This window comes from Hydra vulgaris, chromosome 12 (assembly GCF_038396675.1).
Source record: "Hydra vulgaris chromosome 12, alternate assembly HydraT2T_AEP".
In the NCBI taxonomy this organism is placed as follows: domain Eukaryota; kingdom Metazoa; phylum Cnidaria; class Hydrozoa; order Anthoathecata; family Hydridae; genus Hydra; species Hydra vulgaris.
This window is the reverse complement of record NC_088931.1, coordinates 4,504,967-4,577,055: the sequence shown is the minus strand read 5'-3', so window position 1 is coordinate 4,577,055 and position 72,089 is coordinate 4,504,967. Positions and strand designations below refer to the sequence as shown.

The 72,089-nt window shown below is 28.2% G+C and overlaps 3 protein-coding genes across 3 annotated transcripts; all 3 read left to right on the top strand.

Annotated features, from left to right (window-relative positions):
* Positions 1-36,798: 36,798 nt before the first annotated feature.
* Positions 36,799-51,925, top strand: LOC100211434 (carboxypeptidase D). Its single transcript, XM_065811284.1, has 2 exons — positions 36,799-37,892; positions 51,039-51,925. Exons 1-2 carry the CDS (start codon positions 36,903-36,905, stop codon positions 51,660-51,662), a joined length of 1,614 nt encoding a protein of 537 aa, XP_065667356.1. The 5' UTR covers positions 36,799-36,902; the 3' UTR covers positions 51,663-51,925.
* An 8,779-nt stretch (positions 51,926-60,704) lies between these two features.
* Positions 60,705-61,472, top strand: LOC136087894 (uncharacterized). The gene has a single exon (XM_065811515.1). It carries the CDS (start codon positions 60,705-60,707, stop codon positions 61,470-61,472), a length of 768 nt encoding a protein of 255 aa, XP_065667587.1.
* An 8,168-nt stretch (positions 61,473-69,640) lies between these two features.
* LOC136087893 (uncharacterized) lies at positions 69,641-70,811 on the top strand. Its single transcript, XM_065811514.1, has 2 exons — positions 69,641-69,790; positions 70,005-70,811. The coding sequence occupies exons 1-2, from the start codon at positions 69,641-69,643 to the stop codon at positions 70,809-70,811; spliced, it is 957 nt and encodes a 318-aa protein (XP_065667586.1).
* Positions 70,812-72,089: the final 1,278 nt, after the last annotated feature.

Below are 72,089 nucleotides of genomic sequence, written 5' to 3'. Positions count from 1 at the left end.
TATATAATATTATAAATAAAAATAGATTATAACATCACATTGAATTAAATTTATTTAATTATTGACGGTAAATCAATTATAGAAAAAAGTAATAATGATTTTTATGATAACAAGAAGTTTTTAACCATAAATAAAATTCTAACATTTCCAGAAGGAACCTCTAAGTTGTGTCACACAGAGCTTAGTTAATAGTCAAAACAGTTTTATAAAATGTTTCATTGCATGTTTTGACTCTGTTTACCTTGCAGTTATGTTATAATACGTCCAAGCATTACTGCAGAGGGTAATTAATGACTAACAGGTGCATAAAATGTTAATAGATTATAGATTGAACTCCAACTAAATCTAAGATTTGAGTTAAATGTTAAATTTTAAAATCAAAAAAACATGAAATAAGTATGATTTTGAAATGTTTAACAAAAAAAATGCATATTTTACTTAATTATTAAATTTTAAATCAAAATAACATCAAATTTTTCAGATATCTGTGTATCGATTTTTTATTAATTACATTAAATAAAACAATCTTAAGCTTCGTATTTGTTTTGTTTTGATAAATAGCGTAAAGATTTTGCCCCCCATAATGGCCGATTTTTGCTTCACTTTTTCTTATGCCGAATTACGGCAGTTAGACATCTAGTTATTTTTAATATATCATTGGTTTTTTCATCAAATTTGGTTTTAATCATACCGTGTCTCTCTGGGGCCGGTCCATCCTAAAAGTTAGCAAAACACGAACCTTTAAATGGTTATGTGCATCAAAGGAATTTTAGGGCTGTGGTAGTTTTATTTTCTGAATCAACATTGGGTTTGATTATTTTAATCAAAAAGGGGTCCTAGCTTTTTTCGAAAAATACCTCGGATGAGATTTTATAGGTATAAGTAAGGGATCACTCTAATGCAAAAATTAATCTCTCAACTGCATTTGCAGGAATTGAATCGTACTTGAATTTTCCGCATAAACACGCCAAAGCCTTTATTTTCAAAATGTGTTTCCACTTCCCAAAGTCACAGATGTAAATTATGTGAATCTACAAAATACATTTTTTCAACTGATTGGGATGGCAAATGGCTGCGACTGAAAGCCTTGATATTGTTAGTTTTAGGGTAGAATTATATTTTGATTCAATATATCAAGTTATTTGAGCTTTGATTTGGCTACCCAACAAATTACAAATGCTGGCAAGCATTATAATAATAATCTTGTAAATAGCTCGATGATGATTAAGTTGAAATTATTGTACAAGTGTCCATTAATGCCACTAGTATCGTTATAGTTAGCTTCTACGTATATTGCAAATGTCAGTTGGAAATTTCTCATCATTAAAATCAAACTACACTTGTAAATAAATTTTTGCAATCATTTTGAGTTTTTTCTGATTTAGCTATTTTTTTAACATTTACAATCGATTAAGCTTTCTACAGAAAGTTTAATTTATTTGTTAACATCATTTGAGTTTACTATTAATAAAATAAATCTAGTTAATCTATTAAAACAAGTCAAATGAACTAAAGTAAAGTTAAGAACTATCTAAAAGAAGTAACCAATCGATTTATAAAAATTACCTTAAAACAATTATTAGTAATTTTATTACAATATAAAGAAATTTTTTTGCCTTCAAATTTTTGTGCCCGTATATTTCAACTTTTATGCCGTTAAATTTCATTTTTATTTAAAAAGGAAAAAATTATGTTCCTAAGGGATGTTGGTTATAAATGTTTGCAACATTTAAATCTTAGTAAAGATTTTTTAGCAATTTTTAGCAGTAGAAACATATTTTGAAAATGAGGTTTTTTGGTGCAATTTTCTCTTACGGACGCGACTAAAAGATTCTAATTTTTGCTTCAAAGGAATCTCCAATACCTATAGAATCACCCCTTCAAGGAAATTTTTGATTCAATTCTGAAGAGGTTCGGAGCCCTTTCTGGACAATTATGCAACACCCTACTTTCTATTTTCTGTATTTTGGAGGTCACTATAACCATGATCTTAATTTGTTTCATATATTTGGAAAAGGTTTTAGTATTCATACTGAATAGCTTCTACACGAGGAAAGCAAAATAACCCAATTAGCGTCTTTAAAACTATAGTTATTAAAACACAAAGCAGAAGCGTACGTACTTTATGGACGATCCTTTATTTCGTAAACTCACTAATTACAATAATAATTTTAAAACGGGCACAAGAATCTTTACGTAAGAAAAAAAGGTTAAACCCTTCATAAGTTGATAGATATGTATTTATTTTTTCATTTATTACTATTATAGATAATTATTTATTTATTATTATAGATAAGTATTTATTTATTTATTATTATTCAGAGATCAAAAAAAGCAAATACAATAAATATGTTTATAGTTTGATGAAGAGGTGCTACACCAGGCCCCTCTACGCTGACGAAAAAAAATACACAGAAGCTACATACAATGCAGCAAGTGTGTCTCCAAAAGTTATTTTGTTGTGCTGTCTTTGAAAGCATTGATGACGAAGCGTTCATAGCTGCTTGGGAAAGCGCATTCCACGGGACAATAACTTTATTTGAAAATAAGTTATGTTGTTCTTCACAATTTCGTACAAGCTGGAGTTCTAGTTTTTCTTTATGTCCTTTCAAAATTTACTTGGCTTTACTGTTTAAAAGTTTTTGCGGGACGAAAAAACTGACAAGTTCCAGTTGTGATTTTGAATTGCTTGATTAGGTCTGTTCTTTTACGACGTTCTTTAAGTGTTATTTGACCGAGCTGTTGGAGTTAATTTTCATAGGACAGGTGTTTAATAGATGATATTGCTTTTGCTGCTCGATTTGGATTTGCTCGAGGATAGCAATTTTAGACTTAAAATGCGGCTTGTACAGCAAACTCAAGGCTGGGGGTGAATGTAAATAAAATACAATGTGCGCGATAAATAAAAACTGCAACTTCGAAATGTTTTTTTAACTCGCCCAAGCATTCTATTCGCAATTGATGCGGCTGACTCTACTTGTGGTCTGACGTTAAGGTCTTTGGAGACCATCACACCAAGGTCTCGTTCGACAAAAGTCTTATCGAGTGGATAACGCGTGCCGTCAACGTTGGCCTTTGAGTAATTGCGCATCAACTTGTTACATGCGCGGCCAACATGCATTACTTTGCATTTCTCAATGTTGAAATGCATGAACCAAATATGTGACCATTCCACTACTCTGTCAATGTCAGCTTAAAGAGTGATGCTGTCTAACTTGTTTTTAATTATGCCGATAATTTTAGTGTCGTCGGCATCCATCATATGACGACTGATGCTGTCCGGCAGATCATTAATGAAGATTACAAAGAGCAATAGGCCCAAGACCAAGCCTTGAGGCACAGTATTAAAAGCAAGAAATATCAAATAATTTGTACTTTTTATAAAACAAGATTCTTCTTTTAACTAGTCTTAAAGCAACTTTGTTTAAAAGCTTGTTATTAATTATGATTTTAAAACTGATTTAAAAAACGATTAATTCTTTCGCTTAGTCCATATTTTCAAAAATTGAGTTTTTTCAACATTTGAATTTTTTATTGAAAAATTTACAAATCTAACTTTGTCAGTATAAATAAAAAATTGTTCATCATCTTGATTTACGACTAAATTGGTATTGATATTCAAAAATTCTTTGCCGGATAATAAGTTTTCTTTTTTTTTTGTTTTTCTTAAAACAATAAAAATCTGACTCAGCAACTTTTAAGAAAACGCTCTTCAATTTGGTTTATTCAAGTTTGTGTGTGTGTGTTTGTGGTAATTGAGAAGATCCATAATCTCAGAAGAGCACCGTGGAAGAGAATTTAACTAGAAAGTTCACGCCTCCTTTCTTACCTATTTCGCCTATTGGGCTAGAGGCGACGTCAAACCTCGGACCTCTTGGTTCTGAGCCAGAACTCTAACTTGTGCGCCACGGCTATTCCAACTGATTGCTTCTGATTTGATTGGCGGCTGCTCAAACTGATTGCTTCTGATTTTAAAGGTAAGGAAAAAAAAAATTAGCCGTAAAAAATTAACGATAAAAAAATATTCAAACATTTACAATAAAAAAATGTGACGCATTATCTAATTCTAAAACATGGAAGAATGAAAGTTTATTAACTTTTATAATCTAAAGAATTTACCAGTAGGTTTAAGTTTACTAGTAGGCATACGTTAATTCAGTATTTACGGAACGTTAACACTGTAGTGATGCTTCAAAGATATATAACAACCTAGTAATTAATCAAAATAAAAATTTCATTTCACATACCTATTACTCGTTAGGTATTTGTTAAGAAAGCAATAGAAGTATAAATAAAAAATAACATCCTTTAAAATCAAAAAATAACATCCTTTAAAATCAAAAAATAACATACTTTAAAATCAAAAAATAACATACTTTAAAATCAAAAAATAACATACTTTAAAATCAAAAAATAACATACTTTAAAATCAAAAATGCTGCTCTCTTGGGAGTTAAGCAAGGTTTTGCACATTCTTTTTGTACTTGTATTTAAAACCTTAGTGGTTACCGGAGCTTAAAAAAATGCTAAAAATGCGATTATAATAAGTCAAAAAAATGCATATTCTACAAAATATAATTCTTTTCTCAAAAAAAAAAAACAACTATCGTTTAGCTATCAAAGCAGCACTTAACAAAAAAATCCTTAAAAGACAAAAATAGCGAATACCTACGCGATAATAATGATGATGTAGTAGTAAAAAATAACAAATCCTCGAGTTTTTAAGGACAACTTTAGTAAAATCAAAAACAAATACATACATTCGCTTTTTTACAACTAATCAACTCAAAACAAAAACGAAATCGTTGAAAAATTCATGATTATCTAACACTACATAATACGCTTAAGTTATAATAAAACAAACTTTATCCTTTTCAAACTCAACATCCAAGTAAAGAACCTAATTCAAAAGTTAACTTAACAGTTGATATTGATAAATGGGTTTTAAAATTTAGGGGCTGTTTATATGTACAAGGACTAGCCTGTTAGTGGAGCAGGTCCAGCAAACGAAAACAACAACAACAATAATAACAGCAATAACAACAACAACAACAACAACAACAACAAAATATTTATTTTCGTCAAAATTTACGATTATATAATTACAACAATATAATAATAATAATAATAACAATAATAATAAGAATAAGAAGAATAGTAATAAGAATATTTATAATATTATAAATAATAAAATCATAATATCATTATTAAGAATAAATATAAATAATTGATTGACAAGGAAGGAGTCACTCATGCAGCAACCTGGTCAAAGGAGTGAAACCAAATAATTATATTAATAATATTAATTTAAAAATAATAATAATAATAATAATAACTTTATTCATTAGTACCGAGCCGTTAATCAAGGAAATAAATGCTCTAAATGTATACAAACTAAATATATGCCATAACTTGTTATTTATGTTTAAACTTCAAAATAAAATGATTCCAAAATATTTTTTTAAAAGTTTCACTCGAATTAATCATAAATATGAAACAAGACATTCATTGAGTAATTACTACAGCCCACTAACATCACTCAAAAAATCTGACTTATATGCCGGGGACTATATGACGGGAATGTCTTGTTTTATATCATAAATATGAAACAAGACATTCAATGAGTAAGTACTGCATCCCACTAACATCACTCAAGAAATCGACTATATGCCGGGGATCACGCTTGTGGAATTCGGTTCTTGACGAAAATATGAATAAAATAAAATCTATTGCTACATTTAAAAGAACTATAAAAAAACACTTACTAAACTTAAACATTACGTACATTCTCTCATTTTTTTTAAAAAAATTGAAATAATTTTGTATTTTTAATTTTTTATGTACTTTATTTAATTTTAATATTGTATTGAATATGTATATGCATATGAAGCGATTTAAATTTTTTTTTTTTGTTTATTGTCTTTAATATGTATACAGATTTGTAATTTTTTATTTGCTTTTTTATATTTTAATTTTATCTTAAATTTCTTCTTTTTTTAACTTTAAGTTCTTTTTTAACCTTTTAAAAATTTCTAACCAATTTTTTTTTTTTTAAACTTATTAATTTCACTCTTTTATATAATATTGGAAGATGTAAAATTTTATTGTATTTTTTTGTATTTCACAAAGGGGCTTAATGATAAGTCATTTTGACTTCTACTTGCCCTAGTCAGCTTGTAATTATATATATTTGTTTAAATTTATAGATAACATTGTAAAATGTGTAAAATGACGAAAATAAATTAATAGAGCGAAAGTAACAGCAAAAATAATAGCATTTATAATAACTATAATATATATATATATATATATATATATATATATATATATATATATATATATATATATATATATATAGTTTATAATATTATATATATTTTTTACATGAGGGGGGGGGGGGTTGAAGCCTTTAACCCACGAGCCACGACACTGCTGGCGCTTCTCGACTTTCTCTTCCCTCCCGTCTTCCGTTCCCTTGTTTTTACAATTGATTATGGTTGATTACATTATGGTGATTCAGGATCATATAAAAACATAGGTCTGAAAGGTTAAGGAAAGTACTCTAACTTGATGTTAACGTTTGAAAAAATGCTCTAAAAACGTATAAGTTTATAAAACGTATAGAAACGTAAAAACTTATTAAAAACATTTTTTAACATTGTTTTCATTTGGAAATCAATGTTTTTTTTTTTTTTTTGCCATTATAATTTAAAACTAAAATCAAAAAGTCGTAAACCATAATATAAATACAAATAGCAGGGGCAAGAAGAAGACATAATTGGTTCCAATTATGTCTTCTTCTTGCCCCTGCTAAAGACTCCAGGCCCCCCCTTAGTCTTTACCGTAAATATAAGACAACAAAAATTAAAAAACGTAACACTTAATAATATAAAACGTATTTCTAAAAACTTTATAAAATAAAAATCATCGGTCCTAAAGTCCTACTTCAACTTTTTGTTATTGTATTGATTAAGAAAAATTAAAAAAAAATTAAAAAAAAGTAATTAGTACCCTATATTAGATATAATAAGACATTTACTATATTACTAAAAAGCATGCAAGCAAATACACATAATCCTGAGGCTTTCCTTTTACACCAGCATATTCCTTGAAATATGTGAATATTTCTTATAAATCATAATTATATATATATATATATATATATATTATATATATATATATATATATATATATATATATATATATATATATATATATATATATATATATTATTTTAAAACATCAAGAAATACAGTTTCTCTCAATACAAATAATATTATTATATAAGAAATTTTCGCTGGGTTATGGATACCTGCATCATCAGCTTGTAAAATATTACAATAATTTACAATAACTTAAAATTATTGTAATATTTTACAAGCTGATGATGCAGGTATCCATAACCCAGCAAAAATTTCTTATATAATAATATTATTTGTATTAAGAGAAACTGTATTTCTCGATGTTTTAAAATAATATATAATATACTCTCATACAAGATGTCATCTTTCAAATATATATATATATATATATATATATATATATATATATATATATATATATATATATATATATATATATAATATATATTTACTTGTTCTTCCTTCACTATTGACAATATTTGAAATTTAACAAAATGAATATAGGGGCAAAGATAGATACTCTTACATAATTCAAATTTAAAATAATATTTAAGTAAAAGGATTTTGTATAACATTAATTTAAATAGTCATTTAAAGTTACCCCACAAATGGGGTAACTTTGAATGTGTTTTTTTGTAAAAGCAAAACCTATTCAAAAACGCACTGTTTTATTTTAATATTTAATAAAAACAACAGTTTAGTTTCACATTAATTTATTTTTGCTAAAGTATCATAATATTATTTTATAACAAACACCCATTTAGTATTTTATCTTATTTTAATGGTTAAATTTTAAGTGGACTAGCATAAAAAAAGCCTCATTTACATCAGTTTTACTGACAGGAAATGCAAGTGGAACATCTTTACATTTTGCCAAAAAATTCTCCAAAAAAAACCTTTTAAAAAGGGCAAAAGTAATTTTTTCTCTTCCCTTTGAGTCTGCTTTTTCCTTGACATCAACATAAAACAATAGTTAAGTAAACTAATTACTGCTTGGCTTATTAAAATTACAACTACCATCTGGCAAATGATTATACTTATATCTAATGGGTAAATCCCATATTTCTTTCAAAACCACTAAGCTACTAAGTTGCTACCTTTTGATCTGAAAAAATGTAATGTTTATAAGCAAAGAAAGAACAAAGGAGATTTATTTTTTGTAATTGTCAGTGCTTTTTTTGGAACAAGAGGTTTTCGATTGATCAAGTATTTTCCTCTAATACTATTAAAGAGGTCCATACAATAAAACATCAAGAGGTTGCAATAAATGCGTAGAGTTACCAGTTATATAACAAGATACTGTTTTCTTTGCAATAAGATACTATTTTCTTTAGTAAACTCAAGTACCTCTGTAAAGATTGCTTAGATTATAACTAATAGGAACTTTAACTCCTACAATTTTACAAAAAAACAATAACAAACCAGTCAAAAGAGTGAATAGAATCAAACCGTCCTGATTTTAATTGTATTGTACATTAGGTGGTCCGCTTTTGGTCCTTGTTGTTCATAAATGGTTAGCTTTATAAACATAACCAGAGACAATTTGACTAGAAGCACATTTTTGTATATTTGTATACTATGGATTTTCCATGCGCTTTCGGATTAAGTTTTTAAACTTTATTATTCAAATTGGTAACTTGCACCCAATGAACATCTAATGCTTTCATTTTATAATGTTTATTGTTACCATAAAATTTGAAAACTGGCACTCAGTATAATTTATATACTGCCTTAAGTCAGTTTTTTTTGTATAAACATTGGACAGTACTGCTATGAAATGCTAAACAAAAACAAATTTAAATAAGAATAACAGTACTTTCAACAAACTTAATTTAACACAATATTGAATGTACATACACATATTATATGACATATTTTTTATACAAAATTCAATACTTATTAGTGTTTTGCAACAAAAGTATTTAGATACACAGACACACAGACAAATATATATATATATATATATATATATATATATATATATATATATATATATATATATATATATATATATATATATATATATATATATTTATATATGTGTGTATGTGTGTGTGTGTGAGTGTGTGTGTGTGTATGTGTGTGTCTACGATGTAGACACACACATATATGTTTATATATGTGTATGTGTTTATATTTATACACACACACGTATATAAATGTTTATATATCTGTGTGTTCACATACAGAAACAATGTGTATGTATGTGTGACTTACTGTTTATACAAATGATATTTTAACTTTTATTCATAATAATATTATATATAATACATGTACGACATTGTCGTACATGTATTATATATAATATTATTATGAATAAAAGTTAAAATATCATTTTTATAAACAGTAAGTCACACATACATACACATTGTTTCTGTATGTGAACACACAGATATATAAACATTTATATACGTGTGTGTGTATAAATATAAACACATACACATATATAAACATATATGTGTTGTCGTCGACAAAGGAATTTTTTTAAGTTGTTTCATGTTTATGACTATTTATATTATTATATTCATATTTATGTAGTAGGGTTACTTTGAACCTTATTCAAAGTTACCCCATATGCGAAAAAATGTATACAATAAAGTATGTTATGCTACAGCAATGGAACATAACTATAGTAGGCTAACAAACTTCTTTAGATTTTACATGACTAATAAATTTATAAATAAAAATTATGCAATTTAGACAACAAGCTGCTACACTAGCTGAGGCAGTGTACAAAGTATTCTGACTAATTTTTTTGAGAAAAATATCCGAAATATTTAATTCATTTTATAAGGAACAATAAAAATCAATAAGCAAAGTAAAATTTTAAATAATCAAACTATAAACTATTTTTAACACTTTGATGTTTAAGGTTTGAACAGATTCATATTAGTTTTTGCCATAATTACATCTTGAAAAAAAAAAAAATTGTATTCAAAGTTTTATACTATTTTTAACACTTTGATGTTTAAGGTTTGAACAGATTCATATTAGCTCTTGCCATAATTACATCTTGAAAAAAAAAAAGATTTGTATTCAAAGTAATCCGCTATTCAAAATAAAAGGTTTACGGTAACAATTGATAAAGTTCATTAGTTAATATTTTATTCCGTAGTTTTGGCCCTATAGTAGAAATTGATAATTCAGTCGCCGCAAAATAACTTTTGGGTTGAATATAACTGTTATTTGAAGATCTACTTAGACATCTATTCTGATTTATTTTGAATAGTGGGTAAAATATTTTAGGAGATATATTTTTATTAATTTTGAACATAAATATAAGAATTTGATAGACATTTAACTGTTAAACATTCATCATGTTTGAGTAAACAAATAATGTTTGGGAGTGTGCCCACATCGGAAATGATTTTGATTACAAGCTTTTGTTAATTGAATAGTTTGTTTTTTTAATTTAAAATTTATTTTTTAGAAATAGAGTAGTTAAATAGAGATTGGCGCAATTAACTGCATACATACATTGAAAAAAAGGGATTGGCGTAAACATGTACATGGCTTGGTTCATGGCGTAAACAAGTACATGGCTTGGTTCAGGGTTCCGGATTGGGTCTCTGACCCAATCCGGAACCCTGAACCAAGCCATGTACTTTTTAAAGCTTTGCTTTAAACAGTTTTGCTTTATAATATCAATAGAAACCAGGCTGCTTTTAACTTTACTAAAATAAAACTCAACGCAGTTAATGCATGTTCTGGAAACTGCACAAACTTTGCATTATAATAAAAAAAGATATATTTAATTGAATTGTTTTAGCGCAACTAAATTAAAACAAAGATCGTTTCTTTTACTTTTAGTCCTTTCATATTTTCAAATGAAGTTACTCGAGTTTATGTAGAAAATTTTGCTTCCTAGTTAATAATATAAAATGCAGAAATATAATAAAAATTTACAAAACAATATTAAGAAATAAAACTCGTAGAAGGCCGTAAGGTCTTGTCGTCGAGAACGCTAGAAAGATTACGTGTTAAAAATTTTTTATAGTAAAATATTCTCAAAATAAATAAAAAATTATAATGTAAAATAAGTAATAAAAGAACTCAAGTTTTCATACTTTTATACGAGAAGATAAGAAAATAATTTAGAATTAAAAACCATAAACAATATCTAAAAAAATTCCGTTATAAATATAAAGATGTAAATACAAGGTTTTATAATTACAAAAAGTGTTAAATAACAGTTAATAAATTGTTAAATTTTAAAGCAAGGTAAAAGAAAATCGATATATCATCTAATTAAATAACTTTTTAAGTTTTTGTTAAAAAACGAGAAAAACTCTTTAGAGAAGTCAAAGTTTTTCAAAAAAATTTTTTATTCCATAGAAAAGCTCCCCGAAATAAAGTACAATATTTTGCAAAATTAGTTTGATAAGCTGATTGATAAATGTCGTTATCATTTCGTAAATCTTTTTTGGCAAGGGAGAGTGGGGATAAATGGGACGCAGAAGAAGTGGGACAGCCTGAAATTTTTAATTAAGAATGGTGCCTAAATACTATTATTTAATGTAAACAATTAAATTTCTTCCCCACTATTAAGCAGAAGTTGCTTTGTTTCCCTGCGTGCGCTAGAAGCCCTAATTTTGAAATGTACCTTAAAAAATGTTTACATTGGGATGAAGTGGGACAGAAAAAAGAAATATTTATGCCCCGCTTCTTCCTGTCGCCATTTGAAAATTTTGATTGGTGAAAGCTCTTGAACCTATTTATGTCGATTAGGTGACTTTATGATTTTATCAGTTTCTATTTAATAATTTATGTTAAAATCCTGTTTTAAATTTATTTGTCCCACTTCTAATCACACTTGTCCCAATTTACCACCATCGCAAGGTTTCTCTAAAAGCAAAAATATATATACTTAGTTATAATTGGCTGGAAACCTTAGAGGATTGAATCGGTGCCTAAAAAGAAGGTTTTTTCGTAAAAACTTGTTTGGTTCAATTTATACATCAAATAAAAAAGATATTGCAATTACCCTAAAAAATATTTACGTATTCCACTTCTCCACACTTTTCCCTATACAAATCAGGAAAAGAGACAGAGGATAAGGTTATTTTCACATTGAAACATAAAGGAAATGACATTAATTATATTAAGCTCATATATATTAAAAAATTTTATTTCAATTAAAAGAGGCTTGGTATAAGTAAATCTATCTTTGAAATTAATGGCGCGTGCAACATGATACTGTTAGCGATATTTATTTTTATTAAAAAATAAATATCGCCGTTCAAATTTATTTTTATTAGTACTACCCCACGCAATATTCTCATAGTTTATGTGACAATGAATGAGTGAATAATATAGTTCAAGTAAAGTGTGTTTATTTAAAAAAGTCTTTGCTAGTTGAGGTATCATACTTTGGTATAAAATGATTTTAATGCTAAACAAAGATAAAATATTAACTAAAGAAAACAAATTTTCAAACTAATTTAGGTTATATATTTAATTTATAATCAGTCATGTCTGTAAACATATCAAAAGGCGAAAATCTGTTTTTTCAATTGAAAATAAATGTCTCTACTACTTGAATGTGATAAACTGAAATGCTATTGCGCTTTTAAACTAAAAATCTGGTCTTGAAATTACCATTGATTATTGAACAAATTGCGGTTTTGCTAAAGTAGGAAATACCTAGCAAACATCGTTTTAGTGATTTGCTGTGGAACTATATAAGCATTTTGAGAGGTTCATAAGGGTTTTGCTCACCGGTTACTTAGTGGATCATTAGTGGAAGCCGCTATAAATGGCCAGCCGATAACATTCCCGCCTGTTAACTATTAACAGGCTAGTCATCGGCTAGCCAATTTCGGCGGCTGCCACAAATAGTCCACTAAAAAACCGACAAAAATGACAAAACTACAGTGGATCACTAGAAATGTCTATATAGCTCCACTAAAATTATATAGAATATAATTTTAGTGGAGCTATAGAATGTTAACTGGGTATATATTAAGTAGTAGTTATAGTTTTAATTAAAATCATCAGCAATGTTTGATTATATGTTTGCTTTTATTTTATCTTGATTTTTTTATTTTAAACTAAAGATCGATTTTCATTTACTTGACGTCATCAAACCATAAGGTTTTAGATCAAGGTTATTAAATCATCAATACTGCATAGTCTTCTTAAAATGCTGCATAGCCTTCTAAACTGTTTAGGATGCATAGTATATATATACTATTTAATCGTTTTTATTGTTTACGGATATATAAAATACGATGAGATCAATTGTTTTAAACATTTTACAATAAATATTAGTTATTTCTTAACATATTAGTATTTTGTAGCGTGACCTTTATTGGCAATGACGGCTACACAACGTCTTGGCATCGAGTTAACCAAGTCCTAACATCGCTTTAGCGGAATTTCTCTCCATGTCTCCTTAACTACGTTCTAAAGTGACTCCTTCGTGGTAGGTTTAGCAGCAACAACCACCGCCTTTACGTCAGCCCACAAATTCTCGATTGGGTTAAGATCTGGCGACTGTGCTGGCCAGTCCATAACGTTCACTTTATGCTCCTCAAACCAATTCATCGCCTCCTTGCTAGTGTGCTTTGGGTCATTGTCCTGTTGGAACACCCAGTACAACGGCATTTCATAGTCTGCATACGGCAACATCACTTTATCCAATATATCAACATAAACGTGTTGGTCCATAATAGTAGTAATGTGATGAATGGGCCCTACTCCGCAATAAGAAAAGCATGCCCATATCATTATACTACAACCTCCATGTTTAATAGTTTTAATGGTATGTTTTGGATTTTATTCTGCATTCGCCGGTCTTCTGACATAGCTGTTTTAAAAGGTTTTTTTTTAGCCTGTCGGACTAAGCGTTTGGCCAGCAATGTTGGAATAGAACGTTTTCGACCACGTGTTTCAGGCTTTTCTTGAAATTTTATGGCATTTCTTATCATTTTATTGGAACACTCAACTAAACGACCAACTTCTCTATAAGATTTCCCTGCTGATATCAACTTTCGGATCAGTTCTCGTTTTTCTGCACTACCTTTCCGCGTCCCATTTTTATATGTAAATGTCTCCTACTAATACGCACGAACATAAAACGAATAAAACAGCACAAAAAAAAACCAACGCTTGCTATTTTCAAAATTATTATTATCGTTATCAGAGTATTTTACAACAAAAGAGTGTGTGGCGCTATTTTATTTTTCGGTCAGAATTGGCATTTTCGATTAAAATCGAGCAACACCAAGCATCTTTTTTCCCAAAATGATTTGTTTTACAAAATAAACATGTTAGCTAATATTTTAAACAGCAAAGCTATAAAAAAAATTTATTTTGCATGGTGTTTTCTTAACAAAAAGGAAAACATGTTTAGTGGTGCTATTTTATTTTTCACAACTGTATATATATATATATATATATATATATATATATATATATATATATATATATATATATATATATATATATATATATATATATATATATATATATAGTCACATTTTCATAAGGTACAAACCAACTTGACACTTTTTTATAATTCTCCTAATAATAACTATGATTATTATGCTTGTCTAACAATCCATATAACGTATGTGTTCTAAGTACGGAGATGTACTAGTCACTCCCAATGTAGTTATATTATTTACCTTCTAGCATACTATAGAGAAGGATTAACGATTGAAAGGTGCGTATAGTGAGGTATATAATAAATTTACGAAGTATTATCATACCCTGAGGTTTTAAATAATACTTTTCTAAACGTAAATTTTGTGTCAACCAAAAAAGGTAATAGCTTAAATAGCTGTTTTATAAATTTTAATATAAACAATATCTATTAACAATATAAACAATATCTATTAACAATAAAATAGGATTTATTAGCTCTAAGTTAGGGTTTTTTCCAAAGGGATCCCGGGATTCCGGAGGTAAAAAACTATCCCGTTATTCCGGGATTTCCATGAAATTTCCCGGGAATCCTGGTAATTTTTTTAAGCATTTTAAACATTTGTAAAAGTATTAAAATTATTATTATTGAAAATTTGATTGCTAATTACTTTCTTTTCCCTTTTGTAATGAACTTCTATAAAAATTAGGAAGATATATTATAGAGGGCAATTAAATCACCAATATTTTGCACTATTGGTTTGTGTCTATGATAAAGATAAAATATTATTATTGAATTTGATTTATAAATAAATTTGATTTACTTACTTAAATTTTCTATGTTGTAACTTACAGCATATAAAGCTTAAATAAGCAAATCAAATCAATTTATAAATCAAATTCAATAATAATATTTTGACTATAACAAACCAAAACTGCAAAAAATTGGTGACTAATCTAATAAATAATCACAGTTGCAAGAAATTACAATGAATAAAGGGAAGTCTCTGATTTGTTAAATATAAAATAACCACGGTTACAAATACTTGTGCGTGCAAAAAAAAAGTTGGTAGTTAGTAAAGTAATTAGTTACGTTAAGAAAGTAGTTAGTATGTAAAAAGTGAAATAAGTGAAAAACCAAGTAAGTGAAGTTTAAAATATATGTTTAGTAATTACAACTAATTTAAAATAACTTATGTAAATCTATTATTAGCCACTATTTCGGGATTTAGTAGTAGGAAATATAGTTTTATATTTATATTTTAGTATATTTTAATCTATTAAATTAATAGGATAATAAATATACCGCATCATGTTAGGCGGATCTAAGGCATGGCAAAATTTTACAAAAGAAAAGAACACAGAATCTGCCTCTTGTAATATATGTGAAACAACAATAATGTGAAAGGGTTTTCAACAAGTGGTCTTCGTCATTTAAAAAATCTTCACAAGGAAGTCTAAATTAAAGTATCGAAAAAAAGGCCAAACGAAGACACAAATTTTGAAGTTAGAAATCTCGACCTAAAATTACGTCATTTATAGAAAGGAATCTATAAAAGAAATTGTTTCAAAATTAGCAGCTGTTAAAAAATTAGATGGCTTTTCTATTAATAGTATAGCAAAATCTGAATTTATAAGAAAATCTTTATCTGATAAAGGAATGATATTGCCTAAAAACCTTTCACATGTAATGATTTCGGTAAAAAGTTAACACCATCTAGCAAAGAATAGTTAAGGAAATGGTTATGCGAATTTAAGGTGGCTCAAGATTCTCTATTTCGATGGACAAATACACATCTTTAAAAAATTGTCTCTATTTGAATTTAAATGTGCATTCATTAACGAGGCGTTGGAACTTGGGCATGATTCAAATGGTTGGGTCGCTTTCATTTGAAAAAATTATTGATATGATTGAAAATAAATTGTCCGAACTTAATTTATCTACAAAGAAGCATATAGTTTCTAGTGTAACTGACGGTGCATCTGTTATGAAAAATATGGAAGATTAAGCGGGATGGAACATCAACTTTGTTATGCACATAGCAACATTTAGCAGTTTGTGATGTTCTCTACAAAAAATTAGTGATTTCAAATTCATCGGGCAGCAAGTGTAATGCATCAGGCAGTCAGAATTCTGATGAAAATAATAGTGAAGATGAAGAGTCTGAAGAAATTGATTTTACAACTTCAGTGGGTTTACAGTCAAGCCAAAATTACGATTTATTAAATTTAAAAGACGTTGAGATCACTGATGAATTATCAGGCCAAATAAGTATTGCACAAACAGTTCAAAAGGTCCGGAGAATTGTACGAATGTTTCGTAAATCACCACTCAAAAATGAAATTTTACAAAAATACGTAAAAATTACATACAATCAAGAACTCAAGTTAATACTGGATGTAAAGACAAAGTGGAATAGGTTTCTTGCAATGTTGGAGCTATTTATTGCATTAAAAACATGCATATTAAAAGCATTGATAGATTTTAAACACAACAATATTAGCAATATATCGGAGGATGAATGTTTAGTGGTGCAGACGGTAGTAACGCGTTACAACAAATTAAATTGGGAGTTTAAAGACTTTGCCAATTCAATGCATCTCTACTTGATGTAGAGGGTGTATTAGTGCTTATATTAGATTGTACTGACCATAATGTTGTTTTCCATATGATGCACAACAACTATTATTTGATGTTTACGTGTGTTTTGATTAGTAATTAATGATTTTAGTTTGTTATTTATATTTATGTGCTGTTTTAATACTGACTTGAACTATTCTTGTGCTTTATTATAGATCTACTTACTAAAAATAAATAAATTCATGAGCCAATTATACAAGTATGCCTGGAAGTAAGAAACTTGTCAGGAGCGAATTATGATTGTAGCTAAAGTTACTGAGAGTCATAAAACTTACAGCAAAGTTGCATCAGAGATGAAGATTTCGAAGGACACAGTGACAAGAATAATGATGAAGTACAGGAAAACAGGGGAAGTAAAAGATAGATCTAGAAATGGACGGCCGAAGAAGACAACACCTCGAGAGGATTGGACCATTGTGCGCCTCAGTTTGGAGAACTGCCACTATTCTGCTGTAGAAATATAGGGTTTGATGTCTAATCATCATTATGTCAATATTACAGATAGAACTATTCGCAATAGGCTACAAAAAGTGGGTATTTGAGCTCGTGTAGTTGTAAAGAAGCCACTTCTTACAGCCTTACATTGTCACTGAATGCTTAACTTTACAACTGCTTATCGAGGCTGGACTTTAAAAGATTGGAAAAAAGTGCTGTGGAGTGACAAAAGTTCATTCCAGATCTTTTGTGGAGTAAAGAGGACAATTGTAAGAAGAAGAAGGGTGAGAGGTTTCATCCTGATTGCATAGCTCCCACTGTAAAACATGGGGGTGTATATCCTGGCATGGGGTTGGTCATTTGTACCGTTGCAGAGGCAACATGAGTTAAGACCAATACCTTCAAGTATTAAGAAATTACATGCTATTTTCACCCAGAGAGATTTATGGCAGAAGAGGTTCCTTTATCTTTCAACATGATAATGCACCTATAAAGTTAAGCGAGTTTGCGATTTCTTACACAATAAGAATGTTAAGCAAATGGAAAGGCTACCACAGAGGCCAGATGCGAGTCCCATCGAATATGTATTGCTATTCAGGGCAATTAGGGGTAAAAAAACTACGTAATCAGGATGAACTTTGGGACTTGCTGCAAGATGCTTGGAACAACATCACTCCAAAGCACCTTTAAGATTTTATTGAGTCTATGCCTCGACGAATTGAACAGCTGCGTTTAGCTAAGGGTGGACATTAGGATGTTGACTTTTTGGTATATCCAGTTTCCTGTATAAAAAACAGATAAACTTTAGTTTAAAAGTAACTGAAAAGTCTTTGTTTTTATTTAACTTTTAAAAAAGGTCACACGGCATGACCCTTAATTACACACTGGCTCCCATATCAGTGAACTTTTATTTCTTCAAAAGTATATCAACCTGGGTTATCAAAAGTGCTAGAATTTCATAGAGTTTTCAGAAATAATAATGGTTTCAAATTTAAATGAATTGTTTAAATTTTATATACAAAAAAACAACAATTTTTAACTAAAAGTTGAGAAACTAATTTTTTGTGACATTTTGTTTGCAATATTTTTTAAAAAACGTTTCAGTAGAAAAGATTATGAATCTTGAAATCATTATAAAATTCTGGTTCTTTTGAGACTCAGGTTGATATACTTTTGAAGAAAAAAAATTAACTGATATATGAGAGCCAGTGTGTAATCAAGGGTCATGGTGTGTGATCTTTTTCAAAAATTAAATAAAACCAATGACTTTTCAGTTACTTCAAACCAAAAGTATATCCGTTTTTTATACAGGAAACTGGAGATACCAAAAGTTTACCAAAAATTAAACACCCTAGTAGACATTCTAAGTATTAGTAATTTTTCCACTTTTTAGACTAACTATTTACTGTAGTTTTTGAAAAAGGTAAACACTGTACAAATATAGAATGATTGTTTGGTGTTTTTTTTTTATCAAGCTAGAAATTCTATTGAAAATTAACTGGACACATGACTTTTTTCCACCACTGTACTTGAAAGATACTGGATCTTTAGGAATGATTACTAACACTTTTGGCATTGAAGTAACCACTGCGTCTGCCGTTATGATTTTAGTTTTTAATGCAGTATAAAAGTATATTTGGACAAAACATCTATTTCCTTCAAGAAATGAAAGTGAAGTTCAGTTTCATTTATTGAAAGAAATAGATGTTTTTGTAAAGTAATCTTGTGAGATATATATTGGACGACGAATATATATAATCCTGAATATATATATATAACAACAAATATTCGTCATGGTTATATATATATATATATATATATATATATATATATATATATATATATATATATATATATATATATATATATATATATATATATATATATGTATATATATATATATATATATATATATATATATATATATATATATATATATATATATATATATATATATATATATATATATATATATATATATATATAACCCTGATTGGAAATAATTCTGTGATATATATTGTGGTAATATATTACCACAATCAAAATCAGTTTTATCAACATATATGTTGATAAAACTGATTTTGGTTTGATAATTGTTATTGAGTTTGTATTAAAATTGCTTGTGCCAAAAACGAAATAGAACAGTTTCCTAAATTAGTCATTAACTTAAAGTGTCAATACTTTATGTAAAACATTTTGTTTTTTCTCTCATTGCTTCTGCCATTTCTTTTCTATATTGAGTACGATACTCAAAAGAAGCTAAGAAGCATTTCTTCGAGAAACAGTTTTAGAGAAAGAGTTTCTTCAATTTAGAGAAACAGTTTCTTTGGTTTCATCCAAAATAGACTTTATTAACGCCAAATGTAAGTGGTTCAATAGTCTCATTTCCTTGTGCGGTGGTCTAAAACTCAAATACAATTTTACCACTTCCACTTCAACTACCGCTAACAATTGCTTTTAAAAAATTCTTTCGGATTTAAAAAAATTTTTTTTTTTGAACTCGTTTCACTCCACGTTTAATCATATTTTTAAAGTCTTTTTTATTTATGATACCGATGGCAATATAGGCCCATAGTACAATTCTTTATTTTATTAAAAACTTTTGCTTAAGCAACGCGAACTTCTTTATTTAAACGAAATTTATCGGAATTAAAGTCAAGCTTTCTATAAAAACCTCCTAGCTTTATAACCAATAGCACAATTAATAAGGTTTTCTCCCATTATACAATCTGATTTAAAGTTTTTTTTTGTTTTGTTTTTTTATTCGGTCATTATGAATGAGGTTTCTGAACAATCTAACTATAATTTCAAAAAAGAAAAACATTACGATTGTAAATTATAATAACAGCAAATTAATTTAAATTTAGTTATTTATATTGCATGAATGTTTTAAAAACGAGTATAACCTGTTTGAAGCCTAGCTCGCTCGTATCGTGTTTATATGAGCAATTATTCCGCATGTTTTCTGATACAAAAAAAACTTCAGAATTCTTTAAAACTTATAAGTGTCACTTACATTTGATGATAATTTTTGAAAATTTTTAAATCAATATTTTCTGACACATAATTTTGAACCACCATTTAAAAAAAAAATAGATTTGACATTTGATATAACTTTAAGCATTTACATTTAAAATAAATTTAGTTGTTATTTATAAAGCTACAACTTTAATTTTTTTCCTACAAAAATAATAAAATACTGTAAAAGTAGCTCTCCATTCTATATATGCCAGGATCATATTTTTTGTATATGAATTAAGGTGGAAGCCCCTCTCCCCTAAAAACGTGAAATTGTAAAAATATTTTTAAATTTTTACAAAAAAAATTTGCTCTGAAGTATGTGTACTCAAATGAGGACACTGGTACTACAGGTTAAAGTAAGGGATAAACAGGATACTACAGGATAAAGTACATCATATTTTATTAGCATTTTTAATTTTTATTTCAGGCTTTGATATGTCTTTGAAAAGGAATAGAGTTTTCATAACATTGGAAGAAGCAACAAGTTATTTGTTTTCTGAGGAATGTGAAGTAGATATCCTTGCTCTTCCACCAGACGTAGATGAACTTACGGACGACGAAAAGTTTGATGATGAATGCACAGAATCCTTAGATGTAAGTGATGTACCAAATATGTTTTAAAACTTTTTTACCAGCTTTCATTTATTGACAATATTGAAGAATTTTGTGCAAGTGGTACCATCAGAGAAAATAGAACTTGCAAGTGCCCACTCATGTCAGCAAAGATCGTTGAAAAAAATCCACGAGGTTATTATGAATTCAAATTCGGTAAAAAGAATGAAGTCACAACAATTAAATGGAACGATAATAGAATTGTAGCTCTTGGGACGAACCTTGACTTCATGCAAAAAGAAAAAGGAATTTATTTACCTCCCCCAACCATCAGCAATTGATAACTATAATAAGTTTATGGGAGGCGTAGATTTACATGATTGGCTCCTGGAAAAACATTAAATTACAATTAGAGGGAAAAAATGGTACTGGTACCTCCTTCAATTTCAATGATAGAGTGCAGAAGGCAGATTGCAGTGCCATATTTGAAGCTGGGATCACATCAAAGACATGAAAAAGGAAGGCCTGTGAAAATATTATCTTCAAGGAGTAAAGTGCTTCCAGATGTAAGGTTTAATGGAAATCAGAGTAGATGTCAACATAGATTTTGTACGGCTAAATCTCGTACATTTTTTAACAAATGCAATGTAACTTGTGTATTTCTTGTTTCGCTCCAAATCACACGAGACCTTAAACATTAACATTCTTAGGTGCACTATAATTATGTATTTACTTATTTTTTATGGTTTTATGATGCAAATAAAGATTGTTTATAATGAATGTTTCATTACTTATAATATCTTATAAATATTCTCCCCACGTCCCAGTGTCCTCAAACAAGGAGAGGCTAAAAAAATACTAATAGAACAATATATAATAAAATAAATATATTATTTTGTTAATTAACATTATTTTGTTAACTCAAAACAATAGGAAATATCTAAAATAAAATATAAATATATTGTTTAAATAAATTGGGACTTAATGGGTTAATTAAGCAAGAGATGCCAAAAAATTGCAGAAGACATTAAGTTGATGTAGTTGAATCTGCTTATAATAATCCACTACCTGGATATAGAGTTGTAAATGTAGAAGAGTTATCAGATATTTTTAACGAACTCACTTGTCCATTGTGCCACGATGGAAAATCCCTTGAATTGTCTGACAACTTTAAAAGATGTATATGGAATTAACAGATACCACAATTGATCATATATATGGCTGCATAGTTATTTTAGTGTTGCAATTAGAACTTTTGTAGGTGATTTAGCTTCTTTGAAAACAGATACCCTGGCATCCCTTTATCATTTTGTGTTAAACAAGAAGAATAATCTGCATTTTCCACAATGCCAAGTAGGAGCTAAGAGTTGGTGCAAATATAGTTCAGATAAAACCAATGGAAAAAATACTTATAAACCTAGACCAAGTTTACGAATAGATATTGCTTCTAAAATCAAACTAATCTTTGAGGAATTCAGTGCTAAACTTAAACAAACTTTATATCATTCAATCAATTAGAATTTGGAGTGTAAAATGCAGTGGCTAATTTTAATATTGGTAGAAAAGCCTCAATTTTAGTCTATGAACCTCTGATGATGATTCCAGAAGCATATACTTTTAAAGGTTATAAAAACTTGAACTATAGATGTCAAATACGTGCCAAATACAGAAATGCTGATAAAAAAATTTTGCGACAAAAAGTTATTTGTGGCAAAAAAAAACATAACAAGTACGATAAAGAAGAAACAAAAGAAAGGAAGTTGTATTAAGCAAAAGATTTTTTTTACTTTTTATAAGATTTTTTAACTATAATATTTTTTTGACCCAAACTTAACCTGTTTTAAAGTTATATACGCTAATTTTAATTTTCATTTCGCGTTTTTGCAAAGTAGTCTTTTTTTGCACGCCGGCCACTCTATCTCAATAACCGTTTTACCAATTTTGATAAAATTTTCAGAAGTTGTTTTTTCTCATTATAAGCTATGTTTTAATACAACATTTTTTTAATCTGAGTTTCAGATTTTGTTATTTTGAATATTTTTAATAAAAAATATTTTTTCCATCTTTGAATGTGCACCCAGCGCTCAGATTTTTAGTTACAGGAAAATGCCTCTATTAAAACACCCTTTAACCTTTTGTGAAGCATTTAGTAAAACGTTATGGACATATTTCGCACGGTTATTTGATTTTTATGGCCGGCGTAAATGCATTTTTTGCCCATTTTCATGTTTTTTTTGTGGTTTCTATGGCAACCAAGGACCATTTTGTATTTTTTTTCAAGCCGAGAGGAGGGAAGGTCGCGAAGGACAGTTTGTCCCGGGTGGCAGATATCCAAGGGACGCCAAATGAAAAGATGGTACCTAAAAAAATAAAAAAGTTCCTTCATATATAATATAGGGAAATTTTGATAAAATAAGGGCGCCTATCATAATAATTTTATTTTTTCAAAAAAATAAAATTTTCATTTTAGTTTCTTAAACTAGATGAAACTTTTTTCGAGAATTAAAAATATAATTAAAAGACATTACCCAACAAGCACACAACGTTGAAACAACGTTGAAATAACGTTGATCAACGTTGATCAACGTTATTTCAACGTTGATCAACGTTATTTCAACGTTGTTTCAACGTTGTGTGCTTGGTGGGTATTATGTTTAGAAAATATATCCATGTAAAGTTTATACCCCCTTTGTTTTGAGGAATTTATATAAGTGTAAATTTTTATAAATAAATTTTACAGGAATGAAAATAACTTTTGAACACCAATAACTTTAAATGCATTCATAAGCCTTTCTTGAGAAAATAATTTCTTAAAAAAGACTACCACTTTCCTCAACATTAAGGCAAGTGATGTAAGTTTTTAGGGTGTTTTTGTTCCCAGAGTCTAACCAACGCAATTCTAATAGGACATAAATATGAATATACAGGGTTAAGAGTTTAGAACTTATCTTGAAGTTACTCAAATCAAGAAACGGTTCTCGGTTCTCGGTTTTCAAAAACAATATTCACATAATAACGTTTCTATTAAGTTTCAGAGTAATTCAAAGCATATTGATTTATTTTCTTTTAAAATTATAATTGCAGCACTATGTTACAATTATAATTTTGTTTTCATTATTATTTGGTTTCACATTTTTGAAAAATAAATGTAAGCATTACGCAATTGCTATTTAGTGCAAAAACCCCTAAAAGAAATTGAACTTTTTTTTGCCAACCTTCTAACATAGATCATTTATTTAATTTTTTACCTGTACCAAATTTATGTTGTTATATTATTACGTTTTGAAACTGTATATTACTAACAATAACTTTTTACTAGATGTATTTTAAAAAAGGGTTTAAGATATATATCTTAAAACCCTTTTAGCTTGGTAAAAACTACCATTATATTTTTTCAAAGTAAAGGATATTTTGAACATTTTCTTTTGTAAAAGATTAAACATATTTATAAAGTCATTAAACAACGGTCCTTTCATAAAGTACGTATGCAAGTATGGGGGGGGGGGGGGGGAGGGAGGGTTACCTATAAACGTACGGATGCGTGCAAGGGATAGAGGGTGTTAAACACAGCGAGTAAGTACTCGATATGACTATCGCTTGTTTTTTATCTCCCCTAAAACTTAATTCTTTTCCTTTTAAAAAAAAACATAGAATTTCACGAGTTTGAAAAATAAATTTTATGTTAAATAGATATGCATATCTATATTCTTTATTTATTACAAAATCAACCCCCCTTCCTAACGCATATATTTTTAAAAACATGAATAACAAAATTTTTTTAGTTAATTCGACATATCATATATGATATGTCGAATTACCTAAAATTTATCATATCATATATGATATATCGAATTAACCAAAAGTTTTTTGTTTTTAACGTTTTATGCGTTAGGAAGGGGGTTGGTTTTGTAATAAACAAAGGATACGGTATATATGTTTTTAAAAAAAATTAATTAAAATTGAAATAAAAAGTTTACCAATATTAATATGCGAAATTTTTATTAAAGGTAATAAACAATCCTTTATTACCTTTAATAAGGTAATAATTGGGTGTTATAGTTGGATGATTAGTTGGGTGTTGTAAATGGGTGTTTTAATTGGATGATTAGTTATTGTAATACCTAAATAAAAAAGTTAAAATAAAAAAATAAAAAAACGCTTTATTATATTGGTTAATTGATGAACCCAAATAGCTAACTGGTGATACAAACTATGCTCTTAAATTTTTTTGCGTTCTGCAAAGATTGGAATTAATTTAGCACTTTGGATTTAGTATGCATAATTTCATTTCATAGAGTTAGTTTTCTTTTTAAATTCAAAATCTACGCAAGAGAGAGTTAAGACCAAAAAATTTAACCACTTGAATTGTATCCAATTTTGATTATAAAGTTCTATTTCATGTACTGAGGTGTGAAAATTATTAGACTCAATTAGGTTTTTTTCAATAAAAATAGTTTTTATATTCTAAAAAGAATTTATTGAACAATTTAAAGTTGCGTTAATACTTTGTATGCATGCCTTTAACCTTTAGTAACTTAGTAACCACGCATAAGCTTGATGGGTTGTCAACACTACTATAAACATAAAGATGGTCAATCAGCTGTTGTAAGGAGAATTTTTACTGTAAATACATTCATCAATGTACATTCATCAAAATAAAAGCTGAAGGTGAGTTTAATTAAATCATTATGGTTAACCATTTACGTATTAATGTTTATTTGCTATAACTTCCATTTTAAAATGTATAAAAAGTCTGATTACAAATTGTTTTGTTTTTTCCTGCAGATTTTGAGGTTATGGGGAGAACCAAAGATCTTTCACCTAGAAAAGTTGCTGTTACTAAAACTTTGCTTGAAGAAAAAACGTATTCACAACGAGAAATAGCTTCAAGACTACAAATTTCACAGAAATCTGTAAGCCGTATCAGCCAGGCTATTAAAAATGGCCAAGATTACAATCCTGCACAACAAGGAAATTGTGGACGCAAGTCCAAAGTGAGCCCGAGAACCCAACGCAAACTTATCCATATGGCTAAAGTGAATAGAAGAGCCACTAATGAAGACTTAAAAAAGTCCTTGGAGAAGTATGGTGTTGATATTCGCAGTTCTACGATTAGGAGAAGGCTTATTAATGCAGGTCTTCCAGCACGTCGACCAAGAAAGAAAGCCAAAATAACAAGGGCAATTGCTAAAAAAGGGATTAACTGGGCCCATGAGGTTAAATCTTGTTTTAGAAGTGATTGGAGTAAGGTGAGTAACTTAAACATTTCAAAAGTTTTTCTTACACACGCTTCTTTAAACAAAAATTTCTACCCTTACACCAACCAACCCATGTTCCTTTTTCTTTCACACTTAAACGTCAATTTTCAAGATCTTTTCATTACTCATCTGCCAATTCCAGTCAATACTCAGCTGTGTTATTGCAATCTGTTATATTATCTGATTACAGGTCTGCTTCTCTGATGAATCTATGTTTTCAATATGTGATGAAAGCAGTCGATATGCGAGGAGATTGTCAAACGAAGAGTTTTCTGAGACTTGTGTTGCTCAGACTGTGAAGCATCCTACCACAGTTATGGTGTGGAGTATCATTTCAGCCAAAGGCACAGGGAGTTTATATATTGTTGAAGGCACAATGAATCAGCACCAGTATAAGAAAGTTTTGGAAACAAGACTGCTGTTACAATTGAGAGACTGGTTTCCTGATGGAGACTGTGTTTTCATGCATGATGGTGCACTATGCCATAAAGCCAAGTCAGTGACAAAGTTTTTGACAGAAAACCATGTACAAACATTGCCATGGCCAGGAAACAGCCCAGATATGAACCCCATAGATAATTTATGGGCGGTTGTTAAGAAAAGGCTTAAGAAAACTAGCATTACCACAAAAGTTCAATTGATTGAACAACTTATCAAAATATAGCACCATGATGAGGAAATAAAAAATAAATGTCCAGTTCTTGTAGAAAGCATGCCAAAGCGTATAAAAATGTTACTTAAGGCTACAAAGTATTTATGTAACTTTAAATTGTTCAATAAATTCTTTTTAGAATATAAAAACTATTTTTATTGAAAAAAACCTAGTTGAGTCTAATAATTTTCACACCTCTGTATGTCAAGTTTTTAAATAATTTTGTTTACCTTTCATAAAGTTTTATTTCATGGCAGACAAGTTATAGAAACTAACATAAGTCTTATAACACTCTACAATAGAAAAAAATCTCTGCGGATGCACAGTGGGCCAGAATGGCCAATTTTGAGACAAAATTAATAACTAATTTTATAGTAGTGCTACATTCACTATTTTTGGCATGAGTACCAATATAAGGTTTGAGCTTCTTATGAAGGCGTTATCTTTTATTTAGTTGCTATGGATACCTAATTTTTGCATAGTAACAACCTACTTTTTGTAGTTGCAGATTTGTTATGTGTGCTATATAGACTAAATTTGGCATGAGCACCAGTGTAAGATCTGCGCCTTTTATCAAGGTGTTATTTTTTGTTTGATTGCTATGGATACCTAATTATTGCATAGCAACGACCTTCTTTTCGTAGTTGCAGACTTGTTATGTGAGCTATACATACTAAGTTTGCCACGAGCACCAGTGCAAGGTCTGCACTTCTTATGAAGGAGTTATTTTTTACTTGGTTGCTATGGATACCTATTTTGGCGTAACATGAATCTACTTGTGTCATATATACTAAATTTGGTTAGTGCACTAATACGAGGTATGCATTTTATATTATGATATTAAGTTGGGTTGCAATGGATACCTAATTATGCATAGCAACAAGCTTTTTATAATGGCAATCAATTTTATACAAATTATTGACTAATTTACTGCAAATTATTAAAAAAAATAGGATTTTTAATGCTCTGGTGTTCCAAATAAATGTATGTAGGGACTTTTTTTTTTTTTGGGGGGGGGGGGTTAATTTTGTAAAGGTTTACAAAAACATCGGGGGGCATAAGCCTTTACATTTGTGAATAAAACACAAAACATTAAATACATTTAATTAATAAACATTTAAGACATCCATTTCTTTAAAAAGCGGTTCAGAGTTCGAAAAACAATTGTAAAGATTATTTTGCAAGCTGCGTGTCTCTGATGCCGATAAAGAGATTTAAGTTTAGTTTTATGTGTACTTCCCATATACTATTTGCATAATTGATATGACAATGAATAAAAGAGTAATATAATTGTGTTAATTGCTTTTGTTTAAAATATCTCTAGATCTGTATAGAATTCCAATGCTTTTTGCAACTTTATTACAAAAATTATTGATGTGTGATTTCCAAGACAGATTTTCTTCAAAAAAAGACTCCTAAAAATTTAGTCATTTTTTTCTCTTTAGGATGACATTGTCGATAAACAGATCAGGCATACTTAAAGGCAGTATCTGTTTTAATAATTTGGATAGAAAAGTATCCATTTTGCTTTTTCAATTTTTAAAGATAGCCTACTTTTTTTAAACCAAAATGAAATTATTTCAAGTTCTCTGTTCATATTATTAAAAAGTATGTTTGTATTTTTATGTGAGTGAAACAAGTTTGTATCGTCTGCAACATTTATAGTCTTTAAATTGGATGCTTTGTTAAGATCATTTATATATATAATGAAAAGAAGTGGCCTTGTGAGACATCGTATGTTATGTTGATTAATGTTTGAGATTAAGAATCTTTGTTAAAAACAAATTGCTTTCGGTTGGAGAGATAACTTTTGAACCAACTTAAAGTTTTACCTGCTATGCCATAGCATTCAAGTTTTTTAAGCAAAGTATTATGATCGACTTGTCAAAAACCTTTGACAAGTCAATGAAAACACCAAGTGTAAATTTTAGATTTTTGAAAGATTCGTTAATATGTTTGGTTGAGTTGTTTTTTTTTAAAAACGATTTTCATAAAGAAGTTTATTAGTAATTAGGTATGTGTACACTGTGTTATACATTATTCTTTCTAATACTTTTGAAAAAACTGGAAGACTGAAATCGGTCTGTATTTTATTCTATTAGTCAGATCTCCTGTCTTAAAAATAAGAATTGCTTTTGCTATTTTCAGAAAGTCTGGGAAAGAACCTTGTTTTATGGATGATTTAAAGATTTTTTTTTAAGAATATCTTTCATGACGTCATAAGATTCTATCACAATATTTCCATTTATATCGTCAGGTCCTACTGAATTATTTCTTTTTAACGATCTAAAAGCTATATCAAATTCCTCAAGCATTAGGTTTGTAAAATGTAAAGAGTTTGATGTTTGAAGTTCATCTGTTAATTTATAATTTGTTAAAGGGATTTTGCTTGATAAATTTAATCCTAGAGTGGAAAAAAATTTGTTAAATTCAGTTGCAATTTCATTAGTATCTTTAGTTATTTTATTTCCAACTTTTATTGCAAGTGGAAGAGAGGTTGAAATTACTTTTTGCTTTCCTGTTTATTTTTTTTTTACGCGCCTGGGAATTTTTTTCATTCACCCCCAGGCGCGTTTTAAGTTATGTTTGTGCTGCGTAAGCATTTTAGAATAATATTTTTTTTTAGCATTTTTGCGGAGTTTTTCAAATAGATTTTTGTAGTTTTTGTAATTTTGTTTATATTTTTTGGATTTTGGTTTTAAGCATTTGTTATACAAGTTTTGTTTTAGTTTTGAAGACTTTTTTAATCCCTTTATCAAGGAGGGAGTATGTCTTCGACTTTGAGATTTATTTCATATATTGGAAAATTAGCGTCATAGATTTTAAAGAAAGTTTTAAAAAATGAATTATAGATAATGTTTATGTTATAATTAAAGTTAATGTGATGTCCTGCTGTAAAATTTGATCTTTGAATGGCTTTAAGTTACTATTGTTAACAACTTCTTTTTTTTATTGTTATTCTACCCTCGTTTTTTATTTGATAATCTGATTTAATAGAAAAAATATGGGGTGTTTTACCAAGCGTTTTTGAAAAAATGTTTGAAAAAATGTTTCATAAAAAATGTTTACTTTTTTTTCATTAAATCCTTTATGTTCAACATTTTCTAGAATCTATTTTATTTAAAATAGAATAATTAGTAAATATTTTATAGAAATATTACAAAATACAGGAGAATATTTTTATAAGTACCACATAAAATAATTTATAAATACTACATTATAATTTATAAATACTACATAGAGAACAATGTCTTTTATCCTTGTTTATCCTCGGCATCCAAACCTGATTCGTTAGAGTCTGTAATAAAATTAGATAATTCATCATTAATATTTACAGCTACATTTATACAATCTTTAAGATTGCAAGCACTTGTGCATAATGTTGCTGATGAAAAAACAAACATCTTGTTTTCACTTTCGTTTACAGTCGCTAGAAAGCAGTCCCATGAATTAAAAAAAAAAATTGATCTGGCTTTTAATAAAATCAAGTAATTTTTTTTCAATAATACAAAAATGGTAATATTAAAGTATGCTTGACATTGTTCAGAGCTGGGTTGCAGTTCATACAAGAAATATTGATTCTATCAGTATTTTAGATAAACCGGTATTGCAGTTTATCCCCTTTCCACTAATTTCCATATAGAGGACACATATATAGATTTGCAGAAGTCAAGATCAAATCTCTAAGTGAGTTTAGAGAAGAACAAATAAAAATTTGAATGGAGTTTTTTAAGAGAACTTAATTTTTGGAGAATTTAAAAGCCGACTTAGAAAATTAGCATAAAGCAAAGCGGACTGGTTAGAAACACATCACAAAAAGACCTTTGCAAATAGAACAAAAGTTTTGTTCTGTTTTTTTCAGTTTATAATTTAAAACATTTGAAATTTATTTTAAATTATAAACTCATTAATTTTTATTAAATTATTTAGACTAAAAAGAGCATTTTCTAGACAAGGAAAAAATTTTTTTAATCTTTCCGAGCCAAAAAAAATACACTGACAGTATCAGATCCCGTATATACAAACTAATAGCACCTTGAAAAAAAGTGTTTATATGTTTATACATATACTTAAAAAAAGTGTTTATACCTCCAGACAAATATTTTCTTTGTCATCTTTTTTAATTCTCTCCAATAATATAACTTGATCATTATCTCTAGTCCGTGATGGAAAAATACACTGGCATTTATATGCTTTAATACGAACTACAAATACATCAGTATCAGACAAGTGAATTACAAATTTCATGAAACATGCTGTGAATGCTTGAAGCATATGACGAAAAATTCTTTCTGTATTGTTGGCAATTTCTCTACAAACTCTATATCTGATATTGAAAGTTTATAACACCTGTCTTTACTTGTAACATAAAAAAAAGCATTGTTTAGTGTTTTCTGTTCGAAAGTAATAATTTTTAGCCCATTCATTAACAAGAAACAATAATTTCCGTCTTATTAAGATTAACTGGAAGTAAGTCATTCCATTGTTTAACTGGATGGTTTTTACCAATACAACAGAATGATATAAAATCTGCTGATGTTTGTTTTTTTCGTTCTGCATTAATTAAATTTTCTATGCATGCTATGCAGCAAAAGGATGCAACTTTGCTGAATGATGAACCAAGAAATAACCAATTTTGATTAATCAAACTAGAGATTTAGAGCAGTCTTGGCGCTGTGGCTAGATTTATGGCTCAGAACCCAGAGGTCCGATAATTAATTTATCTCAATAAGCGACTTTGGTAAGGAAGGGAGGGCGTGAACTTCCTTGTTAAATGTTCTTTCATGGTGCTCTGTGAAAAGACTGTAGGGAATTCTAGGAGCACTTTAATAACAACAACAACAACAACGAAAAAGATTCTAGCTTGTTTGAGCAGCAACCAGTATTCATAGAAAAAAGAAAAAGATGCAACACTAAGATGATGGGAGAGTAACTCCGATAAAGCAGATCCAACTACACTTACTTACTTATTGTGCTTTTGTCTGAGAGTTAGAGGAGATGTTAACTGTCAATATAGGAATGTCAACAATAATGCGATAGCTGTTTTCAGTAAATAACTAAGTTTTGTTGAAGTTAAAGTTCACAAGCCACTGCAAGTCCCTAGCTGTAACAAAAGAGAGATTAGATTAAAAATCGCTGCTTGTTCTAAGCGATAAAAAAGTAAATACATTTTTTCAAGACAAGTGCAAAAAGTTGAGTCTTCAGCAAACAGAGACATTTATCGGAACAGTAATTTAAAACGTTTTATAACTTATGAATATAAGTCATAAAACATTTCGAATAATAATTCGTAATATTTTATGACTTATAACTACAAACCTAATCCATTTAATCCTATGCTTTATCATTTCAGTTTTGCTTTATCATTTCAATTTGTTGCTTTATCATTTTGTTTGCATTATCTCTATATGCTTAGAAACTTCTAATAGACTTACATGTAAATTATAAATATTAATTTATAAAATATATGGTATTAAAACAATCCTGCAAACTATGCAAAAAAAAATGTATCCAAAGAGTCATCCAATGTGACTGGAATTTTGATCCACACAAAGTGCAATCTAATCAATATGCCTACATATAACATTATCTCCAATGACGCAAACAATTTAACTCCTTTTCTTGAGAAATTAAGTTATGAAAAAAAACATTATATTAATTGGTGATTTCAACATGGATTTAATTAATAATAGAGAAACTCCGATTTTTTCTAATTATCTCCAAACATTATTCTCTTGCTTGCTTCTCCCAACCATTATTCTTCCAACACGTATAACTTCAAAAATCAAAACTCTAATTGATAATATTTTTATAAACTCCTATTCTCCTGAAACAATCTCTGGCAATCTAACAACTTCTATTTTAGACCACATGGCCCAGTTCCTCTATATTCCTGGTATTACCCACAAAAAAAAGAATATAAAAATCTCTACAAGATGCTTCAAAAACTTTAATACTGACACTTTTATACAAGATATATCTAGTATGAACTTGGGGGTACAAATAAAAGACGAGTACATAAATAAATCAATGATAAGTTTTTTAAATACATTTGAAAAAGACAGACATGCTCCCTACGAAGTTTTAGCAAAAAAATAAATTAAACTTAAATCTAAACCATGGATAACCGATGGTATTCTTAAATCCATCTCAACCAAAAATGTCAATTATAAATATTTTGTTAAACCAAACAATATTAATATAAGAAATCTACTCTTTGATAAATTTAAGGTATATAGAAATAAAATAAGCAACTAACTTAAATAATCCAAAAAAATGTATTATACTTTTTTTTTCAACAACAACCTAAACAGCATTAGGAGAACTTGGAAAAGAATAAAAGAAATTATCAACATCAGACCTACTATATACAATAACTCTTTCAACCTCAAAATAAATAATAAAGTCATCTCTGATCCAACTACAATTGCTAAAATTTTTAACAATTACTTTGCTACTATCCAAGAGAATCTAATAAACAAAAAAATTATCCTTAAATACGATTTTAGAGACTTTCTAAAATATCCTAATGAAAGTTCTTTTTTCTTTGAACCAGTGACTGAAGTTGAGGTGTCGAGTCTCGTAATGAAACTTTAAAACAAAAAAAGTCTGGGCTCAAACAGCCTTCCCACATTTATTCTTAAGCTTATTCCAAACATAATCTTAAAGCCACTATCCATATTAATAAATAACTCATTTAAAAATGGAACTTTCCCAGATCTCCTTAAGATAGGTAAAGTGACACCAGTACATAAAAAAGGTTCTCTACTAAATTACTCTAATTATCGCCCAATCTCTCGTCTCTCAAACATAAGCAAGCAATTTGAGAAAGTTATGCACAGTAGTCTCTACAACTTTCTGGAGAAATTGAAGTCTCTTTATAAAAATCAGTATGGTTTTAGAAACAATCATTCGACAACTCCTGCACTAATTGATATAACTGAAAAAATTAGAACAGCTTTGGACAATTTTTTGCATGTAGTGTTTTTGTTGATCTCCAGAAAGCCTTTGATACAGTTGATCATTCCATTCTAATCAGAAAGTTGGAGTACTACGGTATCAGAGGCACAACACTCCAATTGTTTTCTTCTTATCTTCAAAATAGTACACAATTTGTTTCTATTAATGGGATAGAATCTGAATTAATAAAATTAACAAATGGTGTCCCAAAAGGCTCCGTATTATGGTCATTGCTTTTCCTTCTCTTTATTAATGATCTTAATGCCTCTCTGAAGTTTTCCTCTGCTTACCACTTCACTGATGACATCAATCTGCTTTTAATACACAAGTCACTTAAAAAGATAAACAAAAATATTACCATAACTTAGCGAATCCACTCCAGTGGCTTCTATCCAATAAATTATCCCTTAATTCAAAAAAAACTGAAATTATTATCTTTAAATCAAGTCAAACAAAAATAAAAAAGACTTAGCACTGAAACCAAGCATGTCCAACGGTATGTTGGCCAAAATTTGACATTATCTTAATCTTGAAACGCTCCTTAACATATACCATGTGTTTTGAGTCTCATATTAGCTTCAGGAGAAAATGGTATAGGTACAGTAAGAAAACTTGGAGAGAGTGCGTTACATATTGTATGAATGAGCCATAGTTAAGATAAGAATATACTTGATATTGTTTAAACAACATAAAAGAAAGAAGCTAAAGCTTAATGATGATGATGATGATGATGATGATAATGATGATGATGATGATGATGATGATGATGATGATGATGATGATGATGATGATGATGATGATGATGATGATGATGATGATGATGATGATGATGATGATGATGATGATGATGATGATGCTGATGCTGATGATGATTATGATGATCATGTTGACCATGACGATGCTTATGCATAAGTATACATTCATATATATAAAATATAACATGAATTTCAAACAAAAAAATATATTTTAGAATGTATCAATGCTTATACAGGCTCAGCCACAAGCTGACCCGGGCTATTCCTTTATAAAACTCAGCCCCGACCCTGGTCCCGTTCAAAATCAACCACGTATTTGCGTTCGTGGACGTAAGTCGCTTACTAGAAGAAGTCCTTATGGTTAGCTAAATACATTTCTTAAATTTTTAGCTTTTCCAAGACTAACTAATTACTTTATAATAAATAAGTTTAGCGAAGCCTTTATAGAAATAAATTTTTTGCTTATGCTAATATAGATCTCTTTCTTCAAAATAGAAAAGTTTCGTGTTGTAACTTTTGTAGTTACAACACGAAACTTTTCTATTTTGAAGTATAAAGGTTTTCTATTTTGATGTATAAAGGTTTTCTATTTTGATGTATAAAGGTTTCTTGTAAAACTGATATCAATGAACAATGATCAGTCAAAATATTTTTACGCAAACAGCGTTAAATCATAAACTTATTCAAAATAAAAACTTTCTGTCAGTATACCAAAAATCATTTCAAAAAAATAGATATAAATTTAAAAACAAACGGTCTGCTATGAAAAATTTTATTGAACTCTAACTAAAATTTCCATGACATTTATATATTCGTGTAACTTATCTTAAAAATCGTAAGATTTCTTACAATTCTTCTCTTTTTCAATGAACTTTACCGGTTCCTGATTGATTTACAAACTGGCGCACCAGTCTAATACAAATATGCCTTTCCTCATTGGTTGCCAATGTTTAGCCAAGAAAAAATGGTATTGTACTAAATTTTAAAAAAATGGCAGATATCCTTTTGATTCTGCATCTTGGCTTAGTTATTACAGGTGCATTTACAAAATTAATAATTAATAGTTAATGCATTTATATATTACCTATTAAAAAAAAGTAAATATTAGTAATTTAAAAAGTTTAAGTGTAAAAAGAAAAAGAACACAAATTGCAAAAGAGTCAGTCTAATAAAGAATTGGAATCGTATAATTTGGCAAAATATAATTTATGAATTGGAATCGGCCTAAAATCCCGAACGCTTTTAACTGCCTAAATGCTCAAAACACGCACGTTACAAGCACATTAGGGGCAAAACAACACGCCTTAGTGCGTCAACGGTACTCAATATATAAAGTTTATGATTTGCTAAACAAACAAAAAAAAAGATTAATGGCTCAGTTAAAATGTAAAAATAAACTTTATGTATAAAATAAAATCACATAGTTATCTTTATATGTGGGCAAATAAATAGTATAACAATGTAATATAAGTTCATAATTAAATATATAAGGTTTATGAATATGAAATATATAATATATATAAATAATAAAAATAGGATTTAATCAACAGCATTTTAACTTATATAAAAAATTTATTTTCAAAATTTTATAGTTTTTAAAATGTGGTCAATAAATTTTCGATGAATTTTGATTATCGGAACATTATTGCGAACATATTCCAAGAAGGGAAATTGTTTGTGGTGTTAAAGTCTTTTAACATGTTTTAAACATTATATTTTTAAAGTAAAGTTTTGTAAATTTTAAAATTAATTTTTGTAATTTTAAAATTAATTTTTGTAAATTTTAAAAACCTTTTTTATTTTTTACTTTCAAAGATCAAAAAAAAAAAAAAAACCGCAGCAATTTCTGCAGTGTTCTTTAAATTTCAATTTCAATAGAGATTTCAGTTATTTAACCTCTGCCATTTTGGTGAATGCTTGTTAACGGGGGGAAAAGGTTGCTATAGAGATAAGTGCAACTGCACTTTTGATTCATCGCATGTGCTGCACAAGCATATAAACTGCGTTGTTTATCGTTAGACGCTATCAAAACAGCGTTCTATCAGTAGACTGTTTTGAAAGCAGTTTTTATTTTTCTTCCTCTCAAATAATTTTTACTGGCGCATTGTAAAGATCGATTTCATGTATTTTTTTCTTTACTTAATATGCGTTACAAGCGCATTGCCATTACCTTTTTTAAACTTTGAACATTATTCCTTAAGAGATTTAATTGATGACGATGAAGGACCGAAACACCATAATTACGTAGCAATGACACGATTTCTAGATGAAATTTCACGTGAATATCCAAAGATAACGCATAAGTATAGCATTGGTAAATCTGTAAAAGGTAGAGAGTTGTGGGTAATGATTGTCAGCGATAATCCTGCAAAGCACGAAATTCTCGAACCTGAGTTTAAATATGTTGCAAACATGCATGGTAACGAAGTTGTGGGCAGAGAGTTGTTGTTAAAACTTATCGAGCTTTTATGTCGAGGGTATGGAAAAAGCTCACGACTTACAAGACTAGTTGATGAAACTAGAATGCATTTTATGCCTAGCATGAATCCAGATGGTTATGAACTGGCCTATAAAGATGGAGGAGTAGATTGGCTTTTAGGTCGTAACAATGCAAACGATGTAGATCTTAATCGAAATTTTCCTGATCAATTTTTCCCGCATGATAATAAACCTAGGGAACCTGAAACTAACATAACAATGGCTTGGATTTTACGACATCCTTTTGTTTTATCTGCTAACTTGCACGGCGGATCACTAGTAGCTAACTACCCATTTGATGACAACCCATCCGGTCAAACGGAATATACTCCATCACCTGACGATGATGTTTTTAAAGCACTTGCATTAACGTACTCATACGCCCATCCATACATGCACTGGGATGATCCACCATGGGAGTGCAAAGGTGTTCCTCCAGATCATTTTAAGCAAGGTATTACAAACGGAGCAAAATGGTATAACGTAGCTGGGGGGATGCAAGACTTCAACTATGTTGAAGCTGATACTATGGAAATAACTTTAGAACTTGGCTGCAATAAGTTTCCAGATGCAAAAGATCTACCAAGATATTGGAAAGAAAATAAGGAAGCGTTGGTGAAATTTATTGAGCAGGTTTGTTTTTTACTACCTAAAAAACTTAAATAAACATTTCTTTCATTAATAACTTATTTCTTATTAGGTCTTGTTAATTCATTTATTATTTAGACTTATAATAAACTTTGAATTTAGTTTTTACTTTTAATAAATTATACAAAAAAAAACGTCTTAATAGAGTTGCAGAGTATGTGGTAAAAATATTCATTTTAACAAACTTTTTTTTGGAAAAAATTTTTTTAGACTTCAGCCTGAAGTTTCTTTAAACAAATTAAGGAATTTCAGACCAAAGAAAAAAAAAGTGTTTTTATATGTAAAAAATAAAGGTTGTGACGATAAACCATTATTTTCCAACAAATATATACTATTTTAAAGGATAATTTTGTATATTTTAAAGATAGAAATTTTAAAGATAGAAATTTAAATTTAAATTTTAAAGATAGAAACTAAAAATTTTAAAAACAAAAATAGTTTTAAAACTTAAAAAAAATAATTAAAGCGTTTTTCAACTTTTTTTTTTTAACTTACTTTTATGTTTTTGAAAATATATGAAAGATTAGTGAAAAAGCTAATGGTGAACATATTGAACAAGGTTTATGTATTGGGCCACAACATCAAAAACAAAGAAGTGCATATGCCTTCCATTTTTGAACTGCTTTTAGATAATTCTTTTTCCAAAAGTAGATAATAACTAATGGTCGATCAAATCGTCTTCAAACTGCTTGCTTGTTCTCTTTTTTTTTATAACATATTTACTATTAAACCTATTTTGAATTTTGTTTATGATCAACTTCTTTTTTAGGTTAATAATATTAAAAAACCATTTTATAATGTTTATAAAAAACTGATTTGCAACGAAACAAATTATGAACTAAAAAATCATTAAGTAATAAAATCATTAAATAGTAAATAATAGTATTTAATAATAATTAAATAATAAAATCATTAAATAAAATCATTAAATAAAAATCATTATATAGTAAAATCATTAAATAGTAAATCAATAAAATAATTAAATTATAAAAATCATTAAATAGTGCAATAAGCTAGTATTAAAAAAACTTTTAATTTAAATAGTTTTGCTGAATAATGTTCTTATAATATAGTTGTTAAAAGTTGTTAGTATATTTAATTTTGCATTCTTCTTCTTAGTTGAGTGTTTGTTTGCAATTTTACCAATAACTATAGAATTTTAACTTTGTTTTGTACTATGGTATTGTTAATTTTAACTTTTGTACTATGTGGTAAATGAAAAAAAATTCTAAAAACGATATTTAATACAGATGCACTTTTATTGGGGTTGTTTAAAAAATATAGTTATCGCTCTTCTACTTCAAATTTGGTCTAGCCGCTTATTTCAAAAAATGTTTTTTTTTCTTTAAGCTTTTTTTTAAATAACTTTTCTCTCATATATATTTAGGACTTACAACTATTTGATGGAAATCATATTTGAATAAATGATATCTATATTTTATATAAAGTTAGACTATTTTATTATTATAATATAACTAAAAAAGCAAATTTCAAAGTTCAAAGTAAAAAAAGTAAAATAAAAGCGTTTATAAAAACATTAACTTTATAATTTCAAGAGTAAAATTCTTTATTAAGTTTTCCGTAATTGACTATTTACGTACTTAACTTTTTTACCTCCTTCCTTTATTTTTTTAAAATCACAAGTTTCACTGTAAGTAGTTTCAGTTAGTGACTTTTAGTTCATGCTATGATTGTTTTCTCACAAGCAGGAGACGAGTTTAAGTACAAAACTGATGGTATTAAAGAAAATTCCTATGGACTATTTACCCAGGAAAAAAAGTTCTATAGAGTTTCTATAAACTTTTGAAACATATAGCCTATAGAAATTCTATAGAATTCTATAGAATTTCTATAGAATTCTATAGAATTTCTATAGAATTCTATAGAATTTCTATAGAATTCTATAGAATTTATATAGAATTCTATAGAATTTCTATAGAATTCTATAGAATTTCTATAGGATCTCTGTTAATTTTTATAGAAATTTCTATATAACTTTTTTTCCTACTTTTTTTTTTATCGAAAAAAAAGTTTTTTAGCAATTTCTATAGAAATTTATAAACATTCTATAGAAGTTCTATAGAATTTCTATAGGTCATATGTTTCAAAAGTTTATAGATATTCTATAGAACTTTTTTTCCTGGGTAAATAGAACAAAGTATTCATTTGGACTATTTAAATAGATAAACTGTAATTCATATGGACTATTTAAATAGAACAAAGTATTAATTAGTCTGATTGGTATACACATAAATGTGAAAAACTTCAAGTGTTAAAGTTTGAGTTGAGTCTAAAATTGTAGATATAGATCGCTAAATTTAAATCATAGATTAATTGTTGCTTGTTGCATATAACTTTTGCTATTAAATCAAGCAACTGTTCTGAAAATTTATCTAATTGAGAACCTGGTCGCTTTTACACTTAATTAAATTAATAATGTTTCTTTTCTCCTAAATATATAGTATGTATATACCTAAATAAGTAAATATTTTAGAAATTCAGCAAAACATGAATATGAAGTGATAAAAGTGTCCTTCTCTAAGATTTTTATTACGTAATAAACACTAAATAATAAAAAACTATAATAAAACGCATTTTTTACCCGACCTGAAACTTGCTTTTGACAAAGAAAGCAGAAAAACATACTAGAAATGTAGCAGAGGTGTATCGGAAGTGTAACAAAAGTTTCAAATTTGCTTTATTGGAATCGAATTATTATATAGCAAAATGCGTATAAAAAAAAGATCACATCTCTAGTTTATACCTGGGATTTAGGCTTCAAAAAAGCTATAAAGGTAAGAAGCTTAGCTTTATAGTTATAAAGGCGAGAAGCTTATCAAAGAAACTTAGTCTGCAATTGTCAACCAACCAAAATAAACTTTCTTGCTATTGACTACTCTAAAATGATTGACTTTAATATTGAAATTACTTAAATATTACTACATTTTTACCGCCAGGCAACATAATAATGTTCAAGTGCCTTTAAAATATGTCTTTAAAAAGAGCTGCCGTTGCGCAGTATTTAGAGCGCTTGCTTTAGAAGCAAGAGATCAGGGGTTCAATGCGAGTTCTGGGCGTATTTCGCACCATCGGTAAGGAAGGAGGCGTGAACGTCCAAGTTAAATTCTCTTCCGCGGTGCTCTGTGACAAGACCACTAGGTCTTCTTGGGGAACCTAAAACAATACATAAACAAAAACAAAAACGAAAAAAAAAGTGTCTTTAAAAAAACTTAGTTTTTTGAATGCGCCACTCAGCCAACGGTTGAGTGGAACTTTGAAAAAGTCTTAATAGTCACACCAAAGCTTTTAATAGAGAACTCATAAACTGCAACCCAGGAAAAAAGCTCTATGGAATTTCTATAAACTTTTGAAACATGTGGTCTATAGAAATTTTGTAGAATTCTATAAAATTTCTATAGAATCTTTGTTAATTTCTATAGAACTTTTTTTCAACTTTTTTTCTATAGAAAAAAAAGTTTCATAGCAATTTTTATAGAAATTAATAGACATTCTATTAAAAGTTCTATAAAAGTTCTGTAGAATTTCTATAGGCCACATATTTCAAAAGTTTATAGAAATTCTGTAGAACTTTTTTTCTTGGGAATCCCTTAACATATTTAAAAATCAGTTTAAACATGTTATGGTTGTTAAGAAATTAGGTGCTAAACACATTTAAAAAGATTTATGCTAAGACTAAAAATATTGGGTTGAAAGTTTAGATTATGACTGAAAATGACTTCTCATCTATGGCTTTATTTCTGGTGTTATGATTAATTCACTAGTTACAGCTAATGCTGCTATTTAATTACTTATTTATTAATCAGGCCCGCAGCAACGAGGGAAGGGGGGAGAGGGCAGCTGGGCATTTATCCCCCAATAATTTTTCAAATAAATAACTTTGAAAAAATTAACTGTAAAAATGACTAAAAAAAAAAGGTCCTTAAAACTATTTCAAGGTAGTACTTCTCCCCCCCCCCCCCATATAATTTTTGTTCCTATGGGCCTGCTAATAGTTTACTTTTTAAATATTAAGTTAGTTTTTTCATTTTTATTTTATTATAAAAGTGTTGTCCATGAAGAACTAAAGTCCTATAATTTTTGTTACTTTTTGTTGACATTTTAAAATGCATTTTTCTTGAAAAGCACTTAGGATCTGGAGTTAAAGAGTAGTTCTTATAATTCTATCTTTCTTATAATGCTATCTCTTATAATGCTATCTCTCTAAAATTGGTAAATCTATGTTGGTACAATTTTTTTAACATTCGAATCATTAATATCTTTCCCTGCATAGAAACTAAAAGCGAATGTTCAAAAAATCTTATAACGAGTTTAATAACAAAATTGATAAAAGTTTGACAATTCAAGAAACTCATAAGCAAAAAATGACGGAGGAAATATGAAGATTGTTTTTTACTAGCATACGTTTTTTTTTGTCTTTTTTTTTTGTTTTTAACTAGTGTCCGCATGGGGTTGTTCATAAACGATGCCACGCTAAATTTAATTTTTGAATAGAAGTTGGAGATCATTTGCTCTCTGACACTGAGATTTTCATTGTGTATAGAGCCCTGTAATCAGAGACGTATTTATATTTTCGGCGCCCTGGGGCACTAATTTTTTAAGCGCTCTCTTTTACAAATAACTGAATGATAAGGGGTGATTATTAAAAAAAACTATAGCATTTTCAATGCAAACATATAATCGCAGGAAAAAAAGTTTTATAGAATTTCTATAAACTTTTGGAACATATGGTCTATAGAAATTCTATAGAATTCTATAAAATTTCTATAGAATCTCAGTTAATTTCTATAGAAATTCCAATAGAACTTTTTTTCTACTTTTTATTTCATAGAAAATAAAGTTTTATAGCAATTTCTATTGAAATTAATAGACATTCTATAGAAATTTTATAGAATTCTATAGAATTTCTATAGACCATATGTTCCAAAAGTTTATAGAAATTCTATAGAACTTTTTTTCCTGGGATTAAACTAACTTAACATTAAAAAAATGTATATAATTTTCTACGTGAGTTTTGCTTTGCAAATGTATTTATAATGTCATAACAGTTCATTTCTATGGTAAGTGCAGATTCAATAGATAGAATTGCTAACTTAATAAGACATTCACACCAGTCTTTCCCGACCTCAAATAAGATTTGACCCTCTTTAATGCTAAAAATGTTCTCTCGGCTGAACAATTGGACGTTGGGCAGCATAGATATATCCTTAAAGATATATCTACTTATAGTAGATATAGCATTAAGGATCGTTATATATAAGGATAGTTATAGTTCTTGAAGTTTATCAGTTCTAATCATTTTAAAAATATCTATTATAGTTTTAGGTCTTACAATTTCAGTTAAATTCATTAAATAACTTCTGAACTGTATATACTTGTTAGCAAATGAAGTCGAAAGATTATTTTTTGTGTGTATTTTGAAGTATTTCAACTTTTTTGTAAACTTCTGATGGTGATAGTTTTATTATTTGAAACAATAATTAAAAATTTTTATTGGCTTCATCATAGCACAATTTTTTTCTTTCTAGTTCAGAATGTAGTTTATCAGTAATAGCATAGTATGTGTTAATCCTTAAAGAATCTTTTATTTCAAAATTTATTTCTCCTTCTCTTTTTTTCACCTACAGTTAATTTTCTTATTCTTTTGGGTATATATCAATATGTTTTGTGTCCCGGTTTGTTAATTGCTCTCTCTCTCTCTTCATAGATATCAAACATACTACTCATATCTAATACATATCAAATTAAGGGTTTGTATAAACTTACTACTGTTTCTAAATCAATCTTAACTGACTGTAATTGTTTACTATTTTTGTTGAGCCTTTCTAGTATATCGCCTCTTAATGTGGTCATTAAAATCGTTTCAAGATAGTCCATTAGCTTCTGAACTTGTGATTGACCTTTGTGATTTATCAAAGATGATAAATCACAAAGATGATAAATCACAAAAATCATTTCAATTTTGTCTATTCTAATTTTTGAATTAGATCTGGCTGACCATCTGGTATCTTATAGTTTTTAAGTGATACATTTTCTGTTTTTATTAAATTGTTTTGAAGTATTTCTCATCTATAAGTAAAAGCACTGAAAAAGTTAAAGATATTTTGAAGCAAAATAAAAAATTCTAAAGCATTTCTACAACAGTCCACAGCGCATCCGCCATCAAGATTTAAAGAGTGTGCCAAGCATGGTACAAATGTTGCAAAAGGATTAACTTCTTTAATGCGAGCTTAAATTCCTGTATACCAACCAGACATGTTAGACACATTGTAATCGTAACCACCACTATTGTTTATGTCGAATCCATGCAATTCTGAAATTAAAAATACAGCATCTGCTAATTATTCAGATTTATGACCTTAATTGGGTAAAAATCCTAAAAATCTTTCTACCGGACAGCCATTTTTTTGAACATACCGAAAAATGAACACAGTTAATCAGTTAAATACACACCTAATATAAGAAGTAGAATCAATACTGAAGGAAAAATATTTAGCTTTCTTCATCTCTTTCACCATTTGTTGTATAAAACTATCTGTCATTATACCTATGACTGCTCATATATATTAAAAGATAGGTTCGATCCTCTAAAAAAAGATCAAACTGAGCAACGAGACTTTTTTTTACCAAATCACAAAGTTTTCGCACAAATAATTCGCGCATAGTTATGTATAATTTGCAAGTGGACTTTGATTGCCTTTTGAATGATACTTTCTTATGCCAAACATACTCATTTAGGCGCCTTATCAAAACTTGACGCCTTGGGCCAAAACCCCCTCTGGTCCTCCCCATAAATACGCCTCTGCCTGTAATTAGTGATCAACCAAAATTCTGTTTCGGTATCGGTTTCGGTCGAAATTTCAATTTGAACCGATACCGAAAATTCGGTTTCGGTTCTTTTTATAAATTCGGTAAAAAGCAAAATTTCGGTTGAAAAACATGCCAAAAACCGAAAAACTTGTTGGATTTTAAATTTTTATCTAACTTAGAAAAACAGTTATTTTTGAGAATTTTCAGAAAATATCTCGAAAAAATCTTGTTTTACAGAGAAAATCTGCCGGTTGTAACTTTCGCTTTCAACTTATGTCGCCAACTTTTGTACTAAACCTCAACTTGTGATACGCGTGCAATCAATTCTAACTTAATACGAGTAGAGAAAAACAACAATTGTAAAATTGCATTTTTAAATAAATTTTTTTAATGAAATTAAATTTTAGTAGCCGAAATGTTGGTATCGGTTTTGCAGAGCTAAAGTATTCGAAATTTCAGTTTATTTCGGTTTCGGCTTATTTTCTGTTTTGGTCGCTCACTACCTCTAGTAATACTTTAAAAACTGCTGCGTAAGTGAGTCAATGATTCTTACTTTTATTTAAAAGATAAATTAAGCGTGACGTCGTTTATGGACGAGCTTTTTTGTCTGTTTGCAGCTTTTTTTAAACGCATATTTTATGATTTAATAAGTTTAGTTAGACTATTGAAGGATTCTATTTTATTTGTTTTTGAAGGCTTTAAAAGTTTAACATATTTTTTTGCTAAACATTAGCTTTAGTTTTACTTTCTTTTTTTTTACTTTCTTTGTTTTTAAAAACTAAATAAAGTAACTAATAAACAAAATTAATTTAATTAATTTAAAAACTAATAAATAAAAAAGTAACTAAAGCTAATAAACAAAATTTGGCATAAGTTAATTTTAAACATTTTAAGAGAAATGAAAACACCAGTTTTTATTGCTCTTAAAATGTTTCCCAACTGAGTATTTGATTCATTAATATTTCCTTTACATTTCTTAAGTTTATATTTCCTTGTAATAAAGAACTTCAGTGTTTTTTTTTTTTTTAAATTGATTATAAAGTACTCACTCCCTAAGGCTGAAATAGGTGATTTTAAAGTATACATTAAGCTGTTGAATCGTATTGTAACTTTGTATTGTAAAGGTATTTTAAAAGGTCTAATTTTAAAAAGTTTAGATGATTTATTTTTACTTTTAATTTGGTGTCGTCCTAGATTGATCAAAACGTTTGCAAAATAAACTAAATTTTTTTCAAAATTAAAAGTTTTTGATTTTGAATAAAACCATTTTCTTAAGCCTTTTAAGTTTTACAGTCAAAAAACAAGATTTCTTTTACTAACGGGTGATGCGGAAGTTATCGGACAAAATAAAAACGTCAATAACTTATTTATAAATAAAAAACAAACTACTATTATATTTTTTTTAAATAAAGCATTTATCTTTTAATAAAAATATATTTTTTATATGAAAAAACACCTCCATCTGCAATTTATCTCAATTTTGCTCTGACGCCTTTCATATGCGACTGTAAATCAATTTCTTGTAGTTTTAGTGTAATGCGATCAATGAAAACTTGCTCTGTTGAAGCTTGCCAATCTCCCTCGTAAACCTTCTGTGCCAAATGTCCCCAAAAATTTTCAATTGGTCGCGCTTGAGGCACATTTGGGGGATTGGATTCTTTATCAACGTAATAGACATATTGGTCCTTCCAATTTAGAGAATCTTTAGAATAATGAGAACTTGCTAAATCTGGCCAAAATAAATAGTTAAAGTCTCCATGATACTTGTGAATAAATGGAAGAAGTCGTTTTTCTAAACATTCACTAATATAGATTGATGTATTGATCGCTACAGCCTTGGAAGTGCGAAACAATGGCTCGGACATACCACGGTCAGATATGGCTATCCACATTAATAATTTTTTTTGAAATTTCTCTTTTCCTATAAAACGAACAGTTTTTGGGCATGTCTTTTTGTTGTTTGTGTAGTATCCAGAATTTCCAGGCATGTTGTCCCCTGCAAAACAAAAGTATTTTTCGTCATCGATGACTAGAAGCGATTTTGTGTTATAGAGTTGGCTAACTAGTTTCCTGCTTCTTTTCTTTGCCTTTATTTGTTGTTCTATAGTGTATTTTGGAGTCTTTTCACGTTTTCTATATTTAATGTTCATTTTTTTTAACTGACGACCAATTGTCGATTGATTTACACCGAATTTAATACCTATTTTTCTCTGACTGACCCCTTTTCGATTGTTGACAAGTCTCGTTAATTCGGCTTTCTTTTCTCTAATCCAGGATGTCGGACGACCAGGGTGCTTTCTATCAGAAAACGATTGAACAGTTTCAAGTCTTATTAGGTTATCATATATTGTACTTCGAGCAAATCCTTCCTTTTCAAAATGATTTACGATTTTTTTTTTTTTTTTATATAAGGTCTATTTACAAAAAACATTTTTAGTCGCTTTCGAAAAGATTCTCATTCAGCTGCATTTAACCTCATTTTAAATAATTGTGTTTTAAATAATAAAGTTTATATTTTATAGAACGTTTATGCCTACGCATTAAACCACAAAAACTAATTATTATGCTCAAATAATGAAATTAGGATTTGTCCGATAACTTCCGCATCACCCGTTATTGGGTTAGTTTTCAATTATTAGAGTTTGACTCAAGCATTATATTTTGAATTTTTTTTTCCAGTTGAATATAGATTTTTTTTGTTAGTTTAATTTGTATTTATTAAACAATTTAAAAAAAGAAATGCTATCAAATGGCATAATATACAATGATCATGTGTTTGCTGTTAATTTAACTCGCTGAATATTTATTCATAATACTAATATACAATGATCATTTGTTTAATGTTAATTCTTAATTCACTGAACAATTGTTCATAATATCAAACGTTCATTTGATTTGTAACAAATTACCCATGAAATAAAATAATAAACTTTACTTTGATGCACAAAGTTCGTTTTATTTTATTTAAAACGCTTCAAATTACGTCGAGAATTAATAAATACAACATTAAAATTTTATAAAACTTTGCCATATCTCGTTGTATAAAATAAAAGCTGCTTACTCGGTTTATATACTTGTGGTATCAGCAGTTTTACATTTACTCAAACTAGGACGTATAAAATCAATATCAAAGATTTGCTAAGCAACTTTTGGCATTCTTTCACATTTTGATGAGTACAACGTGGTGCATCTTCAACTGGTACAACCACGTTTAAACTTAAATTTAAAAGCACTTTTTTGTTCAATTTGAAAAAAAGTTTATTTTGCAGAATCACAAAACAGAACAGAATAACTAACCAACATGATATGTCGCGACTTTTTTACTGTCACTTTTTTTTCTTCTCAAAGTCAAATCTTTTTGGTAAATTTTTTTATTGTACAACTGAAGATACAATTATTTTCTGGAATTTTATTACTATTATAGTTTCTCTTTACCACTCAGTAAATGAAATTATTGGTAAAATACTTTATATTAAAGTTACTTTATAAGATTACGATTAGTAAAACAACACAGCTTTCAAAGTTGTTAGCCTTAAGTACTAGCTACTAAATAGTATCCCCACACTTAATTGGTTTAGTATTTTTAAAACATTCTCCTCCATCAATGTTTTAAAAATCACTCTTTGTTCTTTTAAGTTCCATAACTGGAACGATTCTCTTAATACTGTAGCAACATCCTCTGGCATTTTTTACATTGGTTGTGTAAATTTAATTTTTTTTTTTAACATTTTTTTAAAATTATTTTCTTGAGATGCGTAAGTTGTTGTTATTTTTATATTGTTTTTCATTACGCTTTGTTTTGTTCAATCTTATAGGGAATTGATATTAGACAATCCTGGGTTTTCGGGATTATAAAAAAGCCGGGATCCCGGGATCGCAATCGCTAACTGTAAGTAACTATGTAAGTTTAAAGCTTTTGAGATCATTTTAGTATTAAATGTAACACAGTATCAATTAATAGTTTAAGAAGAAAAAGTTATTTAGGTGCTTTAACCAAGTGGGCAGGGGACGTAAAAAAGACGTCTTTTAAACGTCTTTTGAATGTTTTGAATGTCTTTTGAACGTCTTTTCAACATTTTTGACGTTTTTTGAAGTTCAAAAGACTTATTTTATAAGTCCAGTGCCCACTGGAAAAAAGTCCTAACGGTCTTATAATAAAGAATCGCAAATCAGCATAAATGCTGATTTGCGATTCTTTATTATAAGACCGTTAGGACAGTTCAGGAAGTTCATGCATTTTTCCTTACTAATGATGCATATATGGCCGGAGCGGGTTTCGATCCAGGGCCTCCTTTTCTGAAGCCAGAACTTAACCACTACACCACGACTGCAAGTTTCAATCCATAAAATGTTCAAAACACTTCAAATTTTAATGTGTTTAAAACACTTCAAATTTCAATATCTAAATTTTTTTTTAATTAAAAATAAATAAAAAGTTAAAAATGCGAAAAATAGAAACTTGACCTTGCAAAAACAGCTATAAATATATTGAAAGTCGATTGTGAACTTTTGTTATTGCTACTTTTGGATACTTAAACACAAAAGACTAAAAAATTACTCATTAAAGAAAAACTGCACCAACGCGCCCCGATCTACCTGTATCATTATTATTATCAACCAAAATTTTTTATTTGTTATAACCGCAAATATTTGAATTTTTGAATTTTAATTTGAAGTCGTTTAATATTAAAACTTTTTGAGCTTTTCATCAATTTAACAATTATATTCTGAATTTTGGTAAATGAATCCAAAAAATCTTTCTTATATTATTAAAAGATATAAAAAAAAATTATTAGATATAATAAAATTTATATAAATTATACAGGGCCGCCGAGAGCCGTCACGCCGCCTGGGATAGCAACCCTGATTGGCGCCCTTATTTATCAAATGTTCTTTATAATTTAGATGAAGGACCTTTTCTTTTGTAGGTACCTTCTTTTTATTTAGCGCCCCTTGGATATCTGCCGCCTGGGACCAACTGTCCCGTTCGCCCCCCTCCTTTCGGGCCCCTGGTATTATAGATTTAAAGTTATACATAAATGATAAATAACTAAAAAGTTATATATAAAAAATGATTTAAAACACCCTCGACAGAAAATTTTTACAAAGATTACAGATATTTTAATTTCAAATTTAGATAAAATTATTAATTTAAATATGTTAAAGCATTTATTTAAATTCAAAATTTGAATCCAAAAAATTGGATTATTTTTTTGTGATTAATCAAAAATTTACTCAAATTTTTAGAATATTTTTTACAGTGGCTAAATTTTAAGATACGATTTATGTTATAGTTATTATAAATTTTATTTTATTTGTATTTTAACATATGCTCGTTTTTGATAAAAGATTCTGGAAATATGATCGTCAAAATCTATTATTAGTGATTTTAATTTCTATTTATACTTTGAACTTATAAGTCTATAAAATTTATCAATCAATTTTATTATTAACGTTATTTACACGTTATTTAAATTTTTATTTTGTATTATACCGACCAAAAACAAATAAAACAAAAAAACTTTGATCCAGGAGTTCATAAATTAAACTACGCAAAATGTAACTAATAGACAAAAAAGATCAAGAGTTTTACCTCACAGAGTTTTTAATAGAACCAAAAATAAAAAAAGCACTTCAATTAAAAGTTCAATTAAAACCGCCACGCAAAAGAGAAAATGATACTTCCAAATTACTTAAAAATAAGTTGGACGATCCGTTAACTCTTTTGCGCGGCGAAGTGTAAATTCTATTTTAGCTTTTGGTTCAGTCAAATGCACAGCGAGGAAAAATCTTTTTATTGTTGTTGAGATGCTTCGCTTAGCGTTGCATAATTTATAGTTAAATAGGCTTTAAAGATTTGTTTTACCTCTGATCTGGAGTTATGCTACCTATGACCTGGAGTTATAAGCTAGTAAACTAACGACGCAAGTTTAAATTGCAGTAAACAAAATTTAAAAAATATCTAAATATTAAGCAATTGCTATTTCAAAAATAATTGCACAAAAATGTTATGCAACCTTCTTTAAACATAAAAATAAAATTATCTCTAATATTTAAGATTTAGTGTAATGGTTTGAAAAAGATGCTTTTTTTAAAACATCGAGTTTTTTGGCGGAAAATAAAGAACTAAATAAATTAACACAAAAATAACTAATTTTTTCATAATTTAAACGCGTTTTACACTTCTTAAATAAAAAATCGCAATTGCAAAATAGGCTGATAGTAGGAAAAAAAAAGCATTTTTTTTTTATTTTCTGCAAATAATTAAACATTTCCAAAAGTTTTTATACATTTTTCCTGTAGATTCACAAAGGCATCAAAGGAATTGTTCTGACAGAAGCCGGACAACCAGTTGATGGTGCTGAAATTCATGTCGATGATCGATCGAAATTTATGAAATCGCAAAAAGGTGGAGACTTTTGGCGTATATTGTTGCCAGGTAAATACGACATCAAGGTAACAAAAAAAGGTTTTAAACCATCCATCAAAACTATAGAGGTAGAGGAAACAATACCTACAATAGTTAATTTTACATTAACTGAAGAAAAGGAATGTTGGGATAAAGATAACTGCCAGCAAGTTCCTGCCCTCGATCCTATGGAAACAAATAATCAACGAATACTTTCATTTTTACAAAGAGGTTTGTTTTCTCAGCAGGAGCAAGACCTCGAACAAAGACTTTTTAGTAACAACGCTCCACAACCATGGCAGTCAGATCTACAATCATTTACAGGGATTGACATGAATGAAGCTAGTTCAGAAACTAGGCCAAGTCTTTCAAGCTTACAATTGCAATTAAAAAATATAGATGATTTGGCAATGTCTCCGTCTTATGAACAGCAGTATGATGACCTCAATCACATGATGGATACAATTAACTTAAAGCATCAAGAATATTTAAGCGAGTATACAGGCGACGAAGCTTGAAAATATTTTTTAACAAATTAATATATTTTGTTTACAGCATAATAATAGTTACAAATTCAATAATTTAAAAAATCTGTAAATTTTTTAGTTATATATTTAAATATTAAAAGCATAGAAAATTGAGAACAACCTGCATTTTTGCAATTTGTTTGCAAGTTTAATTAATTTCATTAGCTTATATGAGCGGAGTGAATATCAATAAAAGATATTCTACCATAATGTATTAGTTAATTTATTTTCTTAAATAAAAAACCATAATAGTTTGTCTTGTTCTTATACATGTTTAGTGTCAACGTCTGCTTGAGCTGTAGCCGGTTCATGATCAATTGGTTCTTGATTTTAAACTTCTCTGATTTCACATTCACCTTGACTTTCTGGTTCTAGACTTTTCTTCTGAACTATTATACAAAGGAAAAAATCAATCAATATATATATTTCTGAATACAAAAGTTGTTACAATTCAAGATCATTTATAAATAGTAATAAACTAATATGAAGTAAAACTTTTTATCTATTATTACATTATTGTCATTAATATCAATTAATGACAATTATATAATAATAGATAGAAATGAAAATAGTAAAAACAATAATAATACAGAGTATATCATGCATAATCAAAGGCATTCATTTAATAAGAGTAATGTAACACCAAATAATAATGATTATGATACATACATATAATAATAGTAAATACAACACATACCAAATGCTCAGCTGGCATTTGTTCCTTAAAAGACGTCTTTTGAACATTCAAACGACGTTCATAACATCTTTTGAACGTCTTTTTAGAACCAAATGCCGACTGGGTAGCAATATTAAATATATAGTTAATAGCGAGAGTATTAGTAATAACAACAACAACAAAAAAACTAAAATAAGTTAATATCCTTACAACAATCGTTTTAATAATACAATACTTGCATAGAACAATCGTTTATATGTACAGTTACAAACAGTAATAAACTGTCAAAACGCAACAACTAACGATGACATAAAAACGATGTGTTGTTAAAAAATTGTAAAGACTTAGTTAATATAATAATCATAATTGTTGTAATATAATAACCAAAATACATTACATAAATAATAAACAAATAAATAAAGTTACATAAATACATAATTACATAAATAAATTACAAATAAATAAAATATAAACTATAAAAAACACTTTACAAAACAAAAAGAACTTACAACAAACAAAAACTTACAAAAAAAAACACATCATAAACAAAACATTTAATGTAATAAAGTAAACTAACAACATTAATGTTAACAAAAAGTAGTCTGGGCCGTCCTAAAGAAATTCTAAAGGAGAAAGGAGGGGGGGGGGGGGGTTGACGTATCTGCTTTTTAACGAGTAAAACCTAGAAAAATTTTTTTTCCAATTAAGATTTTTTTTTAAAAAAAAGAAAAGGTCCTTATTTGCCATTATCTGCCGGTTGCCAACTACAAACCCAATTTTGTTGACTCCAGAGTCCAAATATGCCGACAAATTAATTTACTTGGGGGGCTAGACACTCCCTACGGCTTCCTTTGGGACGGCCCTAAAAGTTTTACCAATAAAAATACTTTTCTTTACTTTTTTATACTTTTCTTTTTATTTATCTGTTTTACTTTATTTGTCTTTTTATGAATCTTTTGAAATTTTTCTTTTTTCTTATTCTGAAACTTTCATTAATTTTTGTTTGTTTTTTGTTTTGCCGTTGTAAAATGCATCTGCCATTGCGGAAGTCACTGCAGCAAACTTTAACTCTTAACTGGGTCAACTCATGGCTGTTACGGAGTTTTGTAACTGTTGTTGTGTATTAAAAGGAACATATATTTTTACGGAAATTGTTCTTGCTTTATTGTTCTTTATTTTCAATGGCACATGATTTTAAATATTTCAAGTAAAAAAACGTTTTTTTTCAAAAAGTGTGTTAACAAAACTCGGGACCAGATGCACGTGCTTCAATTGCTTCAGTTATAATTCACCCATAAACATAATTCACCCGTAAGCATAATTCACCCATAAACATAATTCACCCATAAACATAATTCACCCATAAACATAATTCACCCATAAACATAATTCACCCATAAAGCAACTAAGCCTGCTGGTAAAGACCAAAGTCTTGCTGGATTTTTAAAGCGTCTATCTTCTCTCTCACTTCGCAAGCTTAGAGCTGTTTCTTTAAACAGAGTTTTTGGTTTAAACAAGACGTCAGTTGAAATATATTTTAAATTATTGACAAATTTTTACAAAAATATAATTTTCAGCCTCAAAAAACATTCAACTGTGACAAGTCAGGTATTTCATGTGTTGATAAACCTGTAAAAGTTATTACACAAAAAAGTAAACTTGTTGTATCATTTGTTAGAAGCGGAGAGCGAGGAGTCACAACTACAGCTCTTATTGCAACGAGTGCAACTGGTTTATATGTACCCTAATTTTAGTTTTTAAGCTCAAACGCATGAAAAATTCTTTGTTTGACAAAACACTACTTGGAACCATTGGTAGATTTTCTGATAATGGTTGGATTACAACAGAACTGCTTCAATTATTTGTTCAACATCTGGGTAAGTATATTGAATCCGACAAGGTTTTGTTAATATTAGACGGACATAGAAGCCATACAAAAATGTTAATTGATTTTCCACATGGTAATAGTTTGTTTATTTTATCCCTCCGCATAAAACACATGAAACTCTAAAACACACATAAAATACATAAAATACAACCTTTGGATGTTTTTCTAAATCATTTAAATCTGTTTATTCATTAATCAAGCAACCATCAAGGTAGAAGAATAACTACAGATAATTTAGGGAAATTATTTTGTGATGTCTATATAAAAACTGCAACTCTTTCTATTTCAGCTGCAGGCTTTAAGAATTCAGGTATTTGGCTTTTAAATGCTAATATTATTCCTGAGAGTGAACTTGTTACATGCAATAATGAACTATCTATGAGGTCAAATTTAACTTTAGGAAGTCATAGTAATGCTGCTCTTAATAAAACCTGTGTTCCTGGATTCAATATTAGAGTAAAAAATACCATAGTTTCTAATGTCTCATTTAATGATATTGTTTCCATACCCAAGTTAAAAAAAACAAAAAGGAACGGCTAAGAGTCTGAAAACATCATAGTTTCCCTTATAAGAAAAGAACAGAAGAACCTCTTTAAAAATTTGTTAAAAAATAACTTAAAACTAAGTAAAAAGAATTAATCTCTTTCAAAAAAGTCTAGAGTAGTATAAAAAGGGCATTCCAAGCCAAAATTTATTTCAACCATATTATCATCCATAATCTCATATCATATTTAAGCTCTGATCCTAACTATAATTAATAAGTATAAAAAGCGGGTTCTGGCGGGTTCTTTTTTTTTCCAACTATATCTATAACCATAAACTTATGTCATATTTCAATCATTATACTATCTATAAATTCTTAACTCATTTCAAATGAGTTAAGAATTCTTAACTCATTTATAAATGAGTAATTTTAAATCAATTTTTCAAGTTAAGCGATAATTTCAAAATTATATTTAAAAATTTTTTAAATATACTTTTATAAAAAAATTACCATAGATTATTAATAATATTCTGAAAGTCACATCCTTCATCTAGTTTTTTTAAAACATATAAACACGAGTGTCCACAGAATGATGTATTTCCAAATTGAACTCTTTCACTATTATAATAAACAGGACTTTTTAAATAATTAACAATTTCAACGGGCGGTGGTAGTTCATGAGAGTAAAAAACTTAGTTTCTTATCTCCGTCTTTGTACCATCAAATCGAGTGAAATCCTTGCGTACTTGAATCTCCTGTATTTAATATTCCACATTCTTTTCTTTGTGTCATAAGTAATTCATCTCTTACAAATACACGTCTAAAATGTTTTATTTTTAATTTTTTTGCTGCTTTGATCAATTGAAAATTTGTTAGTAGTTCATTTGGTAAAATTATTCCTTCAACATTGATAAGTTTATAATTGTTACTTTCCATTTTTATTTATATATATTTATATTTTTGGGCTCTTTGACCTCTTTGACCTATAAATTATTTTCTTTTAGTTTGTAGTGTCCATATGCTAATGTGTGTATACCATTTTATAAAATAACTCTTTTATTGTCTTCTGCGCTTAATGCTATTTTATTGATCTCTTTTGTGTAAATTTCATGTGAATATGATCTTATTACATTGATTTTCCTGATAAGATTTCTTTTATTTAATAAACAATCTTTGTAATCTTCATGTGTTATATACTTTTTAACAACATTTTTCTTTACTCTTTTACATTTTATTATTAACTTTTCCGTGTACTTTGTAAGAATACAACTTTGATCTAAGTCCTACAAATTCTTCAATTTGTGCTCCTCCAGTCTCATCTTTAAATATTCCTATTACTTTCTTTTAACACCAACTTTAAAATTTACTTTATTAATTGCTGGGTGCTTTGGGTTAAACTCACTTTTATCAAATTTGCTTTCAATATCTTTAGAAATATCTGAAGAAAAGTCTTCTGTTTTAATTTCGTATGCTAAAGAATCTGTATCTGTGAATAATTGTTTTGCTCGATCAGCATATTTTTTCTTTATGTAATCATAATGAAATTCATACATTAGAGTTTTGCTCAAATCTAATATACACATTCCTTAGTAAATTGGTTTAGCATATTTTAATTTTGTTCTTTTCATATGTATTGCTATTAAGTTTTCATCAAATATTGTTCTACTTTCAAAGTTCGGTTTTGATGCTTGTTTAATAGCTTCATTTCTGTCTGTTACTAATCTAATATCAACTCTGTTTTCAACATTCTCCATTGTTTTTCCAAATGCTGAATTGTTCATGAGTTTAAAAAAGTCTTTTTTAAAATCATTCGTTGCTTTAGTTCTAAGGTTTGTATTTAGTTCAATGTATTCATTTAGCCATGCTCTTTCTTCAAACTTTATGCCTCTATGAATTTTAGTAAACTTTAATCCTAATCTTTCATATAGTTTTAGATTTTCATAATGTACTATATACTTTTTCTTATTATTCAAGTTAGGTTCTAATTTTTCAACTTTATCAATATTTATCCTTTCAGGTGCGAGAGGATAATCGTTATGTTCATCATATAGATATTCAAGGTAATCTAAATCTACCTCTAGTATTCATGAAATTGATTTCCAGTTTTCTATTTCATTTTCGTCCATCCATTTAAAACCATGTGTTGGAAGTGGTTCACTCATTGTCTATCCATATAAATTATTAGCATCTAAATACTGAATGAATGTTGATGGTTTTCTTTGATCATACTCATTAGTATCATATCTGCTAATTGATAACGATATGATACTCATTAGTATCATACCGTTATCACTTAGCAGTTCTAATTTTATTTTTGTTTTCTTCAATGCGGCATCCCAAGCTAATCCTGGTGATGTATAATACCAACCAGGGTCTAATTTATAACAATTCATACAAACATCTCTAAAATTTTCAAAGACGTCAGTTAGTAAAAGCACATCTGAAACATTGTACAAGTCATGATAATCTCTAATTGTTTTGCAATTAAACTCATTCCATACATTTTGTGCATGTGAGTAATCATCATCACTTATACCTTCATCGTTTAATTTTGAAAAGAATGATTCTTTTTGTGGTAATTGTGTCTCATTAAATCTATTAATAGAATCAACCCAATCATATGGGTATACACCTTTTCTTAGTAACATATCTAATTTTTTCATTAAATATAATTTTCCGATATTTTTACACTGGTATTTTGCTAAATTCTTTGATAAAGCATCTATACTAGAAGGCATAAATCTATAAATCTAAGAAGCGAAGCTCACGTTTAACTTCAAATTTCTTACCCTCTTTAATATACTTATCAACTTTAATTTCTCTAGAAAAGCTAATATACTTTTCTTCATTGTTTGGTATACAATTTTCCTCCTGGTAATTTTTTTATAAATAAGTGAGGATCATAGCCAGATAAATTGTGAAATAGTTCTGGTAATACTTCTTGTATTTTTATTATTAAAAATATTTACAAAGCACATGTAAATATTTTTTATATTTATTTTGATTTTTAAATACATCCCCATCCTCGTATTCTACATTAATAAGTAATGTTTCGATATTTTGCAATCTCCTGCTCTTTTGTAATTTTCAATGTTCTATATATAAAAGGTGTAGGAGTTAAAATTTCTGAAGATGTTATATCTGGAATAGGTTCATCTAGTAGATACTCCGTATACATGCGAAGTATATTTTCCATTTTTATATGACATATGACATTTTATATGATTTTATTTTTTTAATTTTCCAGAATTTAATATTTCAATCTTAAATCCATTATCAACTTTTCCATCACGTAATTCAAGATATCTCCATCCATGCTTAGTTTCACCCATAGCACTATATAATGATTTATATATTTTAATCTCTCCTGTTTCCATGTTAGTCAATGTAACAGTGATTGGTTTTTTCTTTATTGTTTTTAATCTTTCATATTTTGGATCGATTTCTTTTTTTTCTTTTTCACGATTTTTTCTAGGTCTTCCAACTGGATTCTTCTCATTTACTTCCTTCTCTTCAGTCATAATAGATTCTTTATCTAATAACCCATTTTCTATAGCAATGTTGCGATATTGTTTTCATTAGCAATGTTGCGATATTGTCAGATGTTTTTGAAATATTATTTTCTTCTAATAAATTTTTTAAACTTTTCTTTGTATATTTTATTCTTTTAGTATATAAAGAAAAAAGTTTAATTTACAAAAATTTAATAAACAACATTCAATCTATTCCCATCTGATTGAAATTCTATCAGATAATACATCAGCATATGCCCGAGTATTTGCTGGAGCATTTGAATTAAATGTTGCTATAATTTTTAAATCTATTGTTGATGATTTTAATCTTTCTAATTGTTTATTAACATCAAAAACAAAGAGTAGGAATAAACCATTATAGTTATAACTATTTATATTGCTGTTTGTGATCAATTCATTCCATAAAATTTTTTACTAAACATAGATGCTTCTCTATAAATTCTTAAAAATTGCTGATTTGGAAATGACAAATTATAATCAACAGCAGGATATCTTTTAGAATTAAGAATAATGTACATATTTTTCAAGTCGCAATGATCAAATAATGAAGGATTAGCAGTTTGGTCTAACATCTTACCTGTTTGAAATCCAACAATAATGTATCTTGGGTTTTCAGGAGATACCTTTGTGCCCTATGTCCAAGATAATGTAGTAACTTGTGGAACAGACATAGTTTCACACTGATGCGATCAAAAACTGACTGGAATTGTCACTTTTTTTCAATTTGAGCATAAAGTCTATACCTTTCTGTATCTGATGGTAGCACATGTGGCATAAACAATAATATTTTATTAAGGTTAACTTTTCCTGCAGCGACAGCAGCGAGCCTAAAAATTGCGTCATCATTAATTTGTCTTACAAGAGTTATTGTGTGCTTAAAACCATAAATAACTTTGTCGTAATCATCGCAGAATCAAAAAATGTGTCTTAAATGGTACGCAAAATGAAAATGTTTCTTTTGTAGCTGGTTTCTGAATTAGGTATGCTTGTCTTGTTGCTAATCCTGGGTTATCAGCATTTACTGCTGTTGTTGTATCATCTTTATACCACAATTGATTTAATCCTTGTGCTAATTAAAAGCCATTTGGGTATTTAAGCATTCCTAACATTATAGTTGCTTGATCTGGGTGATAAACAACTCCTACATCTAGATTTGATAATTTGTATGATATTTGACTAAGAAAATGCATAAGACCATTATTTGTAAGCACTACTGCATCTGCATTAGCATAAGCTGTTCCATAGGCTTTAACAAGTTGTCCTTCAAATAAGATAAAAGCCTCAGATGGAAGTGTGAACAAATCTTGCTGCTCAATGTTGATTCTTATTTCTCCAGGACTATTTAGATTTACACCATTCGATGGTTCATATTCATGGAATTCATTTCTTTCAATTCCATTATCTACAATTGGCATTTCTGTAAAATTTAATACTTCGGAAGTTGTCATTTTATTTTTTTATATATAATATAAAAAAAATTTTTTATTGAATTCTCTTAAAAAACTATATAAAAAATTTATCAAGTCTACGCAAGTTAAATCTACGCAAGTTAAATCTACGCAAGACGAAGGCCGCCTTCTTTTTTTAACTAGATCTTCTATTCTTATAGCATTTTTATATGGTCCTTTTTTTTTGAAGATGCTTTATCAATTATTTGTTTTCCTTTTTCAACTGCAGCATTTCTAGCAGCTTCTATCGCTGATGTTGATAGTTCTTTTCCTGCTGATTTAGCAGCAGTTATTGCATTTTTTCCTAAATCAGTAGCAGCCATCTTCTTCACCATAGCTGATGATACTCTTGTTACATTTGACGCTTTTATTCTTTTAAATAAATTTCTCATGCTTTCGAATATACCACTTCGTCCGTTTAGCATGTTTCTTTATATATCTCTTATTATTTACAATTAGCATTTTTATGTGCTATATGTTTTTTTTATACACTGATATATAATTATAAAAGATTTTGTATTGCTTTATACTGTTCATCAGTCATTTCACCTTGATCTTTTAATACATCACAAATTGCAACAGCTTCATTTCTTGCTCCAGTGTTACCTGCTTTCCATGCAGCTATAAACAAATAAAGCCTATCGACTAATGCATCAGGGTCCCTAGGAAGAATTATAGTTTGTATTTTTGTCCCTACTCCTTTTCCTTTTGATTTACGCTTCCTATTTACATCTCTCCAAATAGGAGCTACTATTTCTCTGTATTTTCCACTACGAGACGACTTTGGTTTGTATTGGTTTACATCAGAAGTAATTTCATCTGTTTGTATTAATATATCTCGATATTTTTAAGGTCATCTTCCAAAACCTTTGTGGCTTTTGTAACGATCGGACGTGTTTTTGCAACGTGGTAAAAAAAAAAAAAAAAAAAAAAAAATAAATTAAATTAAATTAAAAAATGATAATAATATAAAAAAATAAAAAAATAAAAACAAATCTACAAAAATGACATTTACATTAGTGGAAATCAAAAGAATGATAAAGGATATGTTTGAGGAGTTTGAGAACAAAATTGAAGCAATACTGAAAAAACAAGAAAAAAATTTTGCAAATATAATCAACGCTAATCTAAAAATAACAAATCAGCGTCTTGATAAAGTGGAAATGATGTCGAACGACAATGCTAATATTATTAAAGCTATATCAAAAGATGTGGAAGAATTAAAAACGAGTTTAAATTATCATGAAGAACTTGTTGAGAAGAAGATAAAAACCGCCGTTAACACAGTGGAAAAAAATAAAAATTATAATGAAACAAAAAACAATAAAAGTGAATTTACATATGTAAAAAAGAAATTAAGAGAAATGGAGGACAGGTCCAGAAGAAACAACCTAAGGGTGGACGGTATCAAAGAGGAAGATAATGAAACCTGGTGCGATAGTGAAGCGAAGGTTCTTAAATTGTTTGATGAGCAACTTGGCTTAAAAAGTATAAAAATTGAGCGTGCACATCGCACTGGACTGAGAAACAATAAAAAACCTAGAACTATTGTCTTAAAGCTATTAGACTTTAAGGATAAAATTGCTATCTTAAAAAAGTCATCAACATTAAAAGGAAAAAATATTTACATTAATGAAGATTTTTGCGCAGAAACAAACCTAATAAGAAAGGAGTTGAAAGAAAAAATGAAAGTGGAAAGACATGCGGGGAAATTCGCTTACGTATCGTACGATAAATTAATCATTCGGGATTGGAATCAAAAGGAAAAGTAATTTATGTTCTTAATATCTTCTATCTTTTTATAGTTTATATTTGTATATCTTTTTATATACATAAGTGCTCTATTTTATATTTTTAAGAATAAAAGAAATAAGTTTTCTAAAGGAAGAGAGAAATAAAAAATAATAATTAAAAAAAACTTTAAATATTTTAAATAATATTTATTAAAAAATTAAAAATGGTTTCGAATATGACTGAAAACGAAAATTACTTCGAAAATAGTTCATTTCATGTTTTTAGATTAAATAATTTAAACACGCTCGATGAGCACGATCCTGATAAAATTATATTTGATGACTATTCATTAATGAATACGGAAGCACAGTATTTATTTCCGGACGAAATAAAGCAATATTTATCGGATATTAAATCTTTTAAGAACTTATCTCTTCTTCATCTTAACATAAGAAGCGCTAAAGCAAATTTTGAAAACTTTAAAATATTCTCAGAGGAAAGCAATTTTATTTTCAATATAATTTGTTTAAGTGAAACTTGGCTAACTGATGATGCATTTAGCGAAAGTTGTAGGTTTGACTTACTAGAATATGACGCAATTCACTTACAAAGAAAGTCTAAAAAAAGAGATGGTGGTGTTGTTATTTACGTCAAAAATAGCTTGCGGTTTAAAATGCGAAAAGACATGAGCATATCTGAATGCAACGGCAAATTTGTTTCGATTAAAATAGTTAATGATAAAACCAAAAATATTTTAGTAACCTGTTGTTACAAACCGCCAAATGCGTCCCCAGAAAATTTCTCAAATTATCTCCAGAATATTATTCAAAAAGTTTCTCTAGAAAAAAAAAAACTGTTTGTATTAGGTGACTTTAATATTAACGCCCTAAATTATGACAATGATATAGAAAGTCAAAACTTTTACAAAGATTTATTTCGATATGGTGTTATCCCTTTAATAAACAAACCAACAAGAATAACAAGAAATTCAGCAACATTAATAGACAATATATTAACTAACTTTTTATTTGAAAACTCGTTAAAAAAAGGAATAATTAAAACACCAATTTCAGATCACATGCCAATTTTCATATCCGCTAATACGTCAAATAAACAAAAACAAAAACAAAATAAAGTTACATTTACTAAACGCCTCCTATCATTAAACATTAACATTAAACAATCAATTAGCGTTTCAAAATGAACTAGGAAATATAGACTGGTCTCCATTAGAATCACTCAATGATGCTAATTCCATGTTTAATAACTTCCATCACAATTTTTCAAACTTGTATGAAAAACACTTCCCAGAGACAGACGTAAAAATTAAAGTTAAAACCTTAAATTCGCCATGGTTTAGTAAAGGCTTAAAAAAAGCTTCGAAGCGAAAACATCGACTGTACGATAGATATCTAAAAAATAAGTGCGTAAAGACCAAGGCAGAATATAAAAACTATAGGACTTTATTTGAGAAAGTCAAACGAACTGCAAAATCAAACTAATATAAAAAGCAACTTGAAAAGTGTCAACTAAGTTCTAGGAAAATTTGGCAAGTACTAAATGAAATAATTGGAAAACCGAAAATCAATGAATCTTTTCCGAAAATCTTACATATTAAAAATAAAACTATTGACAATGAAAACAATATAGCAAATGAATTTAACAATTTTTTTGTGAATATAGGACCTAAACTTGCGGCAAAAATTCGAAATGTAAATAAATCATTTAAGGAATACCTTCAGTGCAATAAAAATCAATTTAAAAATGAGAATTTAACCTTTAAAGAATACGAAACAGCTTTTAAAAGCTTGAAACGTAATAAGTCATCTGGAATTGATGGTATAAACAGCAACATTGTCATTGACTGTTTTAATGAGTTAAAAGTGCCTTTATTTAAAATTTGTAAACGTTCTCTGAATGAGGGTATCTTTCCTGATATACTTAAATCAGCAAAAGTTAAACCTATATATAAATCAGGCGATAAAACGGATATTGGAAACTATAGACCAATATCTATACTTTCCATTTTTTCTAAGATTTTTGAGCGAATTATGTTCAATAGGTTAGAAGCATTTTTTAAAAATAATGACTTATTCTATTCAAAACAGTTTGGATTCCAGAAAAGCACTTCAACTGAACATGCAATACTTCACTTAATTAATGAAATAAAAAACTCTTTTGCAAACGGAGAATTTACTTTAGGCGTGTTTATTGACCTATCCAAGGCCTTTGACACAGTGGATCATAAAACAATGATAAAATGATGTACGGCATAAGAGGCGTACCCTGCAGGTGGATAGCAGATTACCTGAGTAAACGTACACAGTCCATATATAACGGAAATAAAAAACTAACAAATTCATCTTTAATTACTTGTGGAGTGCCCCAAGGATCTATTCTTGGGCCTCTACTTTTCCTAATATACGTGAATGATCTCTGGAGAGCGACAAATATATCAACAAAAATGTTTGCTGACGACAGTAACTTTTTTATTTCAGGAAAAGATACACCTCAACTCTTTGTACAAATGAACAACGAGTTAGATAAAATTTCACTATGGTTCAATGCAAATAAACTTTCTATTAATTCAAGTAAATCAAAGTTCTCATTATTCCACCCTTTAAAAAAAAAAAAATTCTATTTCTTTTCCAAAACTAGTTATTGAAAACACAGAAGTTAGTCGCGAAAGAGTCACAAAATTTCTTGGTGTTCTCATTGACGAAAATATTACCTGGAATAAACATATTGTCTATATTGGAATCAAGTATCAAAAAGTATTGGCGTTCTATATCAGTCACGGGATTTACTTAATAAGCATCATCTAAAACAAATCTATTTCAGTTTTATACAAAGTTACTTGAATTACGCGAATATTGCGTGGTGTAGTACATCTAAAAGCAAGCTTGAAGCACTCTATCGAAAACAAAAACATGCCTTAAGAATAATAAATTTTAAAAATAAAAACGAACATGCAAAACCACTGTTCGAAATTATGAACATCTTTACGTTATACGAGATAAACGTTTATAAAATTTTATGTCTCATGTACAAAAGTAAATTTCAACAATGCCCCTCAATTTTTAATGATCTTTATGAAATAAAACCTAACATTAAGTATACTTTACGCACAACAGGCTTAATTGAACCATTGTGCAAAACTAAACAAGAACAATTTAAAATTACGTATCGTGCTCCGCATATCTGGAATAAAATCTTAGCAAAATATAGTAATTTACAAGATGTAAACAATATAAATTGCTTTCAAAAACTAATAAAAAAGAGTATTTCAAAGTATAAAAATCTTATTAATGATTTCTTTTAAACTGCTTTTTTGTTTTTTATTTTTTTTTTTTTTGTTTCTTTGACTGTTTGTTTTATTTGTTCTTGTCTTTTTACATTGAATGTTTTTGGTGTTAACACTATTTACCTTAGTTAATTAAGTTTTCTTTTGTATAATTGTAAAAACATAACTAGTACAACGGTTCATGATGATAAGACTTAATGGTCTTCTGCAAGTTTCCAGCGTTTTTATATATTTTTGTATAACTATCTCTTATTATTTTGTCTTTGATTTTTTTTTATATTTATAACTGGATTATTTTTGAAAGAATAAGAGTATCTTGTATTATATTACGGAATTTAATTGTAACAAAAACGGAAAATTAAAAAAAAAAAAAAAAAAGTATATAAATTCTTTTCAGGATTAAACTTCACTATCAACTCCCAAAGACCAGGAGTACCATAATATGTTTCATCATCATAAATAGTTTTATCATTTCATTAATATGTATTGGTTTTTTCAAATATAAAATATATCATCTTTAGAATGTATTCCAAATGTAGTATCTGTAGATTTTTAAGTATTAGCATACATTCTCAGATAATCTGTTGCAATTTTTCCTAGCCTCATACCTTTATTTTCTTCATGAGATGGTAATAGTTCTTTAGTTTCAGTTATCATTATCTCTCTATTTGCTTTAGGATAAGAATTTGAAAAAGTGAGCGCGAATTTATCAGCTTGATCTTGCAATTTAGATATTTCTTTTAATCCATCTTGACTATCAATTAATGGCTTGTACAACTTTTCTAAGCCTAACTGCAAATTAGTTTTACCCATCTTTTCATAAAAATCATTCTGCCGTATTCTTTTTTTAAGCTCTAAGAACTCTTTGACAATTTTGTCTCTTTTTTCAGGATCTTCAATTTTTAGAAATGACATTTTGTTTTTTATAAATAAATATAAAACTAGTAAATCAAAAAAAAATTCTTTTTTCAAATCCATGCTTTATGCAAGCAGAATTCTATTGGGCCTAGAAATTCTTTTTTTGTTATCTTTTGTAGAAGGAAAAATTACTGTTACGTTTTTAAATTTTTTTTTTATTAATTCAGTGTTCTTATGGGGAAATACAAATTAAATTTTTGTTAACTTAATTAACTTTTTTTGGTCAAATTTTTCCATTTCCTCGTATTGTCATCGAAAATGATTAAGTGTGCAAAATTTGAGCAAAATTGGTTGAGAAAAAACCTTTCAAAAATTGATTTCAAATTTTGTGGCAAACATATATATATAGAAAGTAACCTTATATAAAGCATGGAAAAAGTAGCGCGTTTTAAATTTTTGTTTTTTAACTTAATAACTTAAGACTTAAAAAACAATAGGTTTTGAATCGCTGCGCTTTAATGTCTTCGAAACTGCAAATAATTTGCAAATCAATGATTTTTGTGACGTAATACGCAATTCATATCAAATAAATAAAATGTATGGGGAAATACAAATTAAATTTTTGTTAACTAAATTAACTTTTTTTGGTCAAATTTTTCCATTTCCTTGTATTGTCATCGAAAATGATTAAGTGTGCAAAATTTGAGCAAAATTGGTTGAGAAAAAAGCTTTCAAAAATTGATTTCAAATTTTGTGGCACACAAACATATATATATAGAAAGTAACCTTATATAAACACAACATGTGCACTAATAATCTTACTTTCTTCATCAGGTGCACTTGGAAGATTTGGATACATTTTATTGAAATTTTTATCATTTGCACTCTGTGCATTTGGTATATCTGAATAAATATTATTACACAGCTTTTTGCAATTAAACTCCATTTTAATAAGTAAAAATAATTTTTTTGAAAATAATAAAAAAAAAAAATATTTACAATAAATTCACAAAACATAAACTCTCCTTTTTTAATCAATACATCAGAATCAGAATTATTAACAACATTTATTACAATATCATCAACAGACTCTGATATTACAGAGTTTTGTAAACTTAACATTTTTAATTTAAGTTCTTCTTTTAATGAAACTAACGCAACACCTTCATTAACTACTACATCAAACTTTAAAAGAATATATTGATGTGATAGAGGCTTTATTGTAATGTCGTCTTGTGCAAATATTTCATATCACATATTTATTTTTCAGTATTAATAAATGATAATAAATATGTGATATTTCATATCACATATTTATTATCATTTATTAATACTGAAAGGTGCTCCAAATCTTTGGGTACTTTAGAATGAAGAAGTGATTTTAAATATATGTAGAAGAAGTGATTTTAAATTTATGTAGTAGAGGATTGTTTCTTGGCATTTTATATATGTAAAAAACATTTTAAAAAAATCAAAATCAAAAATGGAATGTTTGCAAATGGTGAATTTGGTCCTAATAATAAACCTTCACCTGTTGATGTATATCCATTTCCACTACGTATGTAATAACCGTCACCTACAGAACCTCCTTTACTCCATGGTCTCAAATATAAACCATTTCCTGCAGCAGTCATTATAAATCCTACTCTATTCTTTTTCCTGTAAACAATACCTCTTCCAGCAATTTTATCAACCATAGCTGATCCAGCTGCTGAACCTACTCCTGTAAATAAACCTGTTTGTAAGAGCTGGATCAACGCTTGATAATAAAAATCTTCCAGCTGTACCAAATAAAGGTAATAGTGCTCCAAGAAATCCACCCTCTATTTTAGAATTGTGAATGAGTTGCGCTTTACTTAAATTAAAAATTACACCAGTACCATTTTCATATGCTTTCGTAATTTTATTCAATTGCCTTTTTGTTACTGCTAATACATGATTACCATTAAGATCTGAATGGGCTAATTTAATACTAGCTCCATAACCATCTTCATCAATTGCTTTTTTAATTTTTTTCAATTGTCCCTCTGAAATATTTATTTTAACATTAGTATATTTACTCAATTTTATATGTATATAAAATAACTTTTTTAAAAATTACAAAAATTATTTCACTTCTCTTATATGAAATGTAATAGTTACTTTTTCTCCTCGTAAACCCAAAAGATTTCCAATTTCGATGATCGATCAATTTATTTTCCATTTTTGATATTTTATTTAGTATTACTGGTAAAAATACTAAGTATATGGCTCTTTAACAATTTTATATCCAGGAACTACATCTGGAAAAAATGAATATATAACGTTATTAGTTCCTCCATACGATGTATCTCCATACGATGTATATACGATGTATGTACATACGATGATCCTATTATATCACTTGTTACTAGTATACTATCAACATTTAATATGTTTACTATATTAGTTGATATATTGTAGCCTGTTGAATATATTCCACTGTCACAACCAAAAACAGTTCTAATTGAATTTGAAGTTGTAAAATTAACTTTATAACCAGATGCAATAGTTAAAGCTGCTCTCAATGTATTATTATTTCCTTCAATTGTAATATTTGTAACTCCTGAACTTGCATCACCGTTTCCTGTCATAATCAATAGAATATATTTATTTATATCATTAATTTCATAACATCCATCTGGAATGTTTATATCCTTCCAAGTTGATCCATTATCTGCGCTATATCTAAAATTATTGTGTGAAGAATTAATATTAGGAAAACTGTAATATGTCTCTAAACTAACTAGAGCAGTTTCATATTTTATTCCTTCTTTAAGTGAAATAATAGGGTTATAATTAGTTCTTATTATACTGCTATTTCCGCTCACTGATACAAATGCCATTTTGTTTTTATATAGAAGATAATATTTTGTTTTTTATATTTTTTTATCTTACTAGTTTCAACAAGTTAGTATATAAAAACAATTTAATCCACTTCTATATTTTCCATAATCTTTTTTAGAAGATAGATACATAATAACAAATATATGAGGCTCTGACCAAGTTTTCTTACAAAAATTTTTAAACTCATCTTTTGACATATCACTTGAAACATGATCATTATAAATGTGATTTAAATTCTTTGAATCTTGAGGAAATAAGCAAATAAAATTTGTATTTTCTCGTATTGTTTGCCTAGGTAACATAAAATAATTTTGTGCAAGATAGAAACAATCTACATTACTATGTCTTCCTCTTATATAATATTTTTCACACTTATTTGCTTTGTTAATTGTAAATCATCAAATATCATTCTTCAATTATAAGAGCAGGATTTGCATTTGATTTTTTTATTTGGTCTTGTAACTTAAATAGTTCAAGAATAGTTTCTTTTGGCAATTTTTTTTTAAAGATTGTTTTAATATTTTGTATTCTGGTTGAAAAAGAGATTTTCCAAATATTTGTAAATTATTATAGTCTAACCAACCAGGTCTCAAAAATAAATTCAATAATAAAGTAGTTTTTCCACAACCTGACTTTCCAACAATAATTCCTCTTATACTGTTAGGTAACAACTTATTATTATTTCTCTTATTGTTATTCGCATTCCATGACAAATCTATAATATCCATTTTTATATATTTAAGATTTTCATTTTTATATATAAAAAAATTTCTATATATAAAAATCTACTGCTTTAAATGTAAAAACAAAACAAGTACACTAAACTTGCAAAATGTCGTTAGTAAAAACAATAGAAATATGCAACGTGGAACTTGCGCTATTTGTGGAAAAACAAAAACTCAATTTGTATCATCAAAAACAGGAGGAGATTTAGTGAGTTCGATTAATTCAGCAATACGTAAAATAAAACTACCATGGTCAAAGTTTCCAGGTGAAATGCGTTTACCTGGAATGAATTTTGCAGGTCCTGGTACTAATTTAGATAAACGATTAACTTTTACTGACGCATATAAAGAATGAAGTAAACCTGTATATAGAGTTGATAATGCAGCTTACCATCACGATCTTGCTTATAAATACTTCGATGATACCGCAAAAAGAAATTTAGCTGGTAAAATTATGATCGAAGAAATGGATTCTATAAAAAATCCAACAATACGTGAAAGAATTGAACGAAGTATTATAAAACCTATTATATCATCTAAAGCAAAGTTTGGTTTGGGTGTTGATACTACTCAAAAAAAATACAAACGATCAGTAAAAAAGAAGGTAAAGAAGTAAATGGATTATGGATCCGAAATGGACAGACAAACTTGCAAACGAACTTCATAGACCAGTTGTAAAACATTTCAGAAAAAGAAAAGTTATTGTAAATTTTAAAATCGATGAAATATGGACTGCTGATTTAGTTGACATGAAATCTTTTTCCAAATTCAATGACGGTATAAAATACTTATTAATGGTGATAGATGTTTTTTCTTAGTATGGATGGATTGTTCCATTGAAGAGTAAAACTGGAGTTGATGTTTCTAATGTTTTAAATAAAATCTTTAAAAATTCTTCGAATTTCCATGGATCTGAAGGTAAAGAATCTTTTGATTTTTCCGTAGATCCAAAGGATCTTATAGAAAGAAAGTGTAAAAAAATATGGGTAGGTAAAGGTTTAGAATTTTATAATAAGCATGTTAAAGCGCTAGGTGTTGAGTTATACTCAACTGAAAATGAAGAAAAAAGTTGTGTAGTTGAACGTTGGAATAGAATAATGAAAGATAAAATGTTTAAGTACTTTTCAGCTAATTCTACTAAAAAATATATTGACGTTTTAGATGAAATGGTAAATAAATACAACAACACAAAGCATTCTTCTATTAAAATGACACCAGTTGAAGCTAGCGATAAAAAGAATGAAAATGTTGTTTGGTTAAATCTAAATGGAAATGTACGATCAGAGTCTGTAAGACCAAAGTTTTCAATTGGTGATAGAGTTAGGATAACTAAAAAGAAAGGAACATTTGAAAAAGAATACACACCAAGATGGACTGAAGAAGTTTTTACAGTGTCACAGATTCAGTTTACAGATCCACCAACGTATATGATAACTGACGATAATAATGAAGAAATACAAGGCACTTTTTATGAACAAGAAATGCAAAAAACTGATCAAAACATATTTAGGATTGAAAAAGTTATTCGTAAACTTAAAAACAAATCATTATTAAAGTGGTATGGGTATCCTGATTCTTTCAACTCATGGGTTGATAATAAAGAATTAATAAGTTTGAAAAATTAATTCAAAATTACAAAAAATAGCTTATAGTTTGTAACCATAATATATTAATATATTATAGTGTATATATATATTTTATTTTAGCTCAGAAATTATAGACAATAAGACAAATAGGACAATAGTTGAAATGAGTTAAGAATTTATAGATAGTATAATGATTGAAATATGACATAAGTTTATGGTTATAGATATAGTTGAAAAAAAATGTGCCAGAACCCGTTTTTTATACTTATTAATTATAGTTAGGATCATAGCTTAAATATGATATGAAATTATGGATGATAATATGGTTAAAATAAATTTTAGCTTGGAATGCCCCTTTTATACTACTGTCTAGTCTCTTTCAAAAAAAAAGTTGCTGTTAAAAGACCTCCCATTCATGATGAGAATATTTTACCAAAAATAGTGAATTTTATGTGTATAATTTGTGGTGGAATGATGCCAGAAACGAAGATAATTGGTTTATTTGAAATATCTGTAGATTTTGGGCTCATTAAAATTGTTGCCAATTAGTTTCAAGATATTTTTATGTGATTTATGTAATCTAAAATGTTATTTGTAAGATCTTAAATTTATTAATATTGACTAGTTTAATAATATATAACAGTTTTTTCCTACTTTGTTTTTAGATCTTAAGTTTGTTTGTTTAAAAGCATTTAATAGAACACCAAAAATTTCTTATTTTTAGTTGTTATTGCTATTTGGGGTGTATGGGCTGTAGTTTATATGAGTATGTTATTTTTTTTAAGAAAATTATGTCTAAACATGTTTAAATAATAGATAACTAGTATTTTTGCTTTTTTAAAGGTTTACAATCTACAAATAACTGTTGCTTTTTAACTGTCCTGCTTTGTCTCACTATGTGTGGGGAAAAACGGAAACAATATGCTGCTCTAGAGTATTTTTACTTTGGTTGTCGTAGGTTATTTTTATAAATTTTTCTTTTTCTTATAATAGTAAACATTAAAAAAACAATTAAAAAGTGTTGCTTATGATTAGTAGATTATGATCATCAACGATTTCTTAAATGCCCTCACTCACTTACCTCACTGCCTATCCTACCAATATCCTACCCTATTATTATTTATTCAAATGTTTAAGTGCATCACTGTGTATTAACCATTTATGGTTAATATACAGTGTATGTTATTTAACCATTTATGACTATATAATTTAACCACTTGTTATGACGGTATGTTATTTTGGTAATGTTATGTGTGTTGCTTGTATGGGCTGCATATAATGTAACAACTATAACTACATATAATTATAAACAACTTT

Coding starts and splice junctions, on each gene's coding strand:
- LOC100211434 (XM_065811284.1), top strand. CDS start 36,903: ATGTATTTTTTTCTTTACTTAATATGCGTTACAAGCGCATTGCCATTA. Junction 37,893..51,038: donor TGGTGAAATTTATTGAGCAG/GTTTGTTTTTTA, acceptor TTTTTCCTGTAG/ATTCACAAAGGCATCAAAGG.
- LOC136087894 (XM_065811515.1), top strand. CDS start 60,705: ATGACATTTACATTAGTGGAAATCAAAAGAATGATAAAGGATATGTTT.
- LOC136087893 (XM_065811514.1), top strand. CDS start 69,641: ATGATCGAAGAAATGGATTCTATAAAAAATCCAACAATACGTGAAAGA. Junction 69,791..70,004: donor AACGATCAGTAAAAAAGAAG/GTAAAGAAGTAA, acceptor GTTTTTTCTTAG/TATGGATGGATTGTTCCATT.